Source organism: Schistocerca serialis, chromosome 3 (genome assembly GCF_023864345.2).
Source record: "Schistocerca serialis cubense isolate TAMUIC-IGC-003099 chromosome 3, iqSchSeri2.2, whole genome shotgun sequence".
Lineage (NCBI taxonomy): Eukaryota > Metazoa > Arthropoda > Insecta > Orthoptera > Acrididae > Schistocerca > Schistocerca serialis.
The window spans coordinates 238,903,602-238,975,690 of record NC_064640.1 but is presented as its reverse complement, the minus strand read 5'-3'; the positions used below and the strand labels follow the sequence as shown (position 1 = coordinate 238,975,690).

Here is a 72,089-nt window from a genome sequence, read left to right as displayed (position 1 = left end):
AGCAGGAGAACTCTCGCGGTTATCACACGCACCCTGACTACAAATTCTTACTCAGTCTGGTGATTCGACCTGTTGTGCTGCCATTCGTGAACACCATTCCAGTGGGTGTTTTACAACAGGATAACTCTTGCCCACATACCGCTATTGTAGCCCAACATGCTCTGCAGAGTGTCAACATGTTGCCTTGGCCTGCTTGATCAACAGATCTGTCTCCAATCAAGCACATATGGGACATCATCGGACGACAATTAACCGTTATCCACAAACGGCATTAACTGTCCCTGTACTGAACGACCAAATGCAACACGCATGGAACTCCATCCCACAATCTGACATCCGGCACCTGTACGACACAATTCGTGTACGTTTGCATGCTTGAATTCAACATTCTGGCAGTTACAGCGGTTATAATGTTTCAGCACTTCACATTTGCAATGGCTTATCTCGCGTTTCCATTAACCTGTGATCTTGCAATGTTAATCACCTACATATATTACCTAGACAGATGTATTCCCGAAATTTCATTACGTTACATTATTATGTTTTGGTGTTACGATTTTTTCCGCCGTTGTATTTTCATTTACGAAAATCATAACTGACTTTGTACCTACCTAATATAAAGTAGTGTAAAGAGGAAATACATTTCATCTTAGAAACATAAGCCTGTCTTCTAGCAAAGTATGACAGCCTGCTTTAAGAGCCGCTGTTGTCAGGTTTTACATGAAAATATCTGATTCTAGTTGCCTTGTCTTTCAATTTAGCACATTACTGAGAAACATTTTTGAAACATCTCAATATCAACATGAACAGGCATACTCGTGATTTCAGATATTTAAAAAAGAATGTCGTTCTGATAAGACAATACTGCTCCAGTACCTCAAGTGACACCAGAGTTAACCAAATTATACGGGGCAGTCAAAAAGTTTGCTGCGTCACATATGCAACCTAGCATGACTCCGATATTGGCATATAAGCACCGACATGTGGGCAAGGGATGAGTGTCTTTTCGATGTGTGTGGGAAATGCGGACGTTATTACCGACCAGCGAACTGTTGTCCTCACTAGAGGACTAGAAGTAAAATAAAACGAAAAATACATACAGTATACCCAGTAAAAAATATCGATAGGCCTATTGTGTTTACGAAGAGAGACACCTACCGCAAACCATAACAATTTTGTGATACTCTTTCTTAAAAAGAAATAAATTATGCAAGCACATACTTGTGGGAAACATAATTTTACTAAATAGGCGGTACAAAGTTGTACAGTACCTACATGTAGCGCAACTTTGTGACAGTTGCATTTCTACTTCGCCAGCTCATGTATTTAGAGCCTGTTTGAAAGTTGTAATTGTGGAGGTCTTCTTTAGGATAAATAATTGCATACAAACCAACTTAAGACAGTTTTTTGAGAAAGAGTACCATAAACAAATTAATGATAACACTGCGGTGCAACCCAAGAGAAGCAGCATTCTAAGTAAAACAGAGTAACAAACGTCAAAACTTCGTCATTTCAGCAACATCAAAAATATTCCGTTTGTCTCTTTGCTTTGGGGCATTTATTTTATAAACAATTTCCTCATTTCTTTTACCAGATTTCATCTTTTGTTGCCGGCCATTTCCAGTTTTTCCCTACTGATTCCGTAATATCAACAACTACACCATCATTCCTGATTTTTGTTATTATATCTGGATAATGTCCTTCTCCATATATCAACACCACATAACTCACCACTATCTTGTCTTATTCCTTGAAATCCTCCGTGATATCAGCTTCAGAGCCCGAATATTCAAACAAACTGTAATCTGATTCAGCATGCACTGCACCGTCTTCATCACTTTCACTAGAGCTGCTAGTGATGTGACGAACTGCCTTCTTTTTTCAACTTCATACTTGTCTCAACTGTGGGTGGATTCAGCCCACGTGAAGATTGTGTAGTAGCACACCCTGCTGATGAGCTTCGCATATCTAAGACGGAAATGCTCTTTCCAGGGCTGACACTGACTCGTTTCCTCCTCAATATCTGCTTTCTCCCTGTCAAGTTTCTCTTTTTTTAGCTAGGTGCTCTATGAAGCTGTCACTTTCTTTTCGTTGTAACAGTTCCTTATCGTCTTGATTAAAGTGACTGTATAACCTAGTTGAGAACTCATCTCTGCATTTTGGATTAATTCTGCATTTCTTAAATCCAGCGCGCAGATTTTGGCCATTATTTTCGTCAGCTTTCTCTAAAAGTTTATTTACCAAAGCTGGACACTCCTGTTTAGGTATTGTTGCAAGAATCATACCAACTGAAAACTATTTCCAATCCACCTAACCAGTTGAAGACTATTTCCATTCAGTCAAGATTACTTTCCAGTGTCTCTTGAGGGGTCGGAAGAACACCACATCCAGTGCCAGCAACAAGTGTGTAGCATTTGGTGTCAAAGCAATGAAATGGATGTTGCGTGCAATGACGAAGAAATTCAGTGTTCAGGTGGAAGCTCAAACTGTCGCCAATCAATACCGTTGCTCCTTCTTGCCTTCTCAGTACAGGGAGCAACAGGTTCATGAAAAAATCTTCAGATATGCTGTAGGCAAATCATCATGATAAAGTGCTGTTGTACCTAGCACCCAAAGGGCCACGTTCAGTCCACGTGTTCCACAAATGATTCTATCTGTAGTTAATGTAAAAAGGAGCAAGCTCACTATCAGCATTCCTGTAGAATATATTGAAAGTACAGGCCTTGGCGGCATTCCTTATTTTCTTGGGATATTTTGCGCCCTTCTTTATAATGTTTGTAATGGTTCCAGGATCATCCACAAGATCAGTCTCGTCGTAGTACCAGGTATTGGAACTTGGAATACCTTCAGGTTCGGGGTAGGGAAGATCAAAATTTCTATTTACTACATTTTCATCAACAGCTGCCCTAACAGTCGATACCAGTATATTTTGAACAAATCTCCGAGTTTTGGTACTATGGCGACTAATAAAAGCGTTTCGCCATTAGGTGCCAGGAAAATTATTTCTAAAAATTTCGACTTTTCTTCACCCGCAGTCAAGATACGGCTTCACTATTCATCTCATATCAATCCTATGACAGGAAAATCATAACTGAACATCATGAAACATTTTTGGAAAATATCGTAGGATGTTTAGTTTTATTTTCATTCACAGTTCATTTATGTGAATGCTATATCTGAAAAAAAAAATATTGAAGTTACAACACAATCCAACAACTAAAATTGTAACCATAACAGGAAATATGCCCATATGTACAAACTTACTTCTCATTTGCATTCTGAACAGATAACTTAAATGATTTAATCTCATTAAGTGCTTCCTGCAAAGTTTCTGTTGTATAATTGCGATATCCGCGTGAGCCGACTTTTCTCCTTGACTTTGGAGCTATTTTATGATCTAAATCTGGGAAGAAAGCCAGAAATATTGCTAAATCCAAAAATAACTGTGATCTGTGGTATTACAGGACAACTATGCGACAGCGCCATTGTGTCACAATGTTGTACTCTATTCTTTCACATTTTCAGTATATCCATAAAAACTGTAAGGAAATAATGCACTATATTTACCATTTTTAACACATATGGTCCCAACATACAATAATTTCAAAGACGTTTGGGCAAACTCTTTGCCTTTACATATGTCTGCTTGTGTCTGTATATGTGCAGATGGATATGTGTGTGTGTGTGCGAGTGTATACCTATCACTTTTTCCCCCTAAGGTAAGTCTTTCTGCTCCCGGGTTTGAAATGACTCCTTACCCTCTCCCTTAAAATCCACATCCTTTCGTCTTTCCCTCTCCTTCCCTCTTTCCTGATGAAGCAACCGTGGGTTCCGAAAGCTTGAAAGTTGTATGTGTGTTTGTTTTTTTTATTGTGTCTATCTACCAGCGCTTTCTCATTTGGTAAGTCACAGCATCTTTTTTTTATATTCCAAACTTGTAAAAATAACACAAGTGCACCTTTCAGTATGGGCCCTTTAAAGTGTTGCAAACTGCAGTGCATATATCAACAACTACTTTTGAAATTGTGGGCTGTACTATTCTGTGGCTAAAAGCCAGACTTAAAAATTTCCCCAGCCGCCAGGAAATGTAATGTTAGAAGAAGCCTGCAACGTAACAGGGCATTTACCGGTATTTTTAGGCTGGTATGATCACAAAAGAGTAATAGGAGGCAGATTTCAGACTACCTAACAGATCAAAACGAAAATTTCTGTTCCGAGACTGACATTGTTGAGTGTTTATGGAAAAAGTTCAAGCCAATCGTAAAATGCGTTTTAGACATGTACGTACCTAGTAAAATTGTGAGGGACGGGAAAAACCCACCGTGGTTCAACAACAAAGTTAGGAAACTCCTGCGAAAGCAAAGAGAGCTTCACTGCAAATTTAAACGCAGCCAAAACCTCTCAGACAAACAGAAGCTAAACGACGTCAAAGTCAGCGTAAGGAGGGCTATGCGTGAAGCGTTCAGTGAATTCGAAAGTAAAATTCTATGTACCGACTTGACAGAAAATCCTAGGAAGTTCTGCTCTTACGTTAAATCAGTAAGTGGATCGAAACAGCATATCCAGGCACTCTGGGATGATGATGGCATTGAAACAGAGGATGACACGTGTAAAGCTGAAATACTAAACACCTTTCTTCAAAGCTGTTTCACAGAGGAATACCGCACTGCAGTTCCTTCTCTAAGTCCTCGCACGAACGAAAAAATGGCTGACATTGAAATAAGTGTCCAAGGAATAGAAAAGCAACTAAAATCACTCAACAGAGGAAAGTCCACTGGACCTGACGGGATACCAATTCGATTCTACACAGAGTACGCGAAAGAACTTGCCCCCCTTCTAACAGCCGTGTACCGCAAGTCTGTAGAAGAACGGAAGGTTCCAAATGATTGGAAAAGAGCACAGGTAGTTTTAGTTTTCAAGAGGTGTCGTCGAGCAGATGCGCAAAACTATAGGCCTATATCTCTGACGTCGATCTGTTGTAGAATTTTAGAACATGTTTTTTGCTCGCGTATCATGTCATTTCTGGAAACCCAGAATCTACTCTGTAGGAATCAACATGGATTCCGGAAACAGCGATCGTGTGAGACCCAACTCGCTTTATTTGTTCATGAGACCCAGAAAATATTAGATACAGGCTCCCAGGTAGATGCTATTTTCCTTGACTTCCGGAAGGCGTTCAATACAGTTCCACACTGTCACCTGATAAACAAAGTAAGAGCCTACGGATTATCAGACCAGCTGCGTGGCTGGATTGAAGAGTTTTTAGGAAACAGAACACAGCATGTTGTTCTCAATGGAGAGACGTCTACAGACGTTAAAGTAACCTCTGGCGCGCCGCAGGGGAGTGTTTTTCACGATATATATAAACGACCTAGTAGACAGTGCGGCTTTTCGCGGATGATGCTGTAGTATACAGAGAAGTTGCAGCATTAGAAAACTGCAGGGAAATGCAGGAAGATCTGCAGTGGATAGGCACTTGGTGCAGGGAGTGGCAACTGACCCTTAACATAGACAAATGTAATGTATTACGCATACATAGAAAGAAGGATCCTTTATTGTATGATTATATGATAGCGGAACAAACACTGTACGCCACCGAGGGCACAGATGATAGTGCGACTGCAGGGACTATCTCATGCATGCCTCCCACGAGACTCACATTCTCACCTTGTATGTCCACACACTACATGCGTAGTGTCCCACACCAACACACTCATTACTCGTAGAAGACATTCTTCCAAGTCCTGTAAGAGTTCGGGGAATATGTGTGCATCCGCACAGAAGATGAAGGTCATGGCCGGTATCGCCAGAACTATATACTTATATGGATATGGTGTCTGTTCTTTCGGACATGCCCAAAAGAACAGGCAGGCGATCCTGGGTTCGAGTCCCAGTCGGGGCACACATTTTCACCTGTCCCCGTTGATCTATATCAACGCCCGTGCGTAGCTGATGGTATTAATATAACTCTAAATTAAGCATAATCGATGTGGTTTAGTCTAGAATCTATCGTGAGTGGAGATATTTCATAATGAGTTCCAGAGCAAGTAGCGTTTAAAGTTCACCAAAGAAAAGGCGCTTCAAAAAGATAATGAATTATTTTGCCATTAGAGGCCATTCCTTTCTTCCCAATGTTTGCGCTTTCAGTGGGAATGTTTGCGCTTTCAGTGGGACTTAAGTGTATGTTCCATAAGAATAATGAGCCATAACCAGTCAGTCTTGTGTTTTCAGCTTACAGCTTATAGCATACACATTTTGATGTTATAATAAGTGAAAAGATTGTATCAAGAAAAGTGCTTACACCATGGAATCACTGGAAAAGACTGTAGCTGCTCAACAAAAAGTTAAATTTTTGCCTAGAAAATATATAGAATTTCACTATGGTACAGAACACTAGGGACTTGAAACTCAAGAAATTTACTAATGGCACAGGACTATATACACAAACACCCACTGCAACCTCAAACCATCAGGCTTCCCAGCTCTCTGAGTTGCTCATTTGGGGTTGCTCCAGTGAATAATAGACGTCAGAGCAGGGCTTCACAGCAAATGTCCCCTGTACGCAGATGGTGAGCACAGATTTGTGAGCAGGGAGTAGTCTGCCCCCTCAACTGTCACGGAGAATTGGGTGGGGAGACGAATAAACAATAGTGTAAAGGAGGAAATCGATTCTGTGGGGAAATGTTTGGAGAAATCTAGATTGTCTTTATACTCCTTGTCATGTCACACATCAATTACTTCAAGCTGCAAATCAGTGTGAATCGGGTACTGGAAGCTTTTTCATTTTCCCATTCAGTTACACTACTAATCCTGATTTTTCCCATCATGACTGGCGATCTAACTGTAGACACACAAACTAATAAATTCCACAAAAAAACCTACATTTTCTACACTTTCTCAATGCTGTTAAGAATGTCACATGCAATTGTGTGCCTGTGACATTTATGCTTTTATAGAGTGCTAAAAGAAATGCAGCAAACTCTTTACAAATGTTTTGCAACCTGGTTCTGAACTGTGTCATAACCCATGCAGGACACATGATTGCCATGTTCAACAGTGGCACCACACAAAACTGTTCTACATGAGTTGGACATAAATTTTCAGCTGCAACTACCAAGTACTCTTTCATTAAATCACCATCCATGAAAGGGAGCAAGGACTTTGCTAAAAGTAGTGCAATTTTGTTACTAATCTGTATGGCACATTAACTTGATATTTCTTCCTCTTCAGAGAGCTTCCACTTAAATTTTGAAAGCCCTTCAGTGTCTTACAATACACTAAACATTTTTCAGAGCCATTTTCTGGTGTAAAACGATAAGATTCCTCGAACTGTCAATTGAAGTGTGAAGACATTGTCAGTGTTACACTATGCTGACTCACCATTGTTGCTATTAGATGGCATTGCTTTCATAACTAACCCTCCCCTGCTTCACAGTTGGTGCTTCTCCATTGTTGGAAACAGGAACATATGTGTCAGTAGCCTCGAGGGATTTAGTGGGTAGGAGGTAGTGGAACCCACCATGATATGATCTATGTGGGGTAGGGGGACAATGATATACAACCACTGGGGTCAGTAGTGATGGATTTTTCAGTTGGGACAACCAAGTTTAAGCAGTGGTGTCTTATGCAAACAAGGGATACAGCTAGATTGTAGGCCTGGATTTTCTTCATCAACATCATGCCATAATTGGCCTTCGATTGTGTATAGTAGAACTGAGTGGGAAAACATTCGGACTAGGGGGAACTGTTGTCAATATTAATCTGTGACAAGGAGTGTCTTATTATACAAAATGATCCAGTTGAACTGCGAGCAATAGCATTAAGGCTTGATTCACATGATTGTGTGTCAGAAGGCACTAGAAAATCACTATAGGTGAATGTGGAACCATACTTCCTGGTAGGTGTGATGGGGTGGAACAGAGTATTGTATGCATACAGGAAAGGGAAAGTGGTACCCGTTAATGTGGATAATTGTGGTGCCGAAGATATAAAGTTGTTGAACAGAACATTGTTAGCTGCACTAGAGATTCTGGATGAGGAAGATTGTCAGACAGGTGTTGTGAGCTATAAGGGGGCAGAGGACACCACTAGGACTGCATTTCGTGAGACGTCAGAGCACAGTTGGAGGACCTGTTGCTAGAATTCCAGGAATTTTTTTTTTTCCTGAGAGGGCCATTGCCTGCCAAGCCAGTAAGGTAATACAGGAGTCCAACAGGAAAAGAAGCACCAGCATACCGAAGACCATTCAGGATACCAAAATCATTACAACCGGTTTTAGAAGAGTTCACAGGTCAACAGTTAGCTGATGAAACAATAGAAGAAATTAGTAGTGCATGGGATGGGGGGGGGAGGGTGGTAGGATTTGTAATCATACCAAGGAAGTCAATGGACAGTTTGGTGAACTATCAGTTGTGTTGCAATTTTCGCTAATTGAATAGCAACACTACAACGCATGCATATCCTATTCCAAATGTCACAGAGACCATAGATAACGTAGGCAAAGGAACTATTCCTTGATGTTGGACTTAAAGAGCGAACACCGTCAGTTAGTAGTGGCTCCTGATGATAGACTAAAAGTAGCTTTTTCAGCAGATGAGGGACAGTACCAATACAGGAGGATGCCTTTTTGGTTGAAAAATGTGCCGGCAGCATTCCAATAGTTCCTGGATGGAGTACTGAGAGAATTTAGATAACGCAGATGTTTAGTTTTTTTCAGTAACTGTAAAATTTTCCCATGATTGAGAAATGTGGGCTCTGTCGTAGGTTTGTGAGTAACGGATTATGATGTGGGATTTGTTCAAAGTATTTTCATTGGGATGGGGGTGGGGGAATGCTGTGGAGAAGCCAGTGGGCATTCTAGTAAGATCCTTTCCTGAGAATGCAGAATCTGTGGCAGAAATAAGTTGATAGAGGAGCAGGAGCATAAGATCTGTGCCCTTCAGGTGCCGTTACAATACACAAAGGAGGAACTAGATAGGTTGAGGAGGCTGAAGGGTGCAGGGGAATGGGAAGGCAGCTAGGAGGAGGAGGTATTCAGACAGTTGCACTTTGCGTATATGCAATAAATTTGACCAACTGTTGGAGATGAGTGGACAGGAGGCTCTTTTAGCTGTAGGTGTAGGAAACATGCAGCAGTCCTCAGCACTTAGGAGGCCTAAGTCAGTTGCAAAGGTCCGCAGCTTGTGGTCTTGCAGTCACGTTCTCGCTTCCCGAGCACGGGGTCTCAGTTTTGATTCCCGGCAGGGTCAGGGATTTTCACCTGCTTCGAGATGACTGGGTGTTTGTGTTGTCCTCATCATTTCATCTTCATTCATGAAAGTGGAGAGATTGGGATGAGCAAAGGTTGGGAATTTGTATGGATGCTGATAACCGTACAGTTGAGTGCCCCAAAAAACCAATCATCATCGTCATCATCACCATAATCATCATCATCAGTTGCAAAGTCTAACAGAAAGAAGAAGTTTCTGCTGGTAGGTAGTTCACATGGTAGAGGTGTGGGCCACCAGTTGCAGGAAGTGTTGGGGAGTAAGTTCCAGATCACCAGCATTGTGAAGCCTAGTGCAGGGTTGGTTCAGGTGACTGACAGCACAGGAGAGTTATGTAGGAATTTTACTAAGGAGCATCAGGTAGTGATAATGGGTGGAACAGAGAATACTCTTGATAGGGACGAGGAATATGATGTAGGTGGTCACCTGATAAAGATAGCTACTCAAACTGGTGGCACTAATGTGCATTTAATGCAACTGTTTCAGTGTCATGATCAGCCTCATTTTAATGGGGCTGTTAGGTGCATTAACATGGAGCCAGAGAGGGCACTGATGGCAGAGGACATGGGGCACATCGCAGTGGTGCCAGTTGAGTCTATCAGTAGATCCTGTTTCATTATGCATGGCCTACACCTCAAAAGGTATGGGAAGGGGAGGCTGGCAAAGCTTGGTGGAATCACTTGTGGAAAAATTCCTGAAGTAGTTAGTGTTAGAGCTGCACCTTTTTTAGGCTGAAGTCAGCTGCTAGGTATAGCTGCTTAAAGAAAGTCCCTCCAACTAAAGAATCACCTTCAGAGGATGTCATGTTTCCAAGTAGAGAAGGAATCAGCATATTTCATCAAAATATAAGAGGTATTAGAGATAAAGTTAGTGAACTGCTTATAGATGTTAACTCTGAAATTATTGGTATATCAGAGCACTACTTAAATAATTTGACAATTCAGAGGCTTCCTTTACCAGGATACAGATTAACTGGCTATCTTTCAAGGACTTGCTTGCGGGGTGGCCATGTGTGTAAAAACAATAATCCATTTGAGTCCACAGATGTACCGCAGCACTGCATTGAACATATATCTGAATGTTGTGCTGGGCAGTTAAATTTAATGAAACTAAATGCAGTAGCCACCAGAAAGATCGCGGGAGGGGCACATCGGCACGGCGCGTCACGGACAGTAGTTGCCGCAAGTAAAGTCCCGTCCACCAGAGGGCAGGCGAGAATTCGGCTGCGACCTCTGCTGGTGAAACAACAACAACCCAGGCAGCATGGGCCGTGCCCAGCCAGTTGACATCGGGTATGCCTATCAGACGGTTCCCGGTCTACACTATGTAAAGTGCGACGGAAACGTGAATCGTGTTACTACACAATTGGCGAAGAGTAGGGTCGTTCTTTCGCGTGTTGTGTCGTTGTTCCGGTTTCGCAGCTTATCCACAGCATGGAGGATTTAGTGCGGGTTTTGGTTGAGCAGCAGACAGAGCTCATGGCCACTATGAAACAAGTGCTTCCGGCGTTGCTCTCCACGCAGTCTGCTCCAGCGCCGTTCCCTCCTCCCTTTCCCCCCGTATGACGAGACGGCGGAGGATTGGGACGCATATGAACATCGCCTTCGGCAGCATTTCCAGGCGTTTAATGTTGCCGATGCGGAGGTATGTAGTGCTCTTTTCTTGTCTTGAATATCTCCCTCGCTGTATCAAGTTTTGCGGCAGTTGGCGCCGTTGCAGGAGCCCTCGTCCTTGTCTTTTGACGCATTGTGTTCATTGCTGTCTTCATATTATCGCCGCCGCACGCATGTTGTGGCGGCTAGGGTTGAGTTCTATCAATGCAAGAAGCAGCCCCATCAGTCTTACCGGGCGTGGGCCGCAGCCCTGCACGGTCTTAGTCCCAAGTGTCATTTTGTCACGGAGCAGTCGCGAGAGTCGTATGCCCACGTTATGGTGCGTGACATCATTGTTCGTTCGGCCCCTGATAGGGAGGTCCGGCAACGGGCCCTGCAGTTAGAAGACCCTTCCCTTGAGGAAGTCCTGTCCATTGCTCAATCGTATATTGTCTCTCACGCCGCAGGTCAACAGTTGGAAGCGTGGTGCGACGTCGCGGCGATTCAGGGCGGCGCGGCCGTGTCCGGGGTGGACGACGTACGAGCGGTACAATCCGGCCGTTACGGCCGCTCCCGCATGGCGCGTAAACAGAGTTCCGGCCGCCGGCCCCTGTTACCGTCCTGTGCGTCGTGCTATATACATCATGATCGGTCAGAGTGTCCCCAGCGTTGGGCCGTTTGTCGCAAATGTAATAAAAAAGGACAGATTGCTAAAGTTTGCCACTCAGCCTCAAAAGAATCGAAGGAAGGAGGTACAGAGGACATGGACGTTGACATTCAGGAAGTTTCATCGGGCCAGGTTCCCGACGCATCGGCACACAAACTCTTTATCGAGGTGTCGGTTCGGTCGCGCCGATTAGAACTGCAAGTAGATACGGGCGCGGCAGTTTCCTTGTTGAATGCACAAATTTACTCCAACCTTGGGTCGCCCCCGTTGGCGCCAGTTTACCGGCATCTACGCGGTTATGGTAAACAGTTCATTCCCCTACTGGGTCAATTCACTACCGACGTTACTTACACATCAGTCACTCGGCCTCTGACTGTTATTGTTGTCAGTGATGCGAGCTCCGCTAACCTTTTTGGATTGGATGCCTTTCATGCTTTCGGTTTTTCTATCACAGACAGCATACAGTTGGTCTCCGAAGACGTTCCCTATCAATCATTGGAGTCTTTGATCTCTGACTTTAAGGATATCTTTGAGGAGGGCCTGGAGCGTGTTTCAGACTTTCGGAGGCTTATCATCAGACACCACTTGATGAGGGCTCCAAACGGCTGGCGGTCGTCAACACCCCGTTTGGCCTTTACAAATACCAGCGGTTGGCCTTCGGAATATCCAGTGCCCCGGCGATATTTCAGCGTTATCTTGAGCACGTCACGTCGACAATTCCTCATTGTATTAATTACCTGGACGACATAATTGTCATGGGCCGCAGCACGAAGGAACACTTGCACAACCTTCGAACCCTCTTTCTCAAATTCAGGTCCGTGGGCCTGCGTTGCAACCTGTGTAAGTCAAACTTCTTCCAACCGTCCATTGAGTATGTGGGCTACACCATCTCTCGGCACGGCATCCAGCCGCTAGGAAGTTTGGTCCAAGGTATCGTCGACGTTCCGTGGCCCACTTCGCTGAAGGAGCTACAAGCATTTTTAGGCAATATTGCCTATTACCACCGGTTCATTCCAGGGCTTCCACCATAGCCCGCCCCCTGTACTGCCTTCTGCGCAAGGGTGTTCCTTTTGATTGGTCGCCTGCATGCGAGCGAGCGTTCACCTCGTTGAAGGGCCTCCTCACGTCAGCGCCTTGTTTGGCTACTTTTGACCCCTATAAGCCGTTGGTCCTGGCTACAGATGCTTCGCAGTATGGGGTGGAGGCGGTCCTGGCCCATTGCAACGCGGATGGCTCTGAGCAGCCGCGTCTAAGACTCTTAGTCCCGCAGAGGCCCATTACTCCCAGGTGGAAAAAGAGGCTTTGGCCATTGTCTACGCTGTTACCAAGTTTCACCCTTTCTTGTATGGCACGAAGTTTCAGTTAATCACTGACCATAAGCCTTTAATATCGTTATTTGGCCCCGCCTCTCAGATTCTGGATAGGGTGGCCCACAGACTGCAGCACTGGGCGTTGTTCCTCTCTAAGTACCATTATGACATTTTTTCGCCTTACCAGACAGCATACCAACGCCGACGCTCTTTCCCGTCTTCCGGTGGGCCCGGATCCTAAGTTTGATTGGGAGGAGATTATGTTTCTTCATTTGGATGTGGCATCCCGCCAAGCGGTTGATGCTTCCCGATCACTAGTTCTAGAGTCGCCAGGGAAACGGCAGCTGACTCGGTTCTCCGGCAAGTAGTTCGCCTCGTTCAGCAGGGGTGGTCGTCCCGACCCCCAGGCCGAGCCTCAAAACCTCTTCGTAATTATTTTGTTCTACAAGACTGCTTCTCAGTCTTGGAAGGAGTTCTCCTTCTGGCTACCGATGATACAGCTCCTCGCGTGGTTGTTCCTGCAAGTTTGCGAAGGGAGGTCCTCACGTTATTACATGAGGGGCACTGGGGTGTTTCCCATACTAAAACCTTGGCTCGCAGACATGTGTACTGGCCTGGTATTGACAGAGAAATTTAGCACTCGGCAGCCGCCTGTTCCCAGTGTGCGAGCCAACAGCTGTCTCCTAGGTCAGTGTTCTCTTCTTGGCCGCCTGCAACCCAAGCATGGGAACGTGTTCACGTAGATTTTGCGGGCCCCTTTCTCAATGGCTTTTGGCTCATTGTCATTGATGCTTATTCCCAATTACCATATGTGGTTCGCAGCTCTTCAACCACTTCAGAAGTTGCAATCCAGGCACTAGTAAACATCTTTCCTGTGGAAGGTCTACCAGTCACCCTGGTATCGGACAATGGACCTCAGTTTATTTCGCAGACCTTCCAGGATTATTGTAGGCGCTTCAGTATTCAGCACGTTTGCTCTCCCCCCTTTCATCCACAATCGAATGGGGAAGCCGAGTGCATGGTGCGCAAGTTTAAGACGTAGATGAAAACGTATGTGCACGAATTTCCTGCAGAGAAGGCGTTGACGTTTTTCCTGACTGCATACCGGACCACACCGATGGGAGAACACAGCCCCACAGAGCTCCTCCACAGGCGCCAACCTAGGACTGTGCTGCACCTCCTCCGGCCCGGTCCTCGCCAGTCTTCGCAAAACGGGATACCCGGCTCTCCACCGGGTATGTCGGTCTGGGCACATGTGTTTGGTCGCAATCCACATTGAATACCGGCAGTGGTCCTGCGCCTCAATGGCCGCCGGCTCTAAACCTTGCAGGCGGGGGACCGGGAGGTACGTCGTCACCAAAATCAGCTACGTCCACGTTTGGACACCCACCCTCCAACCCCTCGGGCGCCGGCTTCCCCATTGCTGGCACCCGTGTTGTTTTCTCAGGGGATGCTACCGCCCCTCCCACCTGTGACTCTGCCCCGCTGTTGCTGTGATGGTTCTCAGCCTTGGCGGCCTCCAGTAGCTCCAGCACAGGCATTGCCATTGTTCGCGATGCCCCAGCGAGAGCCGGCCCCCCTCGCAGGCCCGGTTTCTCAGGAGGCTGGTTCACCTGTGGTCGTCCCTTCCCCATCATCCCCGCCACTGGGTCTTGCGCCTCCCGAGGTGGACCAGGATCCCCAATTTCATGGCTTGTCCCCCGTTCTGTCCCGGGCTCCGGTGGTGGGATGACGGGGGCCTCTTCGTGTGGGTCTCTTCCAGCCGTACTCGAAAGTTCCGGCTCGGGGGTTGGCAGATCCCCTCGACTCCAGCCTTCCAATGGATGTGGAGGTCATCGCTACTGCACGACGCTCCACCTTCCGACGCAGTGGATCACAGTGGCTTCACCCCCCCCCCCCCCCCCCCCCCGAAGGAGGAAGAGTGCAGTAGCCACTAGAAAGATTGTGGGAGGCACACATCGGCACGGCGCATCACGGACAGTAGTTGCCGCAAGTAAAGTCACGTCCACCAGAGGGCACGCGAGAATTCAGCCGCGACCTCTGCCAGCGGAACAACAACAACCCAGGCAGCACGGGCCGTGCCCAGCCAGTTGACATCAGGCATGCTTATCAGACGGTTCCCAGTCTACACTATGTGAAGTGCGATGGAAACGTGAATCATGTTACTACACTAAACTTCTAATTTTTGTTGTTTATAGGTCTCCTAACTCTGACTTCAGAGCATTTCTGCTCAAGCTAGAGAGGGTTCATGATTCACTTTATAGGAAGTACCAGAAAGTGATTATATGTGGTGACTTCAGTATTAATGTTGCATAGGATTGTGCAAGGAAAAGGATGTTGGTAGATCTCCTAAATTCATATGATCTGATGCAGACTGCGTTTATTCCAACTAGGGTGCAGGGGAACAGTAGCACAGCCATACACAATATTTTTATTCATTCTTCATTACTAGATGAGCATTCTGTTAGTAACAGGGTGCATGGCCTTTCAGACCATGATGCACAAATTTTAACACTGAAAGGCTTTCACACTCAAACAAATACCACATATATTTACAAACTATGTAGGAAATTTAATCCAATGGCAATAGAGAGTTTTTTAAAACTCGTCAAGGAACAAGAGTGGCAGGTTGTTTATAATGCCAATAACATAAATGACAAATATAATGCTTTCCTTAACACATTTCTCATGCTTTCCATTAGAATGTCATAAATGGGGTGCTAGCAGTAAAAGGCAGCCCGGGTGGCAGACTAGTGGGATAAGGATATTGTGTAGAACAAAGCAGGAATTATATCAAAATTTTAGATGTAGTCACAATCAAGCTAGAGTTGCCCATTACAGACAGTATTGTAAGGTGTTTAAAAATGTTATTAGGAAGCAAAGAGTATGTGGTGCACAAATAGATTAGCTAATAGCTAAATCAGATATATGTACAGTATTTAACAATAATTTTCTGAGCATTCCTGATGAATTAAATAAAAATTTAGTTTCTACAAGGAATTGTATAACTCTCTTGACAAATGCCTTTCCGAGATTGATGTCTAAAATACTCCTCTGTGATACAGACAAGGGGGAGATTGAGTCAGTAATTAAATCACTGAAGAGTAAGGGCTCCCATGGATATGATGGAGTGCCTAACAGAGTATTAAAGTACTGTTCTGCACATGTTAGCCCTTACTTAGCCATATTTGTAATTTTTCCTTTAGGAGTGTTCAGTTTCCTGAACAATTAAAGTACTCAGTAGTAAAGCCGCTTTATAAAAAGGGAGAAAGCGATAATGTAGACAATTTTAGACCTATTTCTTATACCATCAGTGTTTGCTAAAGTTACTGAAAATGCTGTGCATGTAAGGAAAATTGATCATTTTGTATCACATAATTTGCTAGCAAATGTACAGTTCGGTTTTAGAAGTCATTTAACAACTGAAAATGCTATATTCTCTTTTCTCTGTGAGGTACTGGATGGGTTAAACAAGGAATTTTTTTTTATTTAACTAAGGTGTTTGATTGTGTTGATCACAAAATATTGCTCCAGAAGTTGTTGGACCAACACAGAATATAGGGAATAGCTCACAATTGGTTCACCTCTTACTTCAACAGCAGACAGCAAAAGGTCAGTTATTCACAGTGCTGAGAATGGGTGTGATGTGGGGTCTGAGTTGGGTATGGTCAAATAGGGGGTGTCCCAGGGATCAGTGTTTGGAACACTCATGTTCCTTATTTATATAAGTGACGTGCCCTGCAGTATTGTGGGTGACTGTAAAATATTTCTGTTTGCTGATGACACTAGGTTGGTAGTGAAGGATGTGTGCAACATTGACTCAGTTTCAAACAATGCAGTTCATGACATAAGTTAATAGCTTGTAGAAAATAAACTAACACTAAATCACAGTAAGACTCAGTTTTTATGGTTTCTAACACACAATTCAACAAAACTCGATGTTTCAATTTTACAGAATGGGCATATGATTAGTAACACTGAACAGTTCAAATTTATAAGTGTTCAGATATATAGTAAACTGTCATGGAAAGCCCATGTTCAGGATCTTGTTCAAAGACTTAATGCTGTCATTTTTACTATTTGAGCGGTATCTGAAGTAAGTGATCATTTGACATGAAAATTCATCTACTTTGATTATTTTTATTCACTTATGTTGTACGGTATTTTATTCTGGGGTAACTCTTCCCATTCTAAAAGGATATTTTTGGCTCAGAAATGGCAGTTCGGGCAATAAGTGGTGTAGGTTCGAGAACCTCTTGTCAACTCCTGTTCAATAATCTATATATTCTTTGCTGTTGTTTCTTGTTAACAATAGCAGCTTATTCCCAATAATAAGCAGCTTTCACTCAGTTAATACTTCGCAGAAATCCAACCCACATTTGGATCGGACTTCCTTAACTCTTGTGGAGGAAGGTGTACAGTATACTGCTGCATCCATTTTCAGTAAGCTCCCACAAGAATTCAAAAATCTTAGCACTAATCCACACACTTTCAATTCAAAACTGAAGAGTTTTGTCATGGTCACTCCTCCTATTCTGTTGAGGAGTTCCTTGAAAAATTAAGCTGATTCTTATGTAACATTGTTGATTGCATTTACTTAAACTTATGGCTTGACTTTTTTAGGGTTCATAAACATTTTATTTTTATCTATTATTACTTTTATGTTGTAATTTCATGTACTGACACATTCCACGAACTTGGAGATTTGCTCCTCAATTTCGTCCTACGGAACTTGACATGTAAATAAAAATAAATAAAAACTGAAACCACACCAGGGCTTAGTATATCTTGATGACACAATCATCCATTCAAAGGCAATGCAGGAACATGTGCAACATCTAAAAGAGGTATTCAGCAGATTACAGGAGGCACGTCTCACACTCAGTGCTAAAAAATGTCACTTTGTGCTGGAGGACGTTAACTATTTGGGCCATTTCATAAGAAAGGATGGTGTAATGACTGATTCAAGGTTGGTGCAAGATTTTACAATACCACAAACTACTAGGGAGTTACAATCTTTCCTCACTCTCATGAATTATTATAGGTGTTTCATGAAGGGATCTGCAGATATTTCAAGACCGATTACGCAATTGTTGAAGATAGGGGTTAAGTTTTTGTGGCCGAAGGAATGTGAGGGAGCATTTGACGAGTTAAAGAAGGTGCTGATATCCAGTCCAGTTTCCAGACTTTCAGAAAGAATTTATATTGTCATGTGATGAATCAAACTACCCCCTTGGCTGAATTTTGAGCCAGGAGGTCAATGGTCAGGAATATCCTGTTGCCTTTGCATCAAGACAATTGAATGCCGCAGGAAGAAATTATTCTACAATGGTGAGTGAGATGCTTAGTCTGGCATATGAATTAACTTAATTTCGATGTTACTTGTGTGGGAGGAAGTTTATGATGATGATAAGCTATGAAGCTTTCAAATGGTTACCAGGCTTGAAGGACCCGTCTAGTAGATTAATCAGATGGGCATTGAAACTCAGTAGATTTGAGTATGAAGTAATCCACAAACCAGGAGGGAAACACTGATATGCAGATGGGCTAAGCAGAAAGATAGCTTTATTAAAAGCACTGGGTCATTATCTTGTAGAATGATGAGCAACATAGAACACCAATGAAGACAGTAGGCTGTACAAGAAACAACAGCAATTTGGTATGCATGATGGATTATTGTGCAGAGAGGCAAAACTAGAACCACAAGAGGTGGTGCCAGTCAAGCTAAAACTGGAAGCTTTACATGATACGCATGATCTTATATTGCCAGGAGATGGTGGATGCAGGGCAATGAACAGAAGGATGGCGCAAAGAAGTATTGGTGGAAAGGATGATGTGTGGCTCGATACATCAAGAATTGTGTGGATTGTGCATAGAGGGCCAATTTGAGTCAGAAGTATGTATTGTTACAAAGATTGCCATAAGCAACCGAATCTTTTAGTTCCATTGAAGTGGACATGCTAGGACCATTCAACCGAACACCAGTGAGTAATCATTTTGTGCTGACCATAACAGATCATTTTTCTTGTTACGTTGAGATAGTGCCAATGCTGGACCAACAGGCAATCACAGTTGCACAGGTGTTTATTAATAGGTGGATATTAAAGTTCTGAGTGCCACAGATGATGATAACATACCAAGGGACGAACTTGATGTCAGATCTGATGAAAGAATTGTCAGTTTCTATGAGTGAAGAAGATGGGGACTAGCCCATTACATCCACAAACTGATGGAAGAACAGAGAGAGTTAATGAAACAATTGGGAAAATTCTTAGTTAATAAATGGATTCGAATCATTCAAACTGGGGTGCATAACTCTAAAGTACATATTAGCACTGGGTTATCACCTTTCGACATAGTATATGGCACAAAAATGATGTCGCCTATCGACATGACTGACCGGAAGAATGGCAGAAAGGGATAAGCAATCTGCAATTTTGCAATAAAATTGAAGGAAGTGTGGAATAGGGAACAAAGAACAAATACAAAGGCTTTGGAGAAACAGGAAGAGGCAGTGAGATGCATGGGGACGTTACTGCAGTATAATGTGGGTCAATGGGTGATGTCGAGTCCATATACACTGAAGGGAAAGACAAAGAAGTTCTTAACACAGTACCAAAGACTGTGCTAAGTAGTCAAGCCTATGTCACTGATAAATGTGAAACTGCAGTTGCCAACAAGGATATCAATTGTGCATGTGGAATGTCTGCGACCATTCAGGTGTGCGCCGAAGGCGTTCCACGAGAAGCACTTGTAAAGGTAAGGAAGGACATTAAGAAGAAAAAGCAAAACTGTGAGCAATGGGAGAAGTAAGTCCAATTACGTCAGACTTGTTATACATTAAGGTCAGGGGTGCAAGAATTGGCAGTTAGTAATGGATACACTCCAGGAATGTCAGAATGGGGTAGTCACCATATGCCCAACTCACAAGGTCATAGAGAGTAGGGACACGTGCATCCTGTAACTATTTAAGGGAAAATCTTTACCCAAAGGAAGTGACTGAACCAAAACATTATTTTTGGAGAGCAGGGCTTCGCCGGATCTGTTCAGTTTACAATGACACAGTGATCATTGCTAGTTGTTGTGAGCAAGGGAAACTCATGGGAGCAAAATGTTTGGAGTTGCGAGACAGCGGACTGCTAATTAACAGGACTAACTGGGATACAGTAGGACCTACATTTCATTTACCAGCAACTATGATTGGAGTTACTCTGTTTAGTGTGCCATAACCACAGCTGTACTGGCCAGATGTACCACTAGAGATCTTATCAAAACAGAATGTTACCTTTCTCAATAATACTTGCATGCCAGGTCTGGACCACTCCTTAAGCCCAAAAAGGACAGGTAACTGCAGAACAAATGCCACAGCATGTAGAGCCATATTGGAATAAGTACCAATGACTTAAAGTGTCACAATTGCTAGCATGATGGTGATTCTGATTGGTCCACATATATATCTGAGGTGATGTACGAGTAGTGTTAGGAAACCTGATGATGGGGTAATACAAGTTCCAGTAGATTAGATTCCCAGGACAAAAGATGACAGATAGATCAACTTATTTGATATAGTACTTATATAATAGCAAGGAACAGAGAAGTTGGGGTAACTGTATAGATAAAGAGTATAGTTGTAATCAAAGTAGAGTAATGGGTCAGAGTAAGATTTGAGGGACCAGGTGTTATCCATGGAGGGAGACAGTGTAGTGGCACTACCCAGTATTTTAGGAGAAAGTATTAAAAATCTTTGGTGTATGTGACTAAAAGTAACATTGAGGCCACCATGGAGTATTTTGGTAACAGCGCTGGCCATCAGCCATGCTATGGGAATATGTAGGGACCAATAACAGATGTGCAAGTGAGTTGCAAGGCGAGGATAGTTGAGCGCAGCAAGGAATGATATAGTAAATGGGTCATTACCATGTGACTTGAGTGAGTTTGTTTGTTATGGGTGACATGACTGGACACCAGATTTGAGAGAAACAAATGGGCAGTAAAGAAGTATAAATGAGTCTGAATTTGAGGACAGGATGGCATTAGATTCAGGGACTTGGTCATCGCTGAGTAGCAGCACCACAACACCAGAGCCATGCTGGACTGCGACACAACTGGGCAGCGCCAGCAGCAACTTATAGTTCGAGACCAGGCTGCATCTGCTGTCATACTGGGTCCTTCACAGAACTTGGTGGCACAGCCCTGTCAGCCTGCTATCCATGCCAGCTGCCACCGACACTGAGGCCCAGGGAGGGACTCAGTATCACAATGTCAATCTATGTTCACTGCCTGTCTGAGGAGCGCAGCTCGGGACCCTCGCACAGCTGCCTCCGCCACCATGGAGCAAAGAGCAGCAGGCCAGCACCTGGCGTATCATTGTGATGGGAACCACCGCTGTCGCAACTGGCCACGGCCTTGCCTTCACCACCGGGCCAGAGTCCTGACGCAGCATCACTGGGCGCCATCCTAGCAGCCAACACCAGCTGTACAGTTCACAGCTCACAAGGAGAGGTGTTCCTGCCTCATGTAGAATTGAAGATATAATAAAGTTATATTGTCCAATGTTTCCACTGGGTTCCCACCACCTATAGCATTACCACACATGCACCACAGATGTGCCACTACAGAGTGGTCCACAAACCTCACACCTTACTGTTGCTCTCAGCCAACTGTGTGTTTTCCCACTGGCACATCACTTTATGGCTGAGCACTGAACAAGATGGTGCAGTGAACATGAATTCAAGAGGGCAGATGGTCAAATCCCTGTCTGGTCATTTAGATTAAGTTTTGTTGTGATTTCCCTAAATACTTTGAAAGGACACTCCCAGTTTCCTTCCATATCCTTCCCCAATTTGAACTTATGTTCCATTTCTAATGACCTCATTATCAATAGGACATTAAACCCTAATTGTTTTCTTAATAGTGAGGTAACTGCATGCAAGGAGCTGGCAGTCTGCACTGTGCAGGCTCCACACGGACCTCCTCTCCCACTTTGTCAGCTGTTTCATTGCCATGTATCCCACATGGCCAGGAACCCTTAAGAGTGCCATTTTCTTCCATTGATATTGTAACTAGAAACTGATGTTCTACATTTTATGGACAGTTTAGTCTGCTGACTAAAAGTGCTGGATGGTCTATACAACAACTAGGGAATTGGAGCAGGTGAGAAACTTTCTGTCTTATTCACATCTCAGCTGTTTCGTTGTCTCCACAATATCATGATGTTCGGTGTCCAAAGTAGTGCAATCATTCAGGAGACAAATTCTGGAGACACACTCAGGAGAAATGATAGCAAAGCCTACACTTTCTACTGCTTCAATGTATGAAATAATATACCCTAAAAACCATTCTTCTGATTTAAAATCTTAACTAAACGTTACCTGAATTATAAGATTTTAAGCAAATGACTTTCTGTACTCCATTAAATTTAAAAATATCCAGGGTCCTTCAAATAACAGGACCCACTTTGCTTGAATCCTCAATAGCATTGTGACATTTGGGTGTCATGCATACAAGTGTTCCATATGTAGCTGGGCAACTCATGAGCATAGAAGTGACTATTCTATGGAGTGATATGTGTGTCTGTGTTGCATCATGAGGAGCTGCCATCAGATGGATAATCGTGGTTACCACACCACAGTGCAAAGACTTGGAATAGGGCTTGTTCTCTAAGCTCCAGTAGCCAAACTAATGCCCTCATGATGGACTGCATCTAATTTCTATAGATATGATGCTTGTACAGAGTCATAAACCATACAGCCATAATCGATGCAGGAACAAATAAAGCTTCTATAAAATTGCAGCAGGCATGTTCAATCTGCTCTCCAAGTTTAAAACACTCTCCGATATAGCTTTGAGTTTCAAATGTGGCAGCCAACTAAGCCTCTTGTCACATATAAGGCCCAGGAGCATCACCAAATTCGTAAAACGTGTAAGTCATGTATGTTAACAATAAGGTCACTGGATGAATAAGTTACTGTACTAGTACAGTACTACAGGGTATGAATGACTAAATTTGATGCACACAGTTTTAGAGGTGGAAAACTTAAAGCTAGTATTCTCTGCCCATTTCTCATGTCCTTTTCCCATCTTTTGAAGTTGATGACATATGGTTAAGACTGGAGGGTAAATAAAAAAAATAGAAAAAATATCCACGTACAGTGAACATTTGACAGGACATTTTAGAATGGACAAAATATTGTTTAAAGAAAAAGGACAAGGCTAACACTTAAAATACTTCCTGTAGGGGACATCATTTTCCTGAATAAAATAGTTTGAGAAGCTGTCTCTCACTCTGTATTTCAAATATCAGTCACTAAGGATGGATCACAATAAAATGTGGAGATGCCAGTGGAAAAAATATTGTATCTCCAAGTAGTGTCGTATGCCTATTCAAATCAAAAAAACATCTGTACGAAGTGTCTCAAACAAAACTTTCATATTGCCACTTACATTTGGATTGGATTATTAAGTGTAAAATAATACTTGACTTCAAGATGTGTGATCCTTTCCTGGTTTTGGGTGAGAGATCAGGATAGATTCTGTCCAAGAACTGTCATAATCAGATCTTATTCAAACATTCCAGGATGATTTCTTTGGTTTTGGCTGTCAAGGCCAGGAGCTGTGTTTTTTCCCTACAGACAAGGCAGTTTCTAAATCCCACATTGATAACAGGTAGCTGTATATCAGTGTGAGCAGAATCGAAGTTCCATCTTCTATTATCCACGGTGCCTCACAGTATTTGAATGTGGCGGTCTCATTTCACTTGGATGCTACATAATGAAAATTATCTGCACAATATGAGGTGGTGACATTATACAAATGTTATTTTGCTGTATAGATGCTACTGTGGTTCTACCCTTCCTTGCAGAAATCTTCCTAACTGACTCTGATGGCCAAACTGGAATGATTTATCAAACTCAGGAACACTTCCCATGGCCTGTGACTACTTTATTTATTTTTTCACTGAGTCTTTGTCATCACTATCTGAAAGAATGCAATTTTCACTCCTGGTGGTACGGACTTGAACCTTCACAGCGCCACTGGCCTGTCCCTAGTTACAGAGTGACGTTCATCATTCCATCAGGCTGCAACTTCTACTGTCCTAAAGTCTGTGTGATGGATGCTTCGGCATTGTTGTGGGTCATGCTTCTGATGAAATCCAGTTTGTCCTGGATGCTCTCTCAACATTCAAATGTCACTAGTTAATTGTATAGTGTCAAGTTTGCTCTGTTGAGCATCCGTAGCGGTGGTCTCCTTTTATAGACTGCCCTTTCTGTAAGGTGTTACCATATTGGAAAATGGTTGCTTGATTGTATACCAGCAACATCTTCCCATTGAGCAGTGTTCACAAGGCAGATGAAAAACATGAAAGAGCTATGGTATAGAAGGGCCCTTTTTCAAAAATAAGGGTGTCACTAACCTCTGTTCAGGAAGGGCATGCCATGTGACAAGAGGGGATTCTTACATTCTTAGCTTGTGGGGCAGCTGGTTACGGGACCCTAGAGATGATTATGGGCACCAAAATCTCCAAGCAGGAGGAACAGACAAGGAAGTTCTTAGTTAAATCTCTGAGAGTGTCTCTGACAAGTGAGCCATACGGTGATAGATAAACTGAGGGTAGTGTAATCTGTAGTAATAAATTTGGCAACTGCCTGTAACTGGGAGTTGAGTGTGATACAGTTGTCATAGTTGCTACTGCTGCTCACTGACACACACAGACTCGCCGATTTTTACTGTTTCATCATCAGCCTCATTCTTCCTGTAGAGCATACAGTATTTTAGCACAGGTATGTCAGATTCTTTAAAGTGTATTTCATGTAGACATAAGCCTAATGGACTTCCTGAACTAGAAGTTTTAGCTTGCCTATGTGAGTTCTGAATCCATTAATATTCTGCCATGCAATGAGAACCATTTATTGGTGGGAATTTTCTTTCCATCTTTTTCTCTGCCTTGGACATGTGGCTATGCCATTAGCAGGAGTGGTAGGTTTCATCCACATAGTCAACATTTATAAACTTACATTCACTGTCAGACAGCAAAAATACTCTGTAATCAAATGCATTTAGTGCAACTGCATTTGATTTTGATTCAGTATTTCCTATGGGTTTTCCACTATTTGTCAGTATAGATAAGGATGTGTGGTGACCTAGCAGTGATCAAGTGTTCCAATGAGGAAATTCTTTAAACAGTGCTGAAGCAACAATCTCTGACTCAGTCAGCTCTAGCCTTGTGTATGCATGTGTTTTGTGTGTGTCTCCATCAGATAATAAAGTGTAGACATTTGGTATTTATGGTCTCCTTCACTCCATCTGGAATATCTCTACCTTAGTCTGCACTACAGATGATTTTATTACACAGTCTTTTAATGCCATAGTGAAACTCCCTTGGCTATCTGATGTATCAGTCAGTTTTGCGGTAGATGTGGGTAACATAACAATGATTACCTTGCAGGTGCATTTGCTGTTATAGATACTTTTTTTCCCAACTTCATTGGTTTTTGTCTGTGTGGAGGTATTGTTTATAAGTTGCTACTTTATCAGTGCCACAGCAAAATGAGGTTGTAAAGCTTAGATGGCACAGAGCCTTCAATGCTTATTTCGCTTCACTACAGGGTATTTTCCTAATTACTTAGATCTTCTGAATTTTCCACTGCTCACCGCATATAACTGCTCCAAATGGGACGATGTCTAGGGGCTTCGCCAGCTGTATACAGATGCAGGGGGAATTGGCCACTGTCTGTAAACACTTGGAAGTTGTGTTGGCCACAATCAACAGGATGGTGCCCTATAGTGGCACTGGGGCACCTGAGACGAATGCTTTGGCACTTCTAGTGCCTATAATGTTGCCTTTGATCCCCAATGTCACAGCACCTTTCGATTCACACACCCTGGCCACTTGACACTTACCTGAAGTTCAATAGCAATAGTGGTGGGGTCACAAATCTCTGGGCAGATGGCAAAAATGGGTAGTGGCTGTCCCCCTATGCTTTAAAAAACAGGCTTGAGTGATTGCCAGTAGTAAAAGTACATCTGAACCAGCACAGGGCATCTTGTCTATTGGAACTGGAGCTGATCTTACTGAAAGGGCCAAACATGGGCAGAGGGTGGGGTTGCTTGTCATTGGGAGCCCAAACATTAGATGAGTCCCTTAGGGAACTAGCAGGCAAGCCGGAAAAGATAGCCAGTGTCCACTCTGTTTGCTTGTCAGGTGTCATGTACTAATGTCTTAGATGCGTAGGAGGCTCTGTCAGCAGCGACTGAGCACACTGTGTGTGGTCAGCTGCAAATCATGGCTCATGCTGGCATGAATTACACATGTCATGTGGGTTCAGAGGCCAGTGTTGGTTCCTACAGGCAGCTGGCTGCTTTAGTGAAGACAAACTGTCTTGCTCACAGAGTGAAAGCAGAGCTGACGCTAAATAATTTGGTGAAGATAAATGTCGAAGGTGTATCAAGCATGGTAATCAGATGCTGTTTTATAGACCTCACCCCCCCCCCCCCCCCCCTCTCTCAGGATCAGTAGTGGCAGAGCATAGAGCATTTGATGGGAAACTTGGAGAATACTTCACATAACTTACTGGCCATGTTATGGTATTAGTTGGAGATTCCAGCTTACCTATTACTGACTAGGAGTTGCAAGGGGTTGAGATGGGTAGTAGGGACAGGGAATCATGTGAAACTGTTCTAAATGCTTTGTAAATTAGCTTGAGCAGATAATCAGAGAACCCCCTCTTGGAGGCAACATATTAGATCTCCTGGTTACCAACAGGCCCAACTCTTAAAGCTTAGCTAGTGTAGAAAGGGAATCAGTGGTCATAAGATCATTACAGTATCACAGATTATAGCCGCAAATAAGAATATAAATAAAGATAGGATGATACTTTTTGCTTAGCAAAAGTGACAAGGAAAAGTTTTCAGATAACCTAAATGACCAACATGAAAATTGCATCTTCAGTCCCGACAATGTTGAGCATCAATGGACAAAATTCAAGGATATTTGTACAATACACTTTAGACAGATATGTGCCAAGCGAAGTTGAGAGCAATGGGAAAGACATGTCATAGGGCGACAGCCTCGTTAGAAAGCTGCTACAAAAGCAAGGACAGATTTGATGCAAATTTAAATGCAATCAAGCCTCACAAACCAAACTGAGGAGCAACTTGATTGAGAAGTCGTGGCTCCAGTCTTGGAACCACATGCAGCCGGGAGAGCAGTGTGCTGACCACATGCCCCTCCATATTCGCATCCAGTGATGCCTATGGGCTGAGGATGACATGGTGGCTGGCCAGTTCCATTAGGCCTTCATGGCCTGTTCGGGAGGAGAGGAAACCTCACAGACAAACAGAAACTGAACCCAGCCAAAATTTGTATAAGGAGAGCCATGCAAAAGGCACTGAACAAATTTGAAAGTAAAATTCTATCTACTGACTTGATAGAAAATCCTAAAAAGTCTTAAGTTAAATCAGTGATCAGATCAAAGCAATCTATCCACACTGTGAACATAATGACACTGAAATGGAGGAAGACAGAGAGATGGCTAAAATACTAAATATCTTTTTCCAAAACTGGTTCTGTGAGGATTTCTCCTTTAAATCATCACACAAACATCAGAATGACAGATGTCAAACCCACTGGACCTGACAGGATACCAGTATGATTCTAATTAAGCATGAAAAAGAACTTGCTCCTATTCTACCAGCAGCATACCATAGGTCACTGGTAGAGCAAGAGTGCAGGTCATTCCCATTTTCAAGAAGGGTCGTCGAACAGATGCACAAAACTATAGACCTATCCCTCTGACATCAATCTGTTGCAGAACTCTGGAATATGTTTTATGTTACCATATTATGACATTTCTGGAGGCAAAACATCTCCTTTGTAGGAATTAACATGGGTTCTAAAACCAATGATTGTATGAAACCCAGGTAGCCCTGTTAGTCCACAAGACCCAGAAAGCAGTAACTACTGTCACCCAGGTTCACGTTGTTCCTTGACTTCTGGAAGGCAATCAATACAGTTCTGCACTGCTGCCTAATGAACAGAATACAAGTATACGGTATGTCTGACTAGCTAAGAGACTGCAGTGAAGAGTTTTCAGCAAACAAAACACAGCATGTCATTCACAATGGCGAGGAATCTCCAGATGTAAAAGTAACTTCGGGTGGACCCTAAGAGAGAGTTACAAGACCATTACTTTTCACAATATATATAAATGACATCACTGATAATGTCGAAGTCCCATGATCCTTAATGCAAATAATGACGGAGAGGTCACAATGCTAGAAAATTGTAGTGAAATGCAAGAAGACCTGCAGGTGAGTGGCATTTGTGCAGGGAGTTGCAATTGATTCTCAACTCAGACGAATGTAACACATTGTGCATAAACAGGTACAAAGACCCATTACTCTGTGATTACAAAATAGCAGAACAATCACTGGGAGCAGTCACATCCATAAAATCTCTAGGAGTACGTGCATGGAGTGATTTAAAGTGGAATGACAGAAGGTAAGGCAGATGTCAGACTGAGATTCATTTGACGAATTCTCAGGAAATGTGGCTCACCCATAAAGGAGGTAACTCGTAAAGCCCTCATTCAAATAATGCCTGAATAATGCTCATCAATCTGAAATCTGTATGAGATAGCACTGATGATGGAAATGGTGAAGATCAAAAGAAGAGCAGTGCATTTCATTTCAGGTTTGTTTAATAAGTATGAAAGTGTCACGGAGATGCTCAGCCAAGTCCAGTGATAGATACTGCAACAGAGGTGTTCCACATCACAGTGTGGTTTACTGTTAAAAGTTCCGAGAGTGTTTTTCCCTAGAAGAGTCAACCAATAAATTGCTTCCTTCTACATGTATGTTGCAAAATGACCATTAAGGTAAAATTAGAGAGATTTGAGCCCTCACGGAGGCATAAAACCAACTGTTCTACCTGCAAACCATTTGTAACTGGAACAGGAAAACAGATTTGTGACAGGTACTCAAAGTACCCTCCGCCATACACCATATAGGTGGCTTGTGGCATATAGCTGTAGATACAGATGTAGACCACCTTTGCAGTTAACTCACTTCAGTGGAGATGTGCATGGGGATTTGGGTTCATGGGCTACTGATCCACATCTGATACAGGTTGATTGACTCGTGCAGTCATAGACACAAAATGTGGCTGTTGACCAGCCACAGCACAGACTAAGTTCAAGTAAATCGCTTAAGGTGCCAATAAAACTGGCCACCTCTCAGAATTCTAACTCCAAGCACCTGCAGTATTTGGCAACACTTTTCTTTCTGTGAAAGAACTCATGACTGCATCAAGATCAGAACAGTTTATGTTCGAGTTTCCTCGCCATACATAGGCCACCAGCTGCCTAATGCCAGTGAAACCTAGCTGATCGCAATGCAGTGCACCTTTGGCCCATTTCTGCTCTCACACTGGCATGCATAAACTTGTTTATTATTATAGTTTGGCTTTTCGCATGAAGTAGATTAAATAAACCATGCAATAACACAATACATGTAAGTTGCTACAAGTACATTTATCACTTGTCTATTTTTAATTTGAAGCTCTAGTAGTTATCCTGCAGTTATGTATTGGATTTTGCATATTTGAATCACGTAAATGTTGTTTAAATGTTATAAAATAGTCAAAAAATGGCTCTGAGCGCTATGGGACTTAACTGCTGTGGTCATCAGTCCCCTAGAACTTAGAACTACTTAAACCTAACTAACCTAAGGACATCACACACATCCATGCCCAAGGCAAGATTCGAACCTGCAACCGTGGCGGTCGCACGGTTCCAGACTGCAGCGCCTAGAACCGCTTGGCCATTTCGGCCAGCTATAAAATAGTCGCAAGTAGAAAAATTTCTAACATTTTGGACAAATTGTTGGCTTTTGTTGTAATAGAAGGGTGAAGAAGTTGATTCAAAATAAATGGGACATAAAAAAAGTATTTCTGTGACTACAGTAATGACTTTATTTCAGAAACACACATATAGACTGAAAGGTTAACTTTCACAGCTTCTATGCTCATTCACAGATGTTTGATGTGGGCTTTGTTTGTGACATGGCAGACGTCTATTTAGTGCTGCACTTTCTGCCAGACCATTTCCAATTTAGCCCGATCAGTCAGTTAACCATGCTGATTGTCTGATGCCTTAGCTGCTGGAGTCCTGCAGAAATAAGGGTAGGTAAACCACGTCCTTCACACATCCCCAAATAAATAAATAAATCCAGTGGTGTCAGGTCAGGTGACATGGGGGCCACAACATGAAAGGCACATCATTCAGCCCAGCACAACAAATCCAGGTGTTCCTTGATGTGACTATGATGTTATGCCCATGTGGCTGGGGTCCATCCTGCTGCAAAATGAAGTTGGGTAACTCTTCTGGCAGCTGAAGCAACAGCCAGACATGAGATATGTTATGCCTTTATCAGCAGATTCTGCAAAGTAGAAAGGCCTACTGACTCTGCATCTGGTTATGGTGTAAAAACATTGACTTTCGGCTCGGCTCTGAGCACTATCGGACTTAACATCTGTGGTCATCAGTCCCCTAGAACTTAGAACTACTTAAACCTAACTAATCTCAGGACATCACACACATCCATGCCCGAGGCAGGATTCGAACCTGCGACCGTAGCAGTCGCGCGGTTCCGGAATGAGCGCCTAGAACCACTAGACCACCGCGGCCGGCTTGACTTTTGGATAATCACATTCATGTTCTAGACACGCATGCAGGTTTTGTGTACTCATTCTCAAATTATGCTTGTTCACTTTACCACTTAAGTGAAATATGGCTTCTTTGAACCATCAGCTGTTTTTATTTTAAACCCATATTCTACTGGTTTCGGTCTTGGACCATTTTCACGGATGAAGGGTTAAAATGGTTTAAGCTACCATATTACAGTAGTCATTACTTAAAATATGTAGTGCATGCCATGAATGTAAATATATGACACAGGACTTTAAAAGGAAACATCCAAATATTGAATTATACAGAACAGTACTGAGATAAGATCAGGACTATATTACTTACTTTATACATTACTTAACGGCTGTCGGCAGTCACTTCCAAAAATGTTTAAGTATGGCTACACTAGGAACGCAAGTCTGTCTGCGAAACCATCTGCATCCATCCATACTTGACAATCAATGCACAATTATCTCCATTTTGGTTTATTAGCTGGCTTTAGCATCTGAAACATTTGAATTCTGTAAGCCTTGAACTGCAGACACTTGGGCAGCACATGCCACATTGTTGATTGATGTACGTGCTCTACTTGGTTCTGGGGCTTTTTTAAGGGTCGTACAAATGTTTTCCACTACTTCATTCATGACAGAGGGCCATCCTGTGGTTTTATTTATTTATTTATTTATTTATACATCAAGTTCCGTAGGACCAAATTGATGAACAAATCTCCACGGTCATGGAACGTGTCAGTACATGAAATTACAACGTAAAAGTAATAACAGATAAAAAAAAAGTTTATGAACCCAAAACAAGTCAAGCCACAAGTTTAAGTGAACACAATCAACAATGTATCATAGGAATCAGCTTAATTTTTCAAGAACTCCTTGACAGAATAGGAGTAGTGACTCATCAGTTTCGATTTGAAAGTGTGGATTATTGCCAAGATTTTAGATTTCTTGTGGTAGCTTACTGAAAATGGATGCAGCAGTATATTGCCCACCTTCCTGCACAGTTATGGAATTCCTATCCTAATGCGGGTTGGATTTCCGCCAAGTATTAACTGAGTGAAAGCTGCTTATTCTTGGGAATAAGCTGATATTGTTAACAAGAAACAACAGCAAAGAATATATATATTGAGAGACCAATGTCATAATACCCAGACTGTTGAATAGGGGTTGACAAGAGGTTCACGAACTTACACCACTTATTGCCCGAACTGTCCATTTCTGAGCAAAAAAATCCTTTTAGAATGGGAAGAGTTACCCTAAAATAAAATACCGTACGACATAAGCAAATGAAAATAAGCAAAGTAGACTAATTTTCATGTTGAACAATGACTTACTTCAGATACTGTTCAAATAGGAAAAATGACAGCATTAAGTCATGAAACAAGATCCTGAATGTAGACTTTTCATGACAGTTTACTGTCTATCTGAACACACATAAATTTGAACTGTTCAGTTTCACTAATCATATGCCCATTCTGTAAAATTAAAACATCGGGTTTCATTGAATTGTATGTTAGAAACCATAAAAACTGAGTCTTACTGTGATTTAGCATTATTTTATTTTCTACAAGCCATGAACTGCTCTATTTGAAACTGAGCCAATGTTGCACACATCACCATTTACTACCAAGCTAGAGTCATCAGTAAACAGAAATATTTTAGAGTTGCTTGTAATATTGGAGGGCATATCATTTATATAAAGTTTATATAAAGAAGGAACAGGTGTGGCTGATCCCTGCCCCCCCCCTGCCTCCTCATCATTTGACTGTACCCCCCTCAGATCACAGCCATTCCAACACCTTTTGCTGTCTGCAGTTAAAGAAAGAGGTGAACCAATTGTGAGCTGCTCCCCGTATTCCATAATGGCCCAACTTCTGTAGCAATATTTTGCGATCAACTCAATTAAACTCCTTAGTTAAATAAAAAAAATAGGCCTAGCCTTGAAAACATTTTGTTTAACCCATCCAGTAGCACACAGAGAAAAGATAATAGAGCATTTTCAGTTGTTAAATGACTGCTAAAGCCGAACTGTTCATTTGATAGCTAATTATGTGATATAAAATTATCAGTTGTCCTTACACAGCCTTTTCAATAACTTTAACAAAAACTGATGGCATAGATATAAGGTCTAAAATTGTCTACATTATCCCTTTTTATAAAGTGGCTTTACTACCGACAAGGGAACCTCCCCATCGCACCCCTCTCAGATTTAGTTACAAGTTGGCACGGTGGATCGGCCTTGATAAACTGAACACAGATCAATTGAGAAAACAGGAAAAAGTTGTGTGGAACTGTGAAAAAATAAGCAAAATATACAAACTGAGTAGTCCATGGGCAACATAAGCAACATAATGAACAGTGCGAGGTTAGGAGCGCCGTGGTCCCATGAGCAACTGCGGAACGAGAGGTCCTCGGTTCAAGTCTTCCCTCGACTGAAAATTTTACTTTCTTTATTTTTGCATAGTTATTATCTGTCCGTTTGTTCATTGACATCTCTGTTCACTGTAATAAGTTTAGTCTCTGTGTTTTGCGACCGCATCGCAAAACCGTGCGATTAGTAGACGAAAGGACGTGCCTCTCCAATGGGAACAGAAAACATTTGATCGCAAGGTCATAGGTCAACTGATTCCTCCACAGGAAAACACATCTGATATATTCTATACGACACTGGTGACGGCATGTGCGTCACATGACAGGAATATGTTGTCGACCCACCTAACTTGTACACTTGGCGAACAGGTAAAAGTATTCTTCTACCTTGCCCGATTTAGGTTTTCTTGTGGATGTGATAATCACTCCCAAAAAAGTGATGAAAACATAAGAGTTTGTCACATAAATTGAAAATAAAAAATTAATTTTTTCACTCGATGGAAGATTTGAACCAAGGACCTCTCGTTCCGCAGTTGCTCACGTTACCATGAGACCACGGCGCTCCGGCTTTCCCATTGTCCTTGTTGTTGTTTGTTGTTGTGGTCTTCAGTCCTGAGACTGGTTTGATGCAGCTCTCCATGCTACTCTATCCTGTGCAAGCTTTTTCATCTCCCAGTACCTACTGCAACCTACATCCTTCTGAATCTGCTTAGTGTATTCATCTCTTGGTCTCCCTCTATGATTTTTACCCTCCACGCTCCCCTCCAATACTAAATTGGTGATCCCTTGATGCCTCAGAACATGTCCTACCAACCGATCCCTTCTTCTGGTCAAGTTGCGCCACAAACTTCTCTTCTCCCCAATCCTATTCAATACTTCCTCATTAGTTATGTGATCTACCCATCTAATCTTCAGCATTCTTCTGTAGCACCACATTTCGAAAGCTTCTATTCTCTTCTTGTCCAAACTATTTATCGTCCATGTTTCACTTCCATACATGGCTACACTCCATACAAATACATTCAGAAATGACTTCCTGACACTTAAATCAATACTGGATGTTAACAAATTTCTCTTCTTCAGAAACGCTTTCCTTGCCATTGCCAGCCTACATTTTATATCCTCTCTACTTCGACCATCATCAGTTATTTTGCTCCCCAAATAGCAAAACTCCTTTACTACTTTAAGTGCCTCATTTCCTAATCTAATTCCCTCAGCATCACCCGACTTAATTAGACTACATTCCATTATCCTTGTTTTGCTTTTGTTGATGTTCATCTTATATCCTCCTTTCAAGACACTGTCCATTCCATTCAACTGCTCTTCCAAGTCCTTTGCTGTCTCTGACAGAATTACAATGTCATCGGCGAACCTCAAAGTTTTTATTTCTTCTCCATGAATTTTAATACCTACTCCGAATTTTTCTTTTGTTTCCTTTACTGCTTGCTCAATATACAGATTGAACAACATCGGGGAGAGGCTACAACCCTGTCTTACTCCCTTTCCAACCACTGCTTCCCTTTCATGTCCCTCGACTCTTATAACTGCCATCTAGTTTCTGTACAAATTGTAAATAGCCCTTCGCTCCCTGTATTTTACCCCTGCCACCTTCAGAATTTGAAAGAGAGTATTCCAGTCAACATTGTCAAAAGCTTTCTCTAAGTCTACAAATGCTAGAAACGTAGGTTTGCCTTTCCTTAATCTTTCTTCTAAGATAAGTCGTAAGGTCAGTATTGCCTCACGTGTTCCAGTGTTTCTACGGAATCCAAACTGATCTTCCCCGAGGTTGGCTTCTACTAGTTTTTCCATTCGTCTGTAAAGAATTCGTGTTAGTATTTTGCAGCTGTGACTTATTAAGCTGATAGTTCGGTAATTTTCACATCTGTCAACACCTGCTTTCTTTGGGATTGTAATTATTATATTCTTCTTGAAGTTTGAGGGTATTTCGCCTGTCTCATACATCTTCCTCACCAGATGGTAGAGTTTTGTCAGGACTGGCTCTCCCACGGCCGTCAGTAGTTCCAATGGAATATTGTCTACTCCGGGGGCTTTGTTTCGACTCAGGTCTTTCAGTGCTCTGTCAAACTCTTCACGCAGTATCATATCTCCCATTTCATCTTCATCTACATCCTCTTCCATTTCCATAATATTGTCCTCAAGTACATCGCCCTTGTATAGATCCTCTATATACTCCTTCCACCTTTCTGCTTTCCCTTCTTTGCTTAGAACTGGGTTTCCATCTGAGCTATTGATATTCATACAAGTCGTTCTCTTATCTCCAAAGGTCTCTTTAATTTTCCTGTAGGCGGTATCTATCTTACCCCTAGTGAGATAAGCCTCTACATCCTTACATTTGTCCTCTAGCCATCCCTGCTTAGCCATTTTGCACTTTCTGTCGATCTCATTTTTGAGACGTTTGTATTCCTTTTTGCCTGTTTCACTTACTGCATTTTTATATTTTCTCCTTTCATCAATTAAATTCAATATTTCTTCTGTTACCCAAGGATTTCTACTAGCCCTCGTCTTTTTACCTACTTGATCCTCTGCTGCCTTCAATACTTCATCCCTCAAAGCTAGCCATTCTTCTTCTACTGTATTTATTTCCCCCATTCCTGTCAATTGCTCCCTTATGCTCTCCCTGAATCTCTGTACAACCTCTGGTTCTTTTAGTTTATCCAGGTCCCATCTCCTTAAATTCCCACCTTTTTGCAGTTTCTTCAGTTTTAATCTACAGGTCATAACCAATAGATTGTGGTCAGAGTCCACATCTGCCCCTGGAAATGTCTTACAATTTAAAACCTGGTTCCTAAATCTCTGTCTTACCATTATATAATCTATCTGATACCTTTTAGTATCTCCAGGGTTCTTCCATGTATACAACCTTCTTTCATGATTCTTAAACCAAGCGTTAGTTATGATTATGTTGTGCTCTGTGCAAAATTCTACCAGGCGGCTTCCTCTTTCATTTCTGTCCCCCATTCCATATTCACCTACTATGTTTCCTTCTCTCCCTTTTCCTACACTCGAATTCCAGTCACCCATGACTATTAAATTTTCGTCTCCCTTCACAATCTGAATAACTTCTTTTATTTCATCATTCATTGTCCTTAATGTTGCATATCTTCCCTTGAACTACTCAGTTTGTATACTTTGCTTATTTTTTCTCAGTTCCACACAACTTCTTCCTGTTTTCTCAATTGATCTGTGTTCAGTTTTTCAAGGCCTATCCACTGTGCCAACTTATAACTAAATCTGAGGGGGGTGCGATGGGGAGGTTCCCTTGTGAGTACTTTAATCGTTCAGGAAACTGACCATACCTAAAGGAAAAATTACAAATATGGCTGAGTAAGGGCTAACATGTGCAGAACAGTACTTTAATATTCTGCTAGGCACTCCATCATGTCTGTGAGAGTCCTTAGTCTTCAGTGATTTAATTATTGACTCAATCTCCCCCCCCCCCCCCCCTTTGTCTGTATCAGAGAGGAGTATTTCAGACATCAATCTCAGAAAGGCATTGCGAAGAGAGTTATATGATTCCCTGTTAGAAACTAAATTTTTATTTAATTCACCAGCAATGCTCAGAAAATGATTGTTAAATACTGTACATATATCTGAATTATCAGTAACAGAAATATTTTTACTACGAACTGACTGTATCGTCGAACTTGTGGTGCTGACCAGACACTTCCTTCACAACTGACCATATGGTTTTAATTTAGCTATTCCATTTGCGTATGTTTTGCCTTCCTAATAGCATTTTTAGGCATCTTACAATACCATTTGTAATGCGCTACTGTAGCTTGATTGTGACTATTTATAACATTATGATAAAATTCCCACTTTGTTCTACATGATATCCTAAACCCACTAGTCAGCCAACCAGGCTACCTTTTACTCCTAGTACCCCCTTTAGAACGTCTAATGGAAATCAGCTCTCAAAGAGCATGAGAAATGAGTTAAGGAAAGCATTATATTTGTCACCTGTGTTATCGGCACTATGAACACCCTGCCACTCTTGTTCGTCGTCGAGTTTTAAAAAACTCGATATTGCCATTGGATTAACTTTCTTACATAATTTGTAGTTATATGTGACATTTGTTTGAATACAAAAGCCTTTTAGTGATAAAATTTGTGCATCATAATCTGAAAGGCCATTCAACCATTTGCTAACAGAATGCCCATCTAGTAATGAAGAATGAATAAAAGTTATGTCTGTGGCTGTGCTACTGTTCCACTGCACCCTAGCTGGAATAAACAGTCTGCATCAGATCGTATGAATTTATGAGATCTACCAACATCATTTTTCTTGCACAATCATATACAAAAGTAATATTGAAGTCACCACTTATAACTAGTTTCTGGTACTTCCTATAAAGTGAATCAAAAACACTCTCTAGTTTGAGCAGAAATGCTCTGAAGTCAGAGTCAGGGGACTTATAAAAAACAAAAATTAAAAGTTTGGTTTCATTAAATTCAACTACCCCTGCACAACATTCAAATATCTGTTCAGTGCAGTGCCGGGATACCTCTATGGACTCAAAGGAACACTTTTTTTTTTTAACACATGGTCTCCCCCCCACCCCACCCCATCCCATCCCCCACTCCGCAAGGAACTCCTGGAAAAACAGCCAGCTAATCCATGTCCTGGTGAAGGAAGCCTCTGAACTGTCAAATTGTTCAAGTGGTGGGTGCTCCGATATACCAATAATTTCAGAGTCAACACCTGTAAGCAGTTCACTAACTTTATCTCTAATCTCTCTCATATTTTGATGAAATATGCTAAATCCTCCTCTACCTGTAAACATGACATCCTCTGAAGGTGATACCTTAGTTAGAGGGACTTCCTTTACGCAGATATACATATCAGCTGATTTCAATCTGAAACAGGTGCAGCTCTAACATCAACTACTGCAGGAATTTTTTCATTAGTGACCCCACCACCACCACCCGCTACACTGTCACCTATAAGGTTTGCCAGCCTCCCCTTCCCACACATATTGAGGTGCAGGCCATGCCCACTGAAACCCAAACTACTGACAGACTCAACTAGCACCACTGCATATATATCCTTTCCCCTTGTATTGGTTTGTCCATCTAACCATGTGTGATGGTTTGATGCCACTTTACCAAGCTTGTGCCAAAAACGTCTTTCGACAATTATTGATGATGTTTTTCCATATTCTATGACACAATGCATCTTTTCTATTGCAGGTGATGCCACTTTGAATACTAACATGGTTGAACAACAAACAACAATGGCAACTCACCACACGGGTTAGCCACGTGGTCTCTCTCTCTCTCTCTCTCTCTCTCTCTCTCTCTCTCTCTCTCTCTCTCTCTCTCTGTGTGTGTGTGTGTGTGTGTGTGTGTGTGTGTGTGTGTGTGTGTGTTTTTCCATATAAGATACACCATGCTTTACTAGTGAATTAGTTGAACCTGCTACATTTCTTAGTGCAAGTTACATCTACAGACATAATGGTTATGGTAATTTTAGGGAACTAAGCAGCATGGATATTAGTACCCTTTCTCATTATGAACATACTGTTTAGGAAAACAAATCACATAATTCTCCATGAGGAAAGTTACTTTTACATTATTAGTAAATATTTATAGAACAGCGGTTCGATTATTTGGAGGCGGAGTGCTGGCACTATGGGCCAGAGACAGAGAGAACAGAGTCTCGTGTTGGTGGCTTCTCAAACATACCTTTTCACCACTGGGTAGTCCACGGAGAGAAACAGATAACATTCAAAATGCTGAAGAATCCTGTGTATTACAGTGCGAAACAGTTTTTATGATCAGCAGGTTATTGGTAATGCTGGGCCATGTAAATGTCTAGGAGAGCAACTCAGTCCCCCACCAATGTCAACACTTCTTGTCATAGTTTGTTTTGTTTTAGGGCGTAAAACAAATTAGGGTCATACGCACCTATGTCATAACTGTAGAACACAAAGACAAAGAGAAGAGTTAAAACTGAAAATACATCAATCCCAATCGATGGACGACAAGACAGCTAAAAACAGGGACATGGAGAAAGGTCTATAAAATATACCATAGAAAAACGGAGGTCCTGAACTAAAAATCAAATCGCTTTTGCCATTTTGCTATGACAGATAAAAAGTTAAACACAGTTAACTGCCCGTGTGTTGTCCATAAAAACGGCCGATAACTCAAGACGGCAAGCACAAACGAGAATGTAAAAAAATGGCATTCTATCAGGAAATGGTGGACCGTCAAAAGTTGAGCGCAATGGTGATGGCTGAAAAGACAGTGCCCAGTACGCAACCTTGTTAAAATTATCTCATTGCAGCAAGAGGGCCCAGAGGAGGTAATCTGAGCCACTGGTAGAGACTCAATAACCTGGAGCTTGTTCCCATGAAGGGAGGACCAGTGGTGATGCGAAAGTGACATCACCTGCTGACTGACAGCAACACAGAGATCATCACAGAAAATGTAAGAACTATCACGCTGAGGTACGAGGACTGCATCCTTGGCAGCAGCATCAGCAGCCTTGTTTCCTGTCAGACCCACATAAACATCCCAGTGGCTCCCTCAAAAGTGAGCAAGTGACAGCTTTCCTAGACCTGGTGCACTAAGGGATGAACGGTGTACAGCACGCAGAGGCTTAGAAGGGCACTAATAGAGTATGAGCAGATGACGCATTTGAAGAGCCTGTGTCACCAGACGTTCTGGATGGCCTGATACAGGGCAAAGAGCTCAAAAAAAAAAAAAGGGGGGGGTGGGGTGGGGTATATGATGTGCCTATTCTATGCTGTCAATGAGATCAGTGAAACGACATTTTTTTAAACAAGAGACAAAGCAAAATATTTTCACATTCTCCCGTCATAGTTGTGAAATCCGCTATACATTCATTCAGGGATGGGATGGGGTGGAGGGGGGGGGGGGGGGAGTTTTCAGGTCCCACCTTAACCAAAACTTCAGAAATCATGACATAATCGGAAGAAACAGCAAAATTATTGTGACAGCCAAAGATTATATAAATTACATTGCTGCCCATGTATAGAAATACATTGCCTCTTTTCTTGCTGTCAGTGGTTAGATGAAGCTGTTATCCCAGGTAATGACATCACTGGTGTTGATGACAAAAATAATAATACCATAGACAGCTGGCTGGTTCTAAACAAAGAAGTAGTTAACTCAAAAATTAATGTAAACTTTTTCTTTGTTTAATGTATTTCTCCCTGTATTTCAGAACGTAGGCAACCAATAAGTGGCATACGTTCAGAACTGATATAATGTTAAAATTATGATTTAACCTGTTGACTGGTAAATCCTAAGATTTGACAATGATGCACATACACTCAACTGAAGAAGTGGAAGGAAGTTGTGCTTGTCAGGGTCGAGACAGGGCATTCTTCCATGGCCAACAGGCAACAGGTCCCACTAGCTTCCAGTGTTGCTATCTGTACTCCACATTTTAACTAAAGGCATTTTATTTACTAGCAAGTGCATAGGCTTAACATGTCATGAGGACTTGCCACAAGTTTTGTCCCAGGATAACACAGTAATGCAATGATTTTAAAAGTGTGTGTGGAATGGAACCATCATCTTTAATGTCAGTATGTAACAAGAGTGACTAGCTCATCCATATTTTATCATTTGATCAGCCAGTCAATATTTATTTGCAGTGCTATTTTATCTTTTCTTAGCTTTACTTTTTTTATTATAAATTTTGTTTATCCATGGATTTGATCATGCAGTAAAACATATTTTAAATAATAGTATGCAACTAGATTTTGGCAGCAGCAATCTATATGCGCCTTCTATAATTTTAAGCATTCTTCTAGTGAATTTGTGTAATGGAGAAGACTTTTTGTTCGTCTGTCTGTTTTCTTCCACGTGCACAGTTTTGTTATTTTCCTTTTCTGTAATGTTTTACTCTAAGTGCATTTCATTACTCGTAACACCAGTCTGTGTTCAGTTTTAGTTTCCCACTGACAAAAGTGAATGACGTGGAGCTATTCGAATGTCTGATAACACTATGACAAGATCCTCATTACCAAGCTGCGTCCCAGTCCCTTGGTGGATTGAGGCGTACTGCAACTCAATTTGCTCGCGCAGACTTTCTCTCCGCATTTTTAACCATCATCCTATGATGACAAACTGTATTTACTATAAACAGTTGCCTGCACGTAGTCATCACGTTCTTCAGGATAGCAAGACAGCTAGCTGGATTTCATTCACTAGTTCTTTTAACAGTTCCACTCCCTCTTCCGTCATGTGGGCCAGCCCCCGAAATCTCTCTGGGTCCGAGATCCATTCCCCAATTTCCAGCCTGACAGTACCAGATGATATCATTGTCAACCCTATTGCTATCTCCAACACCTTGGGCCGCCATTTTGTGGAGATCACTGCCTTCCTCCATTGGAAACGAGTGGAGGAGGCTCGGGTGATACCCTCCTCTTGTCAGAAACGTGAGTGCTACAATGCCACATTTACTATGAGGGAGCTAGATCTTGCTCTCACTTCATTCCGATCCTCCACCCCAAGGCCAGGTGATGTTCACAGTCAGATGTTGCAGCACCTTTCTCTTGCGGGCAAGCACTTTCTGCTTCGTATGTACAACTGCATCTGGGCACATGACAACTTTCCGAGACACTGGCGTGAAACCACTATCATACTCATACCTAAGCCCGGTAAGAACAAACACCTTCCTTCCAGATACTGCTCCATTTCTCTCACCAGCTGTGTGTGCCAGGTGATGCAATGTATGATTCATGCCCAGCTGGTATAGTGGCTTGAGTCTTGCAATTTACTAACCACTGTACAGTGTGGATTTCAAACGCACCATTCTGCAATTGACCATCTCGTCACTTTGTCTACCCATATCATGAAAGCCTAAGACACCTGCTGGAGGACTAGAATCCTCCGTACTCTCTACACATTGGGCTTCCAAGACCGCATGCCTCATTTATTTCAGGAATTTTTAAAAGACCGAGTTTCCAAGGTAAGTATGGGTTCCGACTTGTCAGACACCTTTAGCCAGGAAAACAGTGTGACTCAGGGTTCCGTCCCCAGTGTCGTCCTTTTTCTATTGCCATTAACCCTATAATGGCCTGTCTCCCGCCAGCCTTCTCCGGCTCCCTTTTCATTGACAATTTTGCCATCTATTGCAGTTCTCCACGGACTTGTCTCATTGAGTGGCATCCTCAGTAGATGTCTTGATCACGTTTACTCATGGAGCATCGACAATGGCTTTCAATTTTCCACTGACAAAACTGTTTGAATTTCCGGCAGCACAATTGGTGTCTTCCACCATGTTTACATCTTGGACTTGTTGCTCTTTCATTCACTGAAACAACAAAACTCCTCGGGCTCCTTCTAGATAGGAAACTTCTTTTGTCCCCCACGTGTCTTACTTGGCAGCCCACTGTATGTGGTCCCTCAAAGCCCTACGTGTCCTCAATAGTACTTCCTGGAGAGCAGATCGAACCACTCTCCTCAATTTGTACCGATCCCTTGTCCATTCAAAACCTGACAATGGGTGTTTCGTTTATGCCTCTGCACATCCGTCCCTTCTACGCTGTCTCAATACCATCCACCATCATGGCATCCATTTGGCCACTGGCGCCTTTTACACTAGTCCAGTTTTGTGTGTGTATGCAGAAGCTGCCAAACTATTGCTGTCCATCGCCGTGACTTTCTCCTCAGCAGATATGTATGAGGTTTGTCTGCCATGTGTGGCTACCCGTCATACGCCACCTCTCTCGATGACTCCTTTGATCGCCAGTATGATGCACATCCCTCTTCTCTATTACTTCCTGGAGTTCGCTTTTGGCTCTGGCTCCGGCAGCTTAACTTCACTCTACCTGCAACTTTTCCAGTGGGTGTGAACCCTTTACCAACTTGGCTACATGCTGAGGCCAGTGTTCACCTTGGCCTTCATTCAGTTCCTAAGGACACTACTCCAGCCTCACCCTAATCGCCTAGTTTCATGACCTACGCATGGAAATTCGTGATAGTACCTTTGTGTACACTGATGGCTCTTGGACTGACCGTGGTGTTGGGTGTGCCTTCATCATTGGCACCGACGTTTTTCGGCATCAGCTTCCAAAATGCTGCTACTACTATTTTAAATATCTGTGTTACATATGCTTTACTGCATGTTCAAATACATGGATAAACAAAATTTATAATAAAAAGTACAGCTACGAAAAGATAAAATAGCACTACAAATAAATGTGACTGGCTGACCAAATGATAAAATAGGGATGAGCTAGTTACTCTTGTTATATACTGACATTGAAGAAGATGGTTCCACTCCACACACACTTTTAAAATTGTTGCATTACTGTGTTACCCTGGGACAAAATTTGTGGCAAGTCCTCATGACATATTAAGCCTATGCACCTGCTAGTAAATAAAATACCTTTAGTTAAAATGTAGAGTACAGATAGTAACACTGGAAGCTAGAGGGACCTCTCGCCTGCTGGCCATGGAAGAATGCCCCGTTTTGAGCCCGACAAGCACAACTTGCTTCCACTTTTTCAGTTGGGAGTATGTGCACCATTGTCAAATCTTAGGATTTACCAGTCACAGCATGTTGTTCATAAAATCATAATTTTCTTTCCCACCAGTGAGAGAAAGGACATATAGGGACACAACTATCACAGCACAGAACCAACATCTCAACCACCCCCCTCTTGTTCCCGTCATATCATCAATGTGAGCATTGACAATATTGCTGCACGAAACACTTAAGTATGCCACTGGCCATTGTTGAGTATTTACCCAATTTTATAGTCAATTCAATTCCAACTACAGATGAAAAGGCAGGTAACTCTGAAAAATATTTAGTTGCCATTTTTTTTAAAAATGCGACTATGAAAATAGCCATCTTTTTACTTTTGCTGAAGTATAATATATTTTGGTAAAATCACTGTGACATTTTGCTCAATAGAGCTAATTAACAAGTATCATTACTTTTGTAACAATTTTCTCCAACCAATCCTGGTAAATAATGAACAATAATGTATATTTTAGAAAAGAACGGTGTCTATGTGGAACAAGGAGGTAGAATAGATTCTAATCTCCCTGATGCAGTATCATGGAAGTTCGTCCTCTCAATATCTTTGGCCGTGAAACAAATAAGTGCATGTATTGAATAGTAGTCAATTATAACAAATTGTAGTCTTTATTAGACATTGCCTGCGATTGCTCCAACAGCTGGAGTATGAACGCCACTGTCAGAAATTTTGTGACACAATACGACTTTTCACAATTCTTCAGAATAAATCTTCAGTGACATCAATTGCCAAAGCTCCATTTTTAAATGTAAGAAAACCCCTGTATTAATCTTTCACATAACATAAAAATGTTGTCCTCAGCAGTAGTAGTTTAGCCTGCGAATATACGACAACCCCATATTTTTTGAATAATGAATTTGGAAAAAACCTTGTCTTATAATGGGGTAAATACAATATGTCTTGTACTGTGCCATCACTACAGGGCTCTTTGGCTGCTTTGCTTGTTTCTTTCAACTAGGCACCGGTATTTTCTTCCTTTGGTTTTAAATATCCAGGAGAGTGTCTAGAAAGTTTTGAATAATTCTCTGTGTTGGGTAGATTTCCACTGTTGGATAGAGGGAACAGAGAGAGTCTGAGCAGATGGCAACTATGCTAGGTTAATTTCTTATCCTCTCAATTAACTTTTTGACAGTGTATAGTTCGGCATTATACACACTATACATTTTAGGAGCACAACTTTAAGGCCATGTGTGGGGTAGTAAAAGAACACCCTAAATTATTTGCTGCTTGAATCTGTCAGTGCGCAAAACAGTCATGAAGTTCATTATGTATAAAGTTAAAAATAGAGGTGCAAGTATTATGAGAAGCATACTGTTTCTTCTTATTGTTTAGGAATAAAGGAGACGACTCACCAAAAGGCAGACATGCTGTGTCGTTTAAAGACGCACGCGCGCACACGCACGCACACACAAAAGGTACAGAGCTTTACTTTGCTAGCTTTTGGAATGGAATTCCTTTCTCAAGTTGTAAGAGAAAAACACAAACACACACTATGATGTAGGGAGACAGTTGTGTATTGTGTTGTGGTGTGGTGCGTTTTTCTCTTACAGCTTGAGACGGGAATTCCATTCCGAAAGCTAGCAAAGTAAAGCTCTGTACCTATTGTGTGTGTATCTGTCAACAATGCAGCACTTCTGCCTTTTGGTGAGTTGTCTCTTTTATTCCTAAATAATTCATTATTCTCAACCACAACTTTCCGTACATTATTACACTATTTCTTCTGTTTTGTCGTTTCTAAAATTACGTGGCCTTTTTATTTCCCACAGTGACAACATACTCTAGTCACAGTATAGGATCTTAAAGTCAGCTTATTCCAATCTCTGAAAAAATCTCCTGGCAATAAAGGAGTTTCATTTTGTGCCTCCAAAATTCAAACATTCCTGTAGTGTTTCTGTACTGCTAGAGGGAGTTTGTATTTTAATTCTAATAGTTCCACTATTAATTTTTCATCTCTAAGAGTAGACAACCTCTCCAGTCAAAAATTATTCAATTGCCTTAACGGCTCATGAACAATTTCTAAATACACATAAATTGCCTGACAGATATGGTATTTAAAAAGTAAGTACTAAACCAAAATGAAACACAGACATATACAAACTCATTGTAATTTACTTTCATACTTTTTTTGATTGCATGTAATACCAAGGCTTCCAGATGTTTCTGTAAATTTACAGACAAGTTATTCATAACATCAGAATAAATCTGCATATAAAGAACTAGAACTAAATTTACTGCTCAGTGTACATTAGTGTAAAAACAAAACAAAATACAGGCAGCTCTTTGTATGCCATATTACATAATGTAATATATCAACCAGTTTTTCTTTTACTCACTTTTGAAAGTAAGCTTTTACAGAATAAAAATTGAACACTTGAACCAAGCTCAAAATTTTTAAAAAATATAAATTAAAATCACGTCCAACACCACAAAACGCTGGTGTGGTAAAATGACTTTTCTTAAAACTTTTACTCTTGGAGAAGAATATGCTGATGTGAAGAAACAGTTCTGATACTGTCTACTGATATCCATCAACATTCTGCACTCTTTAAGCATAGTTATGGTAATAATAAATTAAATACAAATCTGGATATCTTCACGGCTGAGCTATTAACACACTAAACATGATTTAAAAAATATCGTTATTGATTTTAATGTTATCATTAAACTACAACAGATACACAAACACAACTCTTAAACAATTAAAATAATTATTACAAAAAGAAACTGTGTGTATGTACTTTCATTTGAAGTTCTCTGTACATAATAATTAAAATTATTTTAAAATGTAAGCAAAGAACAAAATTTAGAAGCTGGTAGTCTTGAAAAAGGTGAAAATATCTGACACATTAAATGGCATGCCCTTTTTGTCTAATGTGAAACAAATTCCATAGAATAACATTTCTGACAATTTAGATTTTTACCAATTTAATACATTTCATTGATGTAATGCATTTCTCAACAGCATCTTTGTTTCTATTACTTGTTCCGTAAAGCAGCCACAATTAGCTTTACTCTTAACGTATTCTCCATTTCTTGATAACATGCCTAGATTTGAAAGTACCAACCTGAATGACAAATTTATCATGACTGTTAGGGCGTTAAACACCATATGAAAAAATTCAACTAGTTCACCACTGGAAAATTTGAATATCATTAGCTTTTCATGTAAAGCTTTTGAAACAACACTGCAGGTTAATGGAAACATTACATGTGAAGCACATCATACACTGAATGGCAATTGTTCTTCGTGGAATCAAAAGACATTATATTGAACAATCTTTCAGAGATAGTGAAATAAATATTTTTGTACCAAGAGAGGGCATGAGTTTCATGGAAGCAATGCAAGTGTCTGAGAAAGGTTATTTTCATTGCTTTTACAAGGCATTTAACAGAACTTTAAACATTGAATGCTTATGTTTCATAGTGCTATTCAAGTCTTTCTAATAATGAAAACTTTGATGACAATACTAATACACTGCCATGTAACAGCATCTAAACAATATTTTACACTATGCATTGCTCTGCAAACAAAATAAGACATTCAGCTGACATTTAACTGAAGTCAAGCAAAAATTAAAGGACATCAAACAAAATGGTGTACAATCAGATGAAACTACCATCCACCCAATGACTTTCTTTTAAGATGCTGTTAAAATAGCTGATAGAAACAAAAAATAACACACATTGAGCACGTGCATGTACATGTTACTTTACACAGACTGATTTCCAAAGAAAAAAAAAATCACCCATCTGCTCCATAAATTACAAATCATTACCAGAAGATTTGCAAAACTTTGCAAGTCACATGTGATTAAACTATTTGCACATCTCTAAGTCAGTACAACACTGCAGTTTCTAGACATAGATGTTATGGAAATGAAAATTACTGTTAACAACAGTCACACGAAACCACGCAGTCAGCACAACAAGTTATTTAATTTATAGTTATTATTCTCACTTATGACTGATGCACTTCGGCCAAAGGATTTAAATGTTTATCACTCTCGAAAGTTTCTGCACGCGATTCAAGAGAATATCACCTTGCTTAATTGTTGCTTGATACTGCCAGTTCTTTGAGTCAGGTCTATTTGTTTCTACTACTCCACCAACTTTATCAATTTTACAATGTAATCTTCCAGCAGAAATAAATCTTGACAGTTCCCTGTAAAACAATTACTGAAATTAACAATAATTACAACACATGTGGCAGAGAGAGAAAGGGAGAGAGGGGGGGGGGGGAAGAGAGAGAGAGAGAGAGAGAGAGAGAGAGAGAGAGAGAGGGGGGGGGGGGGGGGGGAGGGGGGGCAGAGAGGGGATGACAGCTGCAGCTGTCTTACCCACAATTTTCCAAAGTTAAATTGTGATAAAACATTAAACAAATTTTTTTCACTTACTGATCAATATAGTCAATAGTAACACCGAAAGCATCAGCCATGTACTGCAGTGTTAGACTGCGATATGACTCTAATAGCTGCGAGTATGCCATAATCCTCATCTCACGTACATAAAAGCGGTAGTGTGGATTCAGAAAATAGTCTCTCTTAAGAAGTCCCTCAACATGAGCTGTGAAAAGAATTGCAGGTGTTAAACAAAATTTTCACACAATCTTCACAACAATAAATATATATTTCACAAAACCAGTTACCTAAATTTTTGAAGAAATCAGCATAAAGGCAGTTGTACAGTGAAAATAAATAATCTTTCACATCTGTATTTGAATGCAACACTTCAAGAATTTCTGAGCCTTTAACAATCTGTAAAGGAATAAATATTTAACAAATGTGAGACATACGTTGTCTTAAATATATTCAAACTAAAATAGAATTTAAGAACCAATATATATAGTACCGAAATACTGATGTAATTGGTAACGTGTGTTAGATGAGAAGTATGACAAATACTCACCTTGTCCCTCAGTTCAACGAGGTAGTGATATCATGCTAATATAAACAGTATAACGCACGAATGTATTATAGTCCATCAGTTCATACGATGTAAAAGTAGAAATTGTGTCGAGGAAATAAGCTGCTGCACTTTTGAAATCTCTGATAACCATACAGTATGTTCCTTGGTAAACTTTCAGCCTATTCCTTCTGTCCCAATCACCACCTTCATCTATCAAACTTTCAAAAAAATAGAAAACACAAAGAATTATTTTTTTTATTCCTCCAATCATTCAGAAACACAACAGTTGACTTTGTTTCCTTATTCTCTCGCTAAATTTTCCTCAACAAATTCCACTAAATATTCCTATGAAACAAATATTCACAACACCTGCAAAGCTGAGTTCAACATTTTCAAAAAATTTAAGAATTTAACTAATTAATTTATAAATTACCTCTTTGCTTTGTCAATATTCTTAGTTATCAGATCATGATCCAGATAAAACAGACCTATTCGTATTATGTGGAAAACTATGTCCAAACGGTTTCCAAGAGAGACCGTTTTTTCATATGTTTTCCTAAAACACTGCAATGATAAATCCTGAAAAACAAAAACATTATGGAACACTTTTTCCCAAACAGAACATGGGAGAGAGATTTTCAGCTACAACGTTACATACCTTCGCACCAATCTTGCAGAGATACTCTGACTTTTTCAAATTAGCATCTCTTACTTCCATTTCACCAAGATTTTTCTCTGCATCTTCAATTGCTTCATCTAGTTCTTTGAGTCTCTGGGTATTGGCTGCCTGCATTCTTGACATCAATTCTTCATCAAGTGGCCAGCCAAGAGAACTGCAGCACTCCTCATAGAATGGTGCCATGTCTGTAATTAAATAATACATTTTAAGATCATTTGAAGGCAGAAGTAGTCTCAATGACACACACACACACACACACACACACACAGAGGCAGAGGCAGAGAGTATACTGTTATAGTAACTAAGCTGACCGACATACAATGCCCTGTTAACACGTGAACAACACACAATCCTGAACAACAATAACAGCAGCAGCAGCAGCAGCAGTTCAACTTCACACCAAGCAAACCTCTTAACATACCATACAAAAACAACATTTTTAGCTAGTTTGCAAATTAGAGAGAAAACTGAGGAAAAATACCTAATTGAAATACAAGATTCCAACTTTGGATCAAGAGGGGTATTCAACACGAATCATCAGCTTTGACCACTGATGTAGTAAAAAAGCAAAAAACAGTCTAAACAACATGGCGACCATACCATGATGTCAGTGGCAATTTTTCAAACAGGCTAAGCTACAGATCTGTCTTGTCATGACAACCAGGGTTTTTTGCTTTCACATTCATTGGTGTCACCAACTAACAACAGTACTGTGAACATAGGCAATAAAACACAATGTCACAGGAGCCACTAACACTACTTCCCTTGTACAAGCTGACAACTCTCGTCTAATTTTCCTCTTGAGCCCCCAGCTTCCAAAACAAGCTATTTTACCCACTGTTATAGAGGAGAACTTAGCTTTAGCAAAAGAAAATGAGAAACTGAAAAAGAAATATGCAGTGACTGATTTGGAACTAAGCGACAAACTATCCGAAAATGGGGTTACCTTAGTAAATATTTAGTCAGAACCAGCAATCAATGTAGGACAAATGACAATTTACAAAGATGTTGGGAGATTGTTCCCGTCACAAAAATTTGCAATCCTAGGCTGAAGAAAGAGCATGTAAATTTTCCATCCTTGAAATGACGACAATGATGATTGGTTTGCGGGGTGCTCAACTGCATGGTCATCAGTGCCCGTACCAAGTCCCAATTTTTACACAGTCCATTTCTCTTCACAATCCAGTCTACTCACACTCACACATGATGATGATGATGAAAATGAAGAAGAAGAAATGATGAGGTTAACACAAATACCCAGTCCCTGGACAGAGAAAATCCCCAACCCAACTGTGAACTGAACCCAGGACCTTGCAATCCAGAGGCAGCAACCCATCCTTGAAAAACAGATTTAGTGTCCTTAGACATCATGAGGTTACAGAAGAAAACAAAGTAGGCTTAGACGTTACACAGCCTAATTCACGTAACCCTAATGAAAGTGAAGTGATTACAGAGTGTAGTAAAAAATTTAGACCAAATGTCAATGTAAGTAACAAAATGAAAAGCCCATAGATACCATGCAGTAAACACAGACCTAGGCCTATGAAAATACATGTCTACACCAACAGCCAACGAAGTAAAGTAAGTTACTTTGTTTCATGTTCCATGGATCATTTGCAGGATAGATCGTAATGATGTGGAACGAGTCATTTTATATACACATCACAACTTAATTTTTAAATATGGCTGTATGATGACATTTACAAACATATTTTGTATTCTCTGCAGATGTGTGTGAGTAATTCTTACCCACCACCTTTTACACATGCCAGCAACAGAAATTCTTCTACAGAATAGAAGGAGTTGACAAGGAGAAACTCTGTTTTCAGATTTTACTTTACTATCTGTCAGACATTTTATAACCCTGGGTACATTATTTAAAAATTTTTTTGCAGCACTGTGCACCCCTTTATGTGCTAAAAGACAACTTTAATGAGGAGTAATGAAAGTCACTTTTCCTTCTGCTTTTGTAGTTATGTACATCATTGTTCCTTTTGAACTAAAGTGGATTATTTACAACAAACTTTGTGATGGCAGGAAAATGCTGTGAAGCAGTAGTCAGAATGCCAAACTCTTTAAATGGATGTCTACAAGATGTCTCTTACAGGACACTTTTGAGCAATGAAGACGTCCTTTCTTAAAGAAGTTACCCCAGAACATTATTCTATATGGCGTTACTGAACGAAATTATGCAAAATATGTCAACTTACTGATTTGTCTCTTCCCAAGATGTGTAATGATTTTAAGTTCAAATGTGGCTCAACTAAGTTGTCTTAGGAGTTCCAAAACATGCTTTTTTCAGTTTAAATTCTCATCACTATGGAGACCTAAGAATTTTGAAGTTTCCATCTTATTTATTATTTCCTTAACAAGTGTTACACTAATCATGGGTGTAGTACCCCTATATGTGTGAAACTGAATATGCTATGTGTTTAAAATTAAGGGTGAGGCCATTCGCAAAAAACAGTCAATGATAATTTTAACAGCACTGTTTACTATTTCTTCTGTTTTGTATGTATGCTTGATTGATTACAATACTAGTGACATCTGCAAAAAGAACTAATTCTGCTTCATGCATATTAGACAGAAGATCATTTACATAAATGGGGAACAACAGTACACCTAAGATTGAGCCTTGGGGAACCCCATAAGTGATTTCTCACCAGTCAGAATTAAGTCACCAGACTACATTTGTCGAGTTACTGAATACAACTTTCCACATTATTTTGGTTAACTATGACTTTATCCACCAGCTGGTTATACCATCAACATAGGATATTACTGAAAACAGTTGGAGCCATCGTATCTCAGCCACGAAAAAACCTAATGCAAAACTTAAATATGATGTGGTAAGTTTTTCACAAACAGATGATACTGAAATGGCAGGTTTTCTTGCTAGGACAAACGATGTAGTGGGAAACTTAAAAAGTTGCATAAACTACAAAACACTAAAATTATACTCTTCTCAGTACAGTTTTGGCAGGATCTTCTGCTCTGGTCACACGTTAACGTGTAAACGGTACGAGTACATGAAGAAATTTTGCAAGTACTTTAAATATGTCCCTTTTGTAAATATAACTGATATGGGTAAAAGACTTCATACCATTCACGGCCTCCAAATGAATGAACTTGGAAAAAAATATTTGAGTGGAGAAATCAAAAATTTAGCTGATAATTTAGTCTTAGCACAAATTGATAGGTTATAGTCACCAACACTGTTTAGTTTTAAGGAAAATAATTTTTTTAGAGGTAACAAAGAAGGCCAGGGCCTAGCTGCTTTATCCAGATTCACACTGGAGAACCAGTTTAAAGATAAGCGATATTTCATACAAATACCATGAAGGTGGTCACGGAAAACATCAATGGTCTGAACCAAATTAGCATTAGCAATTTTGTACATACTGCTTCACCTTGCGACATTGTGTAGTATGAAGTTTTCACCTTGTGGCAAAGACTAATATGAAGTTTTCACTTTGTGACACAGTCTACTATGAAGTTAGTCACTGTTTTTGAGAAAAATAGCAGGAATAATGAGTCGGGAATAATGCTTGACCTTATAATACAGCTTATTCATGAACACTGATATTTAAGATAGGCTATCTCAATGTTGAAAGTATGAGTGGAAAACGTAGTTTTAAATGATTTTGAAAATGAGAATATGATTGATACATTATGTTTAACTGAGCACTGGTGTAAAGGAAAAGAAATTTCTTGTCATATGTTAGATTCATTCCAGTTAACAGTTTCAGCAGATAGAGCATATTCAGGGGGGGTGGGGTCAAATAATAGTGAGAAACCTTTCATAAATGAATGTAGGTTGATTCTTACAGAGAAGAAGACAGCAATCAGCCACTATTAATACTGCTATTTATTTAAGTAAATAGCACTGCAACAGGTTTCGAACTGACAAGTTTTTAATTCTTCCACTGCGAAATATTCTTGGTGCCATCGAAAATTCCATGCGATTTTGTTGCGAAGTTGCAGAATTGTATTTTCCAAGTATTCCAAAATATATGCAGCACTTATATAATTTGTGTGTGTGTGTGTGTGTGTGTGTGTGTGTGTGTGTATAGCTTTGCAGAATATGGTGATGTACGAATTATGTAAGTGCTGCATATATTTTGGAATATTTAGAAAATACAATCCTGCAACTTCGCAACAAAATCACGCGGAATTTTCGATGGCACCAACACACCAAGAATATTTTGCCACAGTGGAAGAATAAAAATCGAAAAATGACGATTATGTAAAGTGTTTCTTGCAAATCATGTGAACAACCGCCTGTTGATGAGCTTGCCAGTTCTAAACCAGTTACAGCGCTATTTACTTAAATAAATAGCAGTATTGATAGTGGCTGGTTGCTGTCTTCTTCTTTGTAAGAATCAACCTACATTAATTGCACACAGCCACGGTCTCACTACGTCAATTTTAGACAAAATAGCTTTCATAAATGGTAACATTCGATTAGGTCCACGTTTTGTGTGTAATGAGTTGCTCTCTAAAGCTACAGCTATATACTTAGAGCATTTAAAAATTGTTATTGTATCACTTTAGAGGTAACCCAATGGTGATCCACTAATCTTTTACAAAAAACTTTAGTATTTCTTTATTTTCATAGTCCTTAGTGGAAAAAGTATAATAAAGTGATTATTGGTGACATAAATCCTGTATCTGATGTAACAAAAGACACACTATGTAAGTGAATTTAAAAATTTGTTAAACAGTAAACCTCCAAGAAAAATTGCTTATTTTGACACTATACTTACAAATGTTAGTAGAGATTTAATGTGTTCTAATGTAGCTGTTTTTGCTTCTTTAGATCACGATTTGGTTTTGGTGGAAATGAGAAGGCCTAATATGAAGTCTAAAGAGCTCAAAGAGTCTAATGTGGCCATCTCAAGGCCAATAACATACAAAAAAATTTCTAATTTTATGGTTTCACTCAAGAGTTATGACTGGAATCATTTGTTTAACAGTAATAGTCACTGTTCTGCTAATATAGTCTTTGATAGATTTTTCATGTTTTTTTAAAAATATTTTTAAGTCCAACTTTCCTCAGTACAAATGTTAAGTCAATCCCAACACATGTAATCTGAATAAGCATAGGCACACAAATACATGGTAAATTTTCAACCAGCCAATATGAAAAACAGATTGTTACTATGTTTAGATTTTCATAAATTACACACATATGGCTAAGCTAAGATACTTCAGTACTCAAAAGAATTATAAACATGCATTCAATGTGGCTAAGAAACAACACAACTTGTTTCATACAGATTCATCCAAAAATAAATGCAAGGAAGTGTGGATTAATAAACCCAGTGGCCAGAGGCTGAAGAGTTATCACCAACTGAATTTAATAACTTTTGTCTATAGCATGTTAATGAAATTTGTGAAAGCATTATTAGGCCTCATGAAACTGTACCTGATCTTGTAAAATGTCATAATGTAAGCTACGCACTGAAAGAAATTTTTTTGTCGGAGGTAACACCAGCCATTGTACTGTAAATAATTTTGGGCCTTCTCTCTCTCTCTCTCTCTCTCTCTCTCTCTCTCTCTCTCTCTCTCTCTCTCTGTGTGTGTGTGTGTGTGTGTGTGTGTGTGTGTGTGTGTGTGTGTGTGTGTGTTTACGTTAATAAATATTTACATGAAGGTGTATTTCCAGAGGAGTTAAAATTACAGAGAGTTGTGCCCATTTATACGAAGGGAAAGAGAAATTGCACCTCTAGTCATCACCCAGTATCTCTGACAGTTGTTTGATCAAAAGTTTTAGAATGTGTCGTCCATTACCAGTTTTGTAACTTTTAGTGACCTTGCAGGGAAGGTCACGATATGCTGCAGCGGAAATTATACTCATACATATCACAGTTAATACAGCAAAAAAATATACGTACGCTATAAAAATTGTACCTGCTATGGACTATTAGAACAGGCGATATTACTTGTCAGAGTTACAATGAGAATATTACAATATGAATGATTTATTACACAAATTGATTATTTGAGACAAATAGTCAATGATATGACATGAAATACACTATAACAGAGCTTACTTATTTGACTACACTATTGGAGGCAGAAGATATGCAAGTCAACAATAATGGCGTGGCCAATACATAGGCAGTTCTTGCCGTGTGCACATTGGATGAAAGTAGGTTGGTCACAGTTTTCATGGAAACACCCTTCCATTAATCCTTCTTCAAAGCAGTACTTCAAGGGTGTTTGAAATACACCAGGATGTTTTTTACTTGTATATGTGGCCACATCACATGTTATAGGAAGACTTTTAAATCCCTCTTTGTCATATTAGCAGATTTACTAGCAAGCACCTTGATGTCTGGCAAATTTATATTTACATTTGCAGGAGAAAGTCAGGTGGCCTCCGATACAAGGACATGTAAACTGCGTAGCTGCATACCGTTCATCATAATCCTAGATATTATCGTATAAGATTATGTGGTTGCCACTATGGATCCAACTGCACCAAAGACATGCTTGCTTCCCTTCACTCCTAGAGTCTGTCCATATCTTAACTCATTACCAAATTCTGACTGGTCAGCATTAATTGTTTGAGCTGGTGACACTTCTTCCTCAATGAGAGACCTGACTTCTCTCATGAACTGATTAACTTTTTGTTGAATATCAGCATTCCCTTCAACCAACTACTTGTTAACTTTGTGGGTTATTTTGTGACAGACGATCTTATTCTTACATTTAAATTTCTTTACCCACAAGTTGTAAGCTTTGAACAGCAGTGAATTCTCTTCTTTATTTTCAGTGAACAAGTCTCAATTGCAGTCATTTATTAATGCCGTTTCCTCTCTCTTTACTATAAAATGATCACTTAATTCACAATGTATAATATCCTGCAGAATTTGTGTGTTTGACAAAATACTGTTGTTTTAGCTTGTTTTCAAACTTTTTTAACATAGCCTTGCTCTTTATATTCCTTTTCTATGCCAACACTGTTGTAATTTTCAGGTGAGGTGTCATATCAATTGCTAATCCAAGATGACACAGATGGGGAGGATCAACCTTTCTATCTCGGAGCTGAACTGCACAATAACCCTGGCTTCGGAGTGGGGCAGTGGTGGGGTGAGTGGACTGCTGTAGCCTGTTGTGGGATTGTGTACCACTGCGGATTATGGCGGGGACAAAGCCTCTCCGTCATTTCTGGGTCCCCAGTTCAATACAATACAATACAATACAATTTGTTCTCCATGACCTTCCCTTGTTATCCAGGCCTTCAACTGTGTAGAGCATGATTCATTTCTCAACAAATTAGTTTATCATAGAATAATTAACAAAGTTAGTGACATTTTTAATCATTTCTTAACAATGGTAAAAAAATTATGTTTAGTGAAAAGGAGAGATCACAGATAGCTGAAATTACGGGTGGCATGCCACAAGACTGAGTTTGGGATCTTTGTACTTTAGTCTAATGATAAATTATTTGTCATTTTATATGAGTAAAACTCAAACTATATTAAGAGCTTAGCCAGTAGAAGATTGTTCAGGTAGTGCCAAGGTTTTTAGGTGGTGTTATTAATTGTAAGTTGTCTTGGGATCCACATATTAAATATGTAAGCACAAATATTTCTTAGTGGGGTGTAATTGTTAAAAAAACATGTACCATTGACTTATGTATCATCATCCTATTTTGCTTTTTTCACACTATTATGTCTTAGAGGTTTTCATTTTTGGGTCAATAACACACATGAAACTTCCTGGCAGATCAAAACTGTGTGCCCGACCGAGATTCGAACTCGGGACCTTTGCCTTTTGCGGGCAAGTGCTCTACCACCTGAGCTATCGAAGCATGACTCACGCCCGGTCCTCACAGCTTTACTTCTGCCAGTATCTCATCTCCTACCTTCCAAACTGTAAAGCTGTGAGGACTGGGCGTGAGTCGTGCTTCGGTAGCTCAGATGGTAGAGCACTTGCCCGCGAAAGGCAAAGGTCCAGAGTTCGAGTCTCGGTCGGGCACACAGTTTTGATCTGCCAGGAAGCTTCATATCAGCGCACACTCCGCTGCAGAGTGAAAATCTCATTCTGAATAACACACATGTTCAGGAGATTTTGGTACTTCAAAAGAAAGTTATTAGAATTATTACAAACACAAAAAAACTTGCCCACTGCAGACAATAGTTTATTGACCTAAAAACATTAACAGTAATCAACTTAAACATTTACACTTTTCTCTTGTATACAAAGAATAACTTATCAGAATACCAGTGTAGATACAATTTACACTCTCATGGTACTTTTATTGAAAATTTATTCTAACTTACTGCAGTTTTAGATTTCATGAATTAATCTTTTTTGTGTATATACTGTACGTACCTCCCCCTCCCTCTCCCCACCATCCCCCATAAACCATGGACCACGGACCTTGCCAATGGTGTGGAGGTTTGCATGCCTTAACGATACTGATAGCCGTACCATAGGTGCTACCACAACGGAGGGATATCCGCTGAGAGGCCAGACAAGCATGTGGTTCCTGAGCAGGGGCAGTAGCCTTTTCAGTAGTTGCAGGGGCAACAGTCTGGATGACTGACTGATCTAACCTTGTAAATTAACCAAAACGGCCTTGCCGTGCTGGTACTGTGAACGGCTGAAAGCAAGGGGAAACTACAGCCATAATTTTTCCTGAGGGCATGGAGCTTCACTGTACAGTTAAATGATGATGGCATCCTCTTGGGTAAAATATTCCAAAGATAAAATAGTCCCTCATTCAGATTCCCAGGCGGTGACTACTCAGGAGGACATTGTTATCAGGAGAAAGAAAACTGGCATTCTACGGATTGGAGTATGGAATGTCAAATCCCTTAATTGAGCAAGTAGGTTAGAAAATTTAAAAAGGGAAATGGATAGGTTAAAGTCAGATTCAGTGGAAATGGAACAAGACTTCTGGTCAGGTGAATACAGGTTTATAGATACAAAATGAAATAGGGGTAATGCAGGTGTAGATTTACTATTGAATAAAAAAATTGGAGCGCAGATAAGCTACTACAAACAGGATAGTGAACAAATTATTGTAGCACAGATAGGCACAAGGCTCACACTACCACAGTAGTACAAGTTTATACACAAACTAGCTCCGCAGATGACGATCAGATTGAAGAAATTTATGATGTGATAAAAAAAATTATTCAGATAGTTAAGGGTGACAAAAATTTAATAGTTATGGGGGATTGGAATTCGACAGTATGGAAAGGAGGAGAAGGAGAAATAGTAGGTGAACATGGACTGGGTGTAAGGAATGAAAGATAAAGCCGCCTGGTAGAATTTTGCACAGAGCATAACTTAATCATAGCTAACACTTGGTTTAAGAATCATGAAAGAAGTTTGTGTATGTGGAAGAGGCCTGGAGACACTGGAAGATTTCAGATAGATTATATAATGGTGAGACAGAGATTTAGGAACAGGTTTTAAATTTTAAGACATTTCCAGGGGCAGATGTGGACTCTGACCACAATTTATTGGTTACGAACTACAGATTAAAACTGAAGAAACTGCAAAAAGGAGGAATTTAAGGAGACGGGACCTGAATAAACTGGAAAAACCAGAGGTAATAGATAGTTTCGGAGAGAGCATTAGGGAATGATTAAATACAGGGGAAAGGAATACAGCAGAAGAAGAATGGGTAGCTTTGAGAGATGAAATAGTGAAGGCAACAGAGGATGAAGTAGGTAAAAAGACAAGGACTAGTAGAAATCCTTGGATAACAGAAGAGCTATTGAATTTAATTGACGAAAGGAGAAAATCTAAAAATGCAGTAAATGAAGCAGGTGAAAAGTAATACAAATGTCTCACAAATGAGATTGACAAGAAGTACAAAATGACTAAGCAAGAATGGCTAGAGACCAAATGTAAGGATTTAGAGGCATGTATCACTAGGGGTAGATCGATGCTGTCTACAGGAAAATTAAAAAAACCCTTGTAGAAAAGAGAACCACCTGTATGAATATCAAGAGCTCAGATGGAAAACCAGTCCTAAGCAAAGAAGGGAAAGCAGAAAGGTGGAAGGACTATGTAGAGGGTCTATACAAAGGCGATGTACTCATATTATGGAAATGAAAGAGGACATAGATGAAGATGCATTTCATCATTGCTTTGTGTCAAGAAGATTATTACTGCCAGTTAGCATTGTCTAAATAACAATGGGAAACCTGCAACTGAACCTTACTGTGAGATTATGTAGGGAATTAGTCATGGGAAATGTGTTAACATTCATGCAGGGTACACCAAGTGAATGAAGTTCTATAAGCTAGTGTTGTTATAACCTCAAAATTGTTACAAGATATCTGGAGAAAGAATGAGTCATGGCTTTTTAGCAGCTGCTCATGGTTCACTAATTTTCAAATGCATACCCTATGGCACAAACAAATCTCTCAAATATATCCCGTAAATGCTCAACCACGTCCACACTGCACAAATACTGGGCCTATATCATGGTTTGAAGATTTTTAGAAAATTAGTAAAACAAAGCTTAAGAACATATATATTATTCATTAAATTTTTCATTGTTTTGGGAGTATTTCACATGCATGTATTCTCCAAACAACAACAACAACAACAACAACAACAGCAGCAGCTGCTGCTGCTGCTGCTGCTGCTAAGTGCCCGAGATGTGGCCTTATCAAGTTTACAATTACTTTAAAGATATTTACAAGAAAGTATCATGTGGCTGCTCCAACACTTGCGAGTATACACAACAGGTTTAAGTTTTTCATCCTTTGAATATTTCCAATGGCATCATGCAGTCTGCAGCTATACAGATCAGAGCAAAAGAGGTCTACAGTTGCCTGGAAAAGGTGAGAGTTCAATTTTTTATCAACTCTTTAACTGAAGTGAAAGATTGACAGTAATGTTAACACAATTGGTTTCAGGCTACTGGCGTAAGAGATATCTACATAGGCAGTAACGACACAATTAAAGCAGTTTACTTTCAAGTTCTGCCAATTTCCCATAGTAATGTGCTAAAATATCGAAGTATGCCCTTGTTCACACATACAGCATGTAACCTGTACAATTAGTATAATGTTATTGCATTCTGATAAGAATGATACTTTTTTTTATAAAAAATGCTGCATATAATATCTGTAATATCATTCTTCCACTCCACACATTTTTATACTGACACATAGGATTCTCTGAAATGGCAACTTATTATTATAGTGAACATGAGGACTGGATTACACTTTATTATACCTAAACTGACAGAAATTATACCTAAATTGGTACGAATTTTCCCAGTCATATTGTCATCATTGGAGAAGACTTTAGATATCCAACAATTGCTTGGGAAAACTACAATTCTGTAAATGGAGGTGTGACAAGACTCACAGAAAAACAGTACAAAATGCATTCTCTGAATACTACCTATATCAGATATTTCAGGAGCCTACTCATAACGATTAGACCTGATCTCTTTCATGGTATCAATTTCGTATGTGGTATCAGTGACAATGAGGCAGCTGTAACAACAACAACAACTAAGCAGGTAGAAAGACAGCTAAATTAAGTAGCAAGATTTACATATTTAGTGAGTAAAATGAAGAGACACAGGGTCATATGTCAGAGTGAAACTAAGAATATTTTACTCTGGGCAGGAGCATGTGGAAGACCTGAGTCTCAAGTTTAAAGGAATAGTTGACCATACACTGTATATGTATGTACCTAGGAGAACTGTCCATGGTGGACGCAATCCTCCTTGGTATACAGGTACAGTCACTGTAAAGAAACTAGTAAAGAAACAGCAATTACCGTAACAGAATCCTACCAAAATATCTCATAAAAACTAAGGAAATCCTGATCATAAGGAAAGGCTGTCAGTGGTACCAAAATCAGTGTCCAAGCACTCATGGATCATACAGGAACTGAAACTGTGTGTGGCAAAACAAAATCAGAAATACTGGACCCCATTTTTTAAATGTTCCTTTACATGTACTACCCCAGGTTAGTTCTTGCACCACTGCAAAGACAAGTGATACAGATTATTACCGTCAGCTGCTGTTTTAACCATAACATATTGTACAGCTGCTGAACAAAAAAGCTGAGCCCAGTGATTGAAAAAAAAAATAAATAAATAAATAAATAAAATAAAAAAGCACAGGTCACATCTGCCTAGAAGACGGGTAACAGCAGTGATCAACAAAACTAACATCCAATCACACTGACACCTACCTGTTGTATAATCCTACAATATAAGCTCCGCTCAAATGATGTAATGAGGTATCTCTAACAGAATGACATGGTAAATACATTATTTCTTGACTTCCAAAAAGTGACTTCCCAAAAGCATTTGACTCAGTACCACATATACGCTTTTTATCAAAATGACGATCATAGGAGGCTTCAAGCAAAATTTGTTACTGGAATGAGGATTTCTTGGCAGAGAGGACACAGCATGTTATCTTGGATGAGGAGTCACTGCAGATGTATATGTAACTTAAAATTGCACAAGGGAAGTGTTTTGAGACCCTTGCAGATCATGTTTTATATCAATGGCCTTGCAGACAATATTAATAGCACCTCAGACTTTTCACAGATGATGCAGTTACCTTAAATGAAGTACTGTCTGAAACAAAGCTGCATAAATACTCAGTCAGAACTTAACAAGATTTCAATTTGAAGCAAATACGTGCAACTTGCTTTAAATGTTAATATATGTAAAATTATGCACTTCACAAAATGAAAAAAAGCTTGGTATCCAATGACTACAACATCAATTATTTAAAATGAGAACCAGTCAACTTATATAAATACCTAAATATAACAATTTGTAGAACTTGAAGGGGGATCAATCACAGAGGCTCTATTTTATGGAAGGCAGGTGGCAGACCATCGTTTACTGGCAAGATAGTGGGAAAGTATAGTCAGTTTACTAAGGAGACTGCTTATGACTCACTTGTGCAATATTCCAAGATGGGATGCATAAGTGCATGGGATCCATATCAAATGTACAATGTACATAAAGAAGTGGGGGCACTAATGGTCACAGATCTGTTTAACTTATGGGAAAGTGTCGTAGAAATGTTAAAAACACCTGAACTGGAACACCGTTGAAGATAAATGCAAATTATCCGATGAAAACATGCTTACAGAACTTCTAGAATCAATATTAAGTGAAGAATCAGTCCCCCATAGGGCCTGTGAAGACAAAATTAGACTAATTACAACCAACACACACACACACACACACACACACACACACACACACACACAGGCATTTACGTAATCATTCTACCTATTCTCCACAGCTATTAATGCCAGAAAAAACCTAACAAGCTAACATGAGGTACCACGTTAAGTAACCTCTGCCATGCATTTCAAAGCAGTTTGGAAAGCATGCATATAGATGCAGAGTGTGTATAAATTTACATTCCAATACAGTGAACCTTTTAATCAAGTGAAGATATCACACACACAGCATTTAAATCAAGATCCTTTCACAAACTGACTGACTGGCATCAAATGGCTCTGAGCACTATGGGACTTAACAGCTGTGGTCATCAGTCCCCTAGAACTTAGAACTACTTAAACCTAACTAACCTAAGGATATCACACACATCCATGCCCGAGGCAGGATTCGAACCTGCAACCGTAGCAGTCGCACGGTTCTGGACTGCGCGCCTAGAACCGCGAGACCACCACGGCCGGCGACTGACTGCCATCACCCAATACTTTCTCTTTCTGAATTTCTTTCTCTCAGAATGTAAGATAACTACAGAGAGCATATTAGAGAAGATATTGAGAAATAACAGGAGGATGACATGGTAAGCAATCAGAAAAATGTTATTAAAGGAAAAATACTGTCTCTGATGCAATAAAAGTGACTAATTGTGGTATAGATAGAGGTAATGTACATTCAAAACTTTCAGTCGAAGACAATAAATGGCATCCTGTAAGTCAAGAAAGGGATCACCACCACCACCACCACCACCACCACCACCACCACCCCCACTGCTACTGCTGCTGCTGCTGCTGCTGCATAAAGGCCTCCTCTAGATTACTCTATTTTTCAGACTTAAGTCATATGTGCCCATGTGGCTCTAGCACCTTCTTTAATCAATTAAACTTTCATTAGGTAGTCATCAGCCTTTTCTTCTATTTTTGAATCCACTGAATAACTGCCTTATCCCTGTACCAAAAATTCGTCTAGTTACAAGACTTTCACTACAATTTCATTTCATCATCAATTTGTTTCCTGATCAATTTGCTTATTTTTGGTCTCACCCAATAATTCCTAAAATGCACCTCTCCATTAAACACTGAATACCTCATAGTAGTTTAACAGTTTTTACAGTAAAAAGTTGTCTCACTACCATAAGACTGATTGGAAACTTCTTATATCACATATAATGGAAACTTAGCTTTGAGAGCTCTAGTTTTTATAAAGCTCTATAGGACACTCAGTTGTGTTTGTTTCTTTTCCTAGCCATTCATAGGTCTTCAGTTTCCCTAAATACTAAACCATATCAACTGGTTTTGGATTAATAGTTAATTTTATTTTCTGTGTCTTGATTATACAGTGGTTTAATCTTATAATTAAACTTCAGGCCCATTTTTAAACTTACTCTATCTAGTTCTTGCATTATTTGTAAAAGTGTATGTGCACTCACCAGTGAAATGAAGATTGTTCAGAATATACATTCCACTACTATGTTATCCTCCAGTTTCCCAGTTTAAGGGTCTGAAAACTTTCTCTAGGACTGCTGAGAACAGTTTTTGTGATTTGGAATCTGCTGGACTAAATCATTACTAAAGCCAACTTGTTCCTTGAGCTGATTCAAATCTGATATATCCCCCCTTGCTCCAGATGGTTAGTCTTTACTTCCAACTATCTCATACATTACAGAAATGAGGCTGATATTTCCACAGTTTGTGTGTGTGTGTGTGTGTGTGTGTGTGTGTGAGTGAGTGTGTGTGAGAGAGAGAGAGAGAGAGAGAGAGAGAGAGAGAGACCTACTATCTTCCTTGTGAAGCAGAATTATTACAACATTTATTCAGTTTTTGTGAATCACCTTGCACCTTGCTCCACAGATATTCTCTAAGTTCCTTTCATGTTACCGTTCTTCCAGCTTCAATAATTTAGACTTAAACACAATCTCCTGGTGTGTTTCCTTTATTTACATCAAATGGCTTTACATATCTCATCTGGCATTATTTCCTGAATCTCATTACACTATGAGCAATCTGTGATCCTGAATATTCTATAATTATACAGTGATTTGAAGGAATCTCTGAATGCATGTACGAATTTCTCTGTGTTGTTAGTTACTGGGGGTAACTGATTAAATATGATGTGTCTGCACAGTAATTTTCCCCCATACTCTAGGCCCTATAGTTTCCAATGATTCCTCTAATCAAATTTTCATTACACCTTCTGATATCATACTGAAGACATTTCCAAATAGATTTGTTTAATTAGGTATATTCTTTCACATTCCAAGAAACATTTACTTTAAATGCTACTTTCTCCGAAACAGATTTTAGACATTTTCTTTTTATCTGTGTTCACCAAAGCAACATCTTTTGCTGTTGGTGAAGTACCTTTGTTAGATAGTTGCACCACTTTGTCTATCTCTATACAACCTTCACTTTTTAATAGACCGAATCTGTCCTATCCTTCAGTAAATTCTCATAATACAAATTTCCGACACTACCCGATCAGGGTTTCTCTCTACACTGTTACCTACTTTTACTCTGTTTTACGAATTGATTATCATTTTCAGTTCATACGTGGTTTAAGACTGTCACAACCTGAATAATTTTTGGTTGATAAAATGTACTCTGTTGAATTTTTAGTTCCATTTGGTACTTGCTAAATCAATATTCTATTTGTTTTCTTTTGGAATAATGTAATAAAGAGCATCATCCTCTTGTTTCTGGCATATCTACTAACACACGACCTATCAAACTACAGTTTTCATCCTACTTTGGAATTAAAATCCCCAATACCACGTTGTAGTGGGTTTGGTGTCATTTATCCATTCCAGTAACTCTTCATAGAGATGGTTCCTTGACCAAGGCCATGACAGACCCGTCCTATCCCCATACAGCATACTTTATATTCTGATTACACGTAAATTTTTGAGCTACTTAACTTCTTTGTATTATGGCGACAAATCTATCACTGTATGATCCGTGGATAGATGGTGGAACGAATAAACAATAAATCAAATAACCACAACTTCTGCCACCTCATCTGAATATGAACACGTTAGCATAGAGACTAGAATGACAGGTATGGAACATTCCTTTTTTTACCATTATTTTATTCTGTCATCTTCCTTCATTATCTGCCTCTTTTTTTTTTTTAATTTTACTATTTGCAGTAACGCCTACATCATAACTTCTGTCTAGCTATTTCTCTGTAGTAAAACGTGTGCCAATTCTGATTCTATTTGGTTTTTCTGTTTTGTCGCACTTTGGATAGCCTTACTATATCCCGTTTGAATCTATAACTCCTTTTCCACCTTCATTAACCTACCTTTAGTTCCTAAAGTTTTGCAATTTATTGTCTCTTGAACAGAAAACAGTTGAATTTCAAATGTCCATGTTACTATTTATTTGGCCAAATTTCATATAGCGTCTTCCTCCAAATACTCTAAACATCCTTTCATCTAGTCAGATAAGTGAGGTCCCTGGACCTTTTCTTTGACATCCCTCCCTCTGGTACAATAGCCTACTTGGACTGTAAGAGTTTGGACTCACCATGCTGTCTGCAGTGAAGGTTGGTATGCACACCATATTTGTTTCCCACAAAACAATCCACAAAGATGGTTACCTTAAGTGTATCAACAGCCACATAGCATAAACAACTACTGAAAACTAGTATGTACTCTTCTAGTTCCCAACAATCTCTTCTAAAATGTAACTAAGAGGTCTACCCCAGTTTTTAGTTGATCCACATTTTACAAGATGACACACTTTAAATTTAAATCAAGAAAAATGTCCACGCACTAGCTCTGGTCAAGAAGAATGTTCAATACCTCCCATAATACGCTAAGTATCTTCAGAAAGACATACCCACTAAAGATGGTACATCAAGATAAAGGGAAAGTTTGTGGCACACATTCACGACTGGACTAAAAATCTACGAACGTCATCAAGATGATAATATAGTGAATTTTATGCCAAAAAACATGCTTAACAACGAACCCTGATGCGATAGGAATGAAAAACAACAATAATAATAATCCACAGTCATGACACTTTCTACCAGTGGCCAACCAGACCACCTCAGCCTCCGTCTCTGGTGATAGACTGAGAATGTTCTCTTACTCTAACATTTCCTTTTTCTTGCTGTTATTCTGCCAATTATTTTGTTTCAGACCTCTTGACATTACTGAGGTCTCATTATTACCTCGGTCTCTATTTCAAGACTATTCATTTCCATTCTATTTCTACAATCAAAAGGAATGTGTTGTTACACAGTGCCTGATGTTTGAAAACAGTTGGCAACATACATCAGTTTACAGCTTCGGCTGTGGTACCTACCAGTATTTCACCACAACTGAGATTTTATATTCACATTACTTGGCTTTGCAAATACAACCCAATTATTACCGTTGAACCTCATCTACACCTACATGGATACTATGCAAATCGCATTTAAGTGCCTGGCAGAGGTTTCGTCGAACGACATTCATAATACTCTATTATTCCAATCTTGTCTAGCATGGGGAAAAAAACAAACCCCTATATCTTTCCACGCAAGCTCTGATCTCCCTTATTTTATTATGGTGATCATTTCTCCCTATGTAGATTGGCGTCAAAAAATATTTTTGCATTCGGAGAAGAAAGTTGGTGATCAAAATTTTGTGAAAAGATTCCAAATGCCTTTGTTTTAATGATGTCCACCCCAAATCCTGTATCATTTCAGTGACACACACTCCCCTATTTCGCGATAATACAAAACGTGCTGCACTTCTTTGAACTTTTTCGCTGAACTCTGTCAATACTATCTAATAAGGATCTTACACTACTCAGCAGTATTCTAAAAGAGGACAGACAAGCGTAGTGTAGGCAGTCTCTTAAGTAGATTTGTTACATTTTCTAAGTATGCTGCCAATACACCTAATCTAAACCACAGGCTGCACTACAGACCAGTGTGTCCTCCAATCCACACCCCAAAAAATAATGGACACAAAACAAATATGCCACTGTTCTGTTCTCTTCCTGCTGACACATGCCACAATGTCATTATGTCAAGGGGGGGATGAAGCCACCATATGATACTGGTAGGTTCAGTTGACCATTAGTTGCTGGGTATGTTAAATATTCTCAGAACACAGGAATACATATTTAGAATCCTGATGAAGTAAAATATCACGCTCAATATGAAACTCTGATAATGTACAACAAGTTTATGATTTTAGAAGACAAATGGGCTACAGTGTTGTATTAATACCTCCCCTCCCCCTCCCAATTCTTGGTTGCAACGAACGACTGATGTGTAGCACAGCTCTATGTCCATGTTGTAGCTTAAGGTGATAATCTGGTTGTTAGTTGGCTAATCCAACAAATATAAATGCCACTTATAGGTTGTGTTAACAGACTGACCTATAACATAGACTAATGTTTACATTTGTGTCATACTTAAGCTATATTTAATGCACTTTTCATCATAAAAGCTAAAGCCGCAAAGTAAATTCAGAAACCGCACATTAGATAATGGACAAGACACCAATGAGTATTCTCATGCATTCTGTGTACATATATTGCACACAAACTACAAAAAATGCAGGGGAGGACCCACTACGTAACTTTTCCCGACAAATGAGCAAAACCTGTACATCCATCATGTTAAGAATTGAGTGTACACAGAATATTGTATAGGATAAAGCTGCAAAGTCTGAATAATAAGTTTGTAGACTATTGATAATTTCCCTACAAAGAAACACAGAAAAATATGCAAGAGAACTGGACACAACCTAATGAATATGGACATAACATTCTTCAGAGAACTGTGGGAGCAGACGACACCAGGTTTCACCATTCTGAACTTTAAACTAAGTTGTTGTTGCTGTGACAACAAGTAAACTTGCTCAGTAAAACAAATGTACACCTTGGCAGGTGATTTTGTGATCACAGTAATTCTCCCTCTAGCTTTTCAGTGCAGAAAAATTTGAATTTGTGGCCTCATGCTATACGGATATACTGTTCATTCTCATGCATAACATACGTAAGGAAACTTCGAGTTAGACAGCACTATATGCCAATATATTGTCAGAACAAAAACAATGCGCTATCGAATGACAAAGCAAAATGATTAAAATACTTCAACAGGAACTGTTGCCAGACACACACAAGCAACCCCTCTGGGGACGAGAGTTTTGAAACTTTCCAAACTATCTCTTAGACACAATCCTGCAGATATTTACTGTGGCACCATATTGATTCCCTTACTAGGTAATTTATGGCAACTGCCAAGATCACGATGACTAGGGACTGAATTTCTTAATAATTCATTTATCAACATTCTAATTATGATGATAAACATTTTTAAATTACATAATTTCTTTTGGAGTCATTCTGAGCAATTCCACTCATTTCCTACACTGTACTGCTATCCCCTCCTGACTTTTGTATTTTTCATAGTAGCAGCCCTCCTGACACACCCACTTCTCCGTTAAACAGTCTTGACATCTTTAGTTTCAATGCCCACTGTGAATGCTCTTAATAGCAAGCCAGGCTATATTTCCCATACATTTTATTCCAGCTTATATATTTCTGCATGACGGCTGACTTCGCAATACCTCATTTCGTCCTCTAACTGTGCTTCTGTAAACAAATACTTCAGAAGTAAGAGGTCATGTGAATGTGTGGACTATACCAAGTTACCGACACAGTACATAAATTCACAACTACATGCTAACACTACTCTCTAGATGAGTGAGTGTAGTGGATTACCACATGACAGCTGTCTTCATTATCTCCGCATACTTTATGCCCTATCTACAAACAATCTGGGCAATTAGTGATTTCAGTGGAAATTAACAAGTCACGCTTGCAACAGAAATGGGGCCAGTGCTTGCCACATTGCAGAACAGCAGTTCATGCTCACCTATGATCATAACACCATCATAAGGATTTATGTAGCATGATCAGAAAAACCACACAGTTCCAAATAAATTAAGTATGCAAGTAGAGGTTGCTTGCATCTTAATAATACATCAAAGCAGTAGCAGCTGATTTAGTGATTTCAAAGGGTTACCAGTAACAACAAGTAATGAATTTGTCCACTAGCCCACTAAATGTTCAGAAAGCAGATAACCACTTCACAGCAGAAGATCTGTATCGAAGCAGCAATCACTAAAATATAATCTGTAAACTAAGATACACTCTCATAATAATAGAACAAGATAATCTATTTAAGTCTACATGAAAAAATGAAGTTCCTAACAGTACACAGTGGGCAATTTCTTTAATACAAGAGGCGCCAAAATTCTGCACAGAAGCACGAATCGGAGAAGTAATGAGGCAGAAGCAATACAAAGAGAAATAGAAAAGACACAGTAATGTTGTGCTTTTAGTCTATAGTGACTAGCTGTAAAGTTCAGGGCCCCTGCACCTTTAGCAAAAATTACTGGAAAGCCATTGAAAACGGCGGTAAGAAACAGTATTAGGAACTATTGAATGCTATAGCAATTGTCGAGGAATTTTTGGATGTCTAACATCATTGTTATGAGGCCAATAAACAAACACAGTGAGGAAGCCAGTGACCCCACAAACAGCAAATAACGCAGAAACCATATCCAAAAAATTTCTACTGTTTTTTATGAAACGTCTCTGTGATAGAGAAGAAAATGTGCAACTTAAAATTATAAAAGAATACAAATATACAGCTACAATACATGGCATGACTTGCAGTGTTGCTCATGATACTCACTGTCACGAGTAATTGCTTCCAGCAATTGGTGTTTCACTTGGGTATCATTTGTGTGCTCTGGCAGGCTTAAAAGGAATCGCCATTGCGCTAGCATAAGATTCGGATTTTTATCTAATCCTTCTTCCTCCATATTTTCCACAGGCATAACCTCTACACTATTAGAACTTCGCACACAACAAATCACAATACTAGACTACGGGCTACCAACCTCTAGAAAACCAACTTTCTTACCAACCAACACGACACCAATGCAACTCACAACCGGAAACCGAAGATGTGCTGGTGGTTTAAAGCGCTACAATAATATTGCTTTAAAACATTTATTAATTGGTTTAAGTATTGTAGTTAGATGTAATCGGGAAACCATATCATCACATAAGAAAGGTATTTCAGCATTTGAATTAAAGTGTTTGTTATCAATTGATCAGTATGTATACACTGAAGAAAAAAAGGACAGACCAATTCACACTGACCATCACGTTACGTCTCGTCAAAACATTCCACAATGCATTTCGAATGGCGACATCCACACTGGCGGCATTATGTCACGACATGGCACCTCGAACACCTATGACGTATATATGCAGAGTAAAGCGGTGAATGAAAATTCATACCAAGGCAGGGATTTGAACTCGGATCCTCTCTTCACTAAGTAGAAGCGCTAATCACTACGCCACCCGGGCACAGAGGTTTCGCACAACTGCACGGAGTATCCAGCATGCCTTCAGACTTAAAAAAGACTCTGGAACCACATAGTTTAATTTGATTAAAACCACCTATGCCTGAGATTCAGGCAGGATCCTGGATGCTGTTCCATTATAGTTGGAGAACCTCTGCAGTGTTGTTCGAGTTAAGGGGGAATACCAGTGGGCTGAGGCGTGAATGAGAATTTGGGCTGAGAAGGGAGGCGTGCTAGTGTAGTCCGTGCAGTTGTGCAAAGCCATTATGCCAAATGGCGTAGTGGTTACTATGTCTGCCTAGTTGCAGAACAGGATAGAATAGAATATTTAGAATATAATATTTATCCACCTTTGAATATGTCTGTATGCATACAACTACAAAATTACACTGATTTTACTCGGATCGTGACCTAATGATGTTACAAGGAAGCTATTATGTGAGTAAGTACTTCAGGAAAGTAGTTTGCTATACAAACTGATCACTTGTTGCAAACGTAATAGAGTATGACACAATGAAGCAGTGTATCACATGAATGGCCTTGTACTTATGTAATCTGTAAATAATTATAATAATCATAATCCTTATCTCTGTGGAGCCTTATAGAATATAGCACACAAAATCAACATGTCACAGTGTTTGCTTCATAAACTATTACAATTTATCATTTTGTATACTCCCATCTCAAAACTCTTAAGTAATCAATTGTACATGCTTCAAATTCGTTCATTGTGTAAGAGGCTCAGCTTTTTACTCACTTTTTTATTTCGCTTTTAAATATATTACGGGGCAATAATGGGCATTTTTAGGGTTTGTTAAAACGTGTTAGATCAAGATGTTTGCAGCTGTTGGACCTTTGCTAGTCTGGTATGCGACTTGTCAGTTGCATGTCTATGTCTAGTGTTATGATGATGTATTGACATCCGAAAGACAATATTATTCAGGTTTTCTTTGGTGTATACTAGACGACTATAAATATGTAAACTAGGCACTGTCTTAATATTCATTTCCCTGAAGTAGTGTCTACAAGATTCTCATAATATGAGTCCCAAAATGCAGCGGATGGCCTTTTTTGCGATTGAAATGCCGTCTTAGCACCAGGCGAGTCTCCACATAGCAAAATTGCATATGTTAGATGGGAATTAAAAAAGCAAAGCATGCATATAGCAGCAGGGTTCCACTTACATGGCGTCTTGGCTTATACAACAGGTAAATCACACATGCAGGTCTAGAGCATAACTTGTCTGTATGTGTATCCCAGCTTTGGCTTTGATCATTAAGGAATCCAAGAAGTTTCACTGATTTATTCTCATGATTGAGGGCATTCGTACTAAATACAATGTTTCTTGTCTTGCTACTGTTTATGTGTAATGCATTAACCTCAAACCAGGAGGTACATCTATCTACTGCTATTTCAGCATAGTTGTAACTCATTCATGTTGGTATTCTGAGCAATTAATTTGGTGTCGTCTGCATAT

The 72,089-nt window shown here is 40.0% G+C and overlaps 1 protein-coding gene across 1 annotated transcript; it reads right to left on the bottom strand.

Moving 5' to 3' along the window:
* Window positions 1-45,533: 45,533 nt before the first annotated feature.
* On the bottom strand, window positions 45,534-70,161 carry LOC126469987 (26S proteasome non-ATPase regulatory subunit 6-like). Its single transcript, XM_050097434.1, is given in 8 exon segments — window positions 45,534-47,606; window positions 47,839-48,007; window positions 48,090-48,198; window positions 48,350-48,365; window positions 48,367-48,567; window positions 48,783-48,928; window positions 49,008-49,213; window positions 69,934-70,161. Coding segments are annotated over 8 exon segments (1,167 nt in total). The 5' UTR covers window positions 70,079-70,161; the 3' UTR covers window positions 45,534-47,431.
* Between the last annotated feature and the right edge of the window lie 1,928 nt (window positions 70,162-72,089).